We start from the raw sequence: 72089 nt of genomic DNA, 5'->3' as shown, positions 1-72089 counted from the left end.
ATAGGATTTCGATTCCCTTTCCATACCCCTATAAATATGAGGCTAGGGCTCACAATTTATAACAGAGTTTCAAAGTATTCAAAGTGAGTTTTTGAGAGAAAAATTCAGCCACACATCTTGCTCAAAAGTGCCGAAATTTTCTAGTACCTTAAGGGCGATTCTAGTTGGTCAATCTTAAGGCGGATCCGGACGTGCTGTGGACTATCTACGGAGGGACGACACTTGGAGTCCTAAAGACTTGTTCTTGCTCGGTTCGGGCGCAGCTAGGGAGGGCACGCAACAAAGACTATGCATCTAAATTATGCTATATGATTATGTGTAAATAATATGTTGTCCTGGGTTAATGGTTGTTTCCGCATGATCTATGTAATGTCATATGTATCATAACCTAACAGTGGTATCACGAGCCCCTTATTATTTTCATAATCTAAATTGCATGAACATGGTTAAATATTACAAATTTGCAAGAATTAAAAGGGGTGATTAATTTTCGTAATTGTTAATTAATTGCAAATTGCGTTTATTTAATTATACGTACGCAGTTTTTCGGCAGTTTCTTCGTTACTCATCCGAATTGAGTGATTTTTGTGTCAATTCCGCATGTAAAAGGCATTCTAAAATTTTGACAAAAATAGTACTTTTCTGCCGAACCCAGAATTCTCAAATTCGAAGCCTAACTATGACTTTTCGAAGGTTTTAGTTTTTCGAATGCAAAATTTCGTAAATTTAAGATGTTAAATTAAATATTTGCGATTCTTGTTGATAAATCTTGAATTTTTGATTGACCTACAGCATATGTTTAACAAGTTTGAATGCCTAGTCTTGTTAATTATGCAATCTAATTTGTAATTATGATTAATTTGTTGAAAATTAGAATAATTTAGAATTAATTTGATTTTCATAATTAATTGTAATTTAATTAGAAACCTATGATTAAAAACCACCATAAAAATTGTAAATTTATGATAAATTTTAAATTTTTATGACCTAGACTTGAATCCATAACAATCGGAAATCAATTGGATAATAAATTTTCGATTTTTTCGCCCTAAAATTATGAAATTAATATTATTTATTAATTTGTCATTAATTTTAAATATAAATTTTAAATTTTTATGCGATTCGTTCATAAAACTTGCACGCACGAAGCAATGGACGCTTCGTGTTACCCTTAAGGGGTGTTGTATAATGCGGGCATGCGACGACGAGCAAGGGAGCTCGTCGCCCGTGCGGCACGAATGCAATGAGCAAGGGCGTAGTGCACGAGCACAAGGCAGCAGCCCTGCCTTGTGTCGTGTGCCACGAGCAATGGACGAATGGGCATGGGCGAAAGGCGAGCCAAGGCAGTCGCGTGTGGGCAGCAAGCGAGCTGCGCCACAACGCGCGCTGCCTCGCACAAGAGCGCGCAGCCTCGCGCGCAGCGAGCGCAAGCTCGCGTGCCACGAGCGCTGCGCCCAGCATTGCTCGCGCGCACAGCGAGCGATGTCGCCCGCCCAGCGAGCGATGTCGCGCGCCCAGCGAGCGATGTCGCGCGCCCAGCGAGCGATGTCGCGCGCCCAGCGAGCGATGTCGCGCGCCCAGCGAGCGATGTCGCGCGCCCAGCGAGCGATGGCTCGCGCGCCCAGCGAGCGATGTCGCGCGCGCATTGCGAGCGATGGCTCGCGTGCGTCGAGCGTTGGCGCGCGCGCAGCAAGCACCACAGCGTGCGATGGCTTGCGATGGAGATGCAGCAGCTATGCGACGAGCGCATGGGCTGCGCGCACATGGCCAGCGATGGTTGTGTGCGTGCGGCCCATGGGCGTGCAATGCGTAGGGTGTTTGCGTTACGATTAGATCGTTTTGAATGTTTAATTTGAAAATTTCAGGTCACGTAATTTTAATTAATTTTAAAATTAAGAATTTAAATTATTTTCTTGGATTTTAATTTTGAATATTGTAATTATAATAAATGTTATTTATTCTAATTATTTTACTAAAATTAAAATCATGAATTAATTTAAATAACGACTGAAATTAAATTAAACTTTTTGGATTCAATTATAAATTTATATGAGCTTTAAATTTTAATTAAATTTGTATGTTTCCGGTTGGACTAGAAATACATTTTTATGTTTAAAATTAGTAAAGCATATAAATTTATTGGTTTAAGTGGGAGCGCTTTTTAGTCATAAACTCTTGATTAGGTCTACAAATCCTTAAGGTTAAAACAACTTGATTAGAATTAATAAGGACTGAATAATTGGTAGATTATTGGTGCCCTTGATTAATTGCTGCAAATATTTACGTGATGCATAATGTGTTTTACTAACCAGCTATGTGGGCCATTCATGATAATGAATGGGTGAATGGTATATATTGTATATGTACTGTTTTGCAGGTTATGAAGTGACTAGTATGGCCCAAATAGGATAGAAAATATGGTTTGCGTACCATTAATTTGAATGTAATTGGTCTAAAGTACCAAAGTTATTTTTCAATTCAAATATGGTCTGCGTACCATCAAATAGTTGTAATTAGTTATAACTTATCCTATTTGAAGAAAATGGTGCCTCCCGCGGAGATTTTCAAGACGGACTTTGAAGTTAAAGCTTCAAGATGAAGTCGGGCCATACTAGATCACAAATATCTTATGCATGTTTTAAGTTATTTATTGCCTTTAAATATGTCTTAAAATGCATGAGATCAAAAGCTTGATTATGTTGCATGATTAAGGATTTTAGTTCACTTAAAATCTAACCAACATAGTAAGAGCCTTAAGTTCCAAACTTAAAAATTGAGTTAAAAGGTGCCATGCCAAAATATACACTTGCTTGGATATCCTTTACATCAATCTAGTAATAGTTTTCGCTCAGCGAGGTGTTACTTATTGGTCCTAAAGGGGCAAGGTACACAAATAATTGTGAATACATGTTAGTTTTGGTGAAACTCAACGATATAAGTAAGGAGTCCTTTTATGTCGTGGCAAAATCGATAGGTTTACCTAACAAGTTCTTAGACGTACCTATCAACCAAGAGTAGTTTCTAGACTATTAGCAAAAGGCTTTTGCTTACCTAAGATGTTTTAGGATTAAGTCGACAAACTGTGCTTAGTTCTTCAATGATTTTAGGATCTTGGAATCATTTTATTCACACCTGCCGGAACAATAAAATCGAATAAAATGCTAATAACTTGTTTGAATTGCATGGTTGCTTTAATTTCAAGTTATTATTCATGATAAATGTTTAGACTTTGCATGCTTCAATGTATGTTTTAATTATTGTTTATAATTAAATATCTTGCACTGCAATAAATCCTTTTAGAAAGGTAACAGTAAATTTCCTCGATTGGTAGTGAATCCAAGAACGATTCACGGAAAAGAGAGAAAGTGAGCAATTTAAAATGTACGTTTCTTATATCGACTTATATGGTTGTTTTCGAATATCAAAATCGAATGGCAAACCAATTGGTGCTTGTGAATTCAAAATACAATGTAGTTTTGAGATCATAAAGCATTGAGTTTAATACGCTCAGCTTTACCAATGGTTAACAACCTAATATCTTTGTCCATTTAATTCTCGAATGAGTCTAGTCCCTAGACATTCGAATAGATCGATGCTTAGAGAACTTTAGAAGCTTCTGGTAAGATCATCTAGTTGAAACAAAATATTCAACATAAATTAAAATGGTAAAGAACCTTGTTGGTGACATTGGACATGTCTAACAAAGTCAACACTAAAGAATTCAATTCTTAAGACTATAAGAAAGGGTACAAGAAATAGGAAAACAAAGGAACACATGAAAGGAATTTACGATTCCGTTTCTACCTATAAGTTAATGTTTAAAGAGTAGTAACCTAGCAATCAAACTTCCTTGGTATCATATACCGCTTGAGGTTCTTACTTCGATAATAACTCAAACAATGGAAGCTAGGATACACTAATGACCTACAAGTGGGAAATGAAGCATGACAATGCTACATTAGTTGTAGGGTCATCTAGTTTGTTTTAAGTCCTTTCAAAGGCTGGAACTTAATGGCTATTTTGTTCCATAATCAGCATACCTAAATTTCTGCTTCAAACACAGAAAGACTCACATTCAGAAGAACAAAAACAATGCTTGATTGTTTGTTCATTTGAATAAAATGGTCATTTACAGAATGAGTCAATATGCTTGATTAAAACAAACAACTCTTTAAAGAACTTTACTAGGTTCAAATCAACCCCTTGATTTGAGTTCCACTAATCTTTGGCATTGTTGCTTAGACCATATCAACAAGTTAACATTCAAAAGCTCTATTTTAATGGACTTTTGAAAGTTGGTTGATTTCTAGATCAACTTAAGACAAGCTAGTCTTACTTGTTGAAAGTAACAAAAGATATGAACTATTGTTAGAACGCCTAGACGATAGAGTTCAAAGCTAAAGAAAGATTTTATGACTTTATTATTTCACATGGATTTGAGTGAATATAGGTTTATTTACTCAAATGTGATATAAGTTGAATCTGTTTGGCTAGTTCAAAGATTCAGAAGTATAAAATCCACTTGGTAAGAAATCATAAAGATCTAGGTTAGATCATGTTAATGATTACTTGAGACCAAATATGATCATCAATGATTGTGTGTTGTAATTTCACAATCTAGCTCCATAAGATATGGCATATCTACGTTGGAATGATCGAAGTCAATTAGTACTTGATTCGATCAATGATGAATCATAAAGACTTTTCCTATAATTTCTAAAACAAAATGCTCAACTACCACCAAACTAAACCAAATTCGTCAAAGCTATTGAAAAGCAATTTCAGAATATCTTTTCATAATATATCTAAAGAGTTCCTAAACTCAGTGGGAGCTTAGTGTTTGTTATTCAACAAACTAAGGCCCAAGTATAGATATATGTTTCATTGTGATTTATTCAAATGAGACACAAGGGTATTGTTTCTACCACGAATTTTTGAGAACATAATGTTTGTTTGCTCGAAATGATGTCCTTTTGGAGATTCGTTTCCAAAATGACAAGTGGGAGAAAATAGACCTCGAAAGTTTTCGAGGCGAACAACAAACATAAACGGACATTCCGGAGGCTTTTCGAAGTGCTTCAGAAAATCCGAACTTATTCTTTAAGACTTTAGAAGTGGCTTTAAAGAATAGACATCTCTTAGAAGACTTTACAAGTGCTTCAAGGAGAACAGAATATTCAAAGGACTTTAAGTGGCTATTGATATTCTAATGTTTGATGTTCTATACCCAAGTAGGCATAGAATTCAAGTCACTGAAACTATGAGATTCTTCTATTAGATAGTAAAGAAACATAGAGATCAGGTCAATGAAACTATGAGATTCTTCTATTAAATAGTGAAGAAACCTACAACTTGCAGTCAAACTATTATCATGTAGATTAATGAGTTTGTGACTTGTAAGAAAGCTATGACGAAACCCAGATTCCCTAAAATGGTTAGAGGCCATATATAGACTCAAATGTTTTAAATGGTTAGAGGCCATAAAACATACTCAATGTTTTGATGACAAAATTGAAATTTTGTTGATTTGCAAGAATAGTTTCACACCTATTAGTTGCAAGTTTGTTTTAAGGATAAAAACCATCAAACATGAAATTTTGTTCACACACAAAGCTAGATTAGTTGCTAAAGGTTACAAGCAAATTCACGGCGTGGATTGTGTTGAAACCTCATGCAAAATCGTAATGCTTAAGTCTATAATTCAAGCAATGATTGCATATTGGTACATATGGCAATTGGATGACAAAACGTATTCCTCAATCAAATGTTGGAATATAATATGTACATGGTATGTCATAGATTTTGTGGATCCAAATAAATGCTTAAAAAGGAAAGCTAGCTTATGAAATCTAAGTACAGATTTAAGCAAGCAATTGGGAATTAGAAATGTATTTTAATGAAGCTAATAAGTATTTTAGTTTCATAAAAATGTACATGATTCTTATAGATATATAAGAAGTTTAGTGGGAGTACATAAAACTTAATTGGTCCTATGTGTATCACACACATATCTCTCTATTGTAAAATAACATTCAAATGCTAATGACTTAGATTTGAAATTATTCATCAATGATGGACCATGGCGAAACTTAGTACATATTGGGTATTAAGATCTATTTACAAAGATCTTATGATATTGTTTTGGATTAAGTAATGGCATTTACTAAATCAAACACGAAAGTCTCCATTGGAGATATTCGACCCATGTGAATAAATCTAAGTAAAGGATGTTTGAACTATGTATAAGCATTTACTAAGTTAAACATCAAAGAGTCTAAATGAGATTCTTAAACCTATATTATATGTCAAAGAATTTAGCTGGATTCAGTATCTGCTGAAATTGAATGAGCTAAAATTACATGAATAGAATTCAATTGGGAATTATTCTGAAAAAGAATTTATCATGTATGATATAATATGAGGATCGCCAAAAATGTATCGTATGACTTTAGGCATGACGAACATATACCAATCTCTATTGATCTAAGTGAAGATCAACTAGGTTGAGATCAAGAATACTTATGGTACTTGAAAAGGTACATAGAATAGTTCTTGATTCAAGGAAATAAAGATATGCTAAATATTGATGCTACACGCATAAACACTGGCAAAGGATCAAGCAAGACCCTTTGGAGTTATCCATTGATAAGGACGAGCTATAGAGCATCGTGTTTTGAAATGGCAACATGGATTGGAGACCATGAGTTGTTACGTGGGAAATTAAAAATATTAATTTCTATGTTCTAAGATATAGTTGGAGAGTCTTCCACATATCTATGAACTGCTTGGATAGGTAAATCCAAACAAAGCATCACTAGCAACCTATACAGTTGAAGTAAAAGTGATTGTTGCCTAAGAAGCAATAAAACAGGGTTGTTTAAAGTTCTTCACTGAACTTGGGTAGATCACCTATCTGCTGGCTTGATGGTTCTTCATTGAAAAATGCGTAGAACCACTCTTGAAGCAAGAAAAACGTCTGCTAACTTGATGGTTCTTCATTACAAAATGAGTAAAACCACCATCGAAGTAAGAAAGACTAGATCGCATAATAAACAAACTCAAAAGATCTTATTCATCATATCTCGAAGAACATTCGATGAAAAAGGATATTAAGATTGGCAAAGAATGATAACTAAACCTATGCAACAAGTGAGAAGCAACACTCACATTGTCGCACTGGAAATCAAGCATAGCTTTGAATTCCATGAATTGTTTTAGAAGATGGGTTTGAGGCCCATGGTTGTAAAACATTGGGGTTGAAAATTTATCATATATGAAATGTGTTTTCATATTCCATTTAATCTTGGTTTAGTATTAAATGATGAGTCCCTTCAAATTTGACGATATATTCAAGATAGACTGTCAGGACCAGTCCTGTGACTAAGAAATGTCTATCAAGTGAACTTGAAAGTCAAAGGTTGAAAATGGTCCCTATTCGGAGTTTTCTATAAAATTGGACGCATAGAAAACGTTAGACGATTAGAATGCAAGATGACTAGTAGTTCTGTTTCTTGAACTATGTGGACATGGCAATGTCATAATCATTTGCATAGATACTTACTTTGGGAAGACTAGTATCGGACAAGACCTATGAAACTTTACTATAAGAGATGAAAATCTGTCATGAGTAAATTTCATTAAATTATTAGACACTAAATCCTCAATACCTGAGTGATTTGAGATTACTTGTTTGAGAACTGGTTGCTTTGACGTTGACCAACCGTCGCACCGTAAAAGGAGGCTATAAAGGCAACGCTCAGGTAATCACCTATCAAACGAAGTCTAATCTCAAGATCGCAAGATTGGGATTGTCCTCCCATAAATCGGGATGAGATGCTTAAAAGTTGTACAAGGCCACTCGGAGAGCTAGAAACTGTGAAATGCATGGCCGTGCTCGGATGAATCATAGGCTATGATTATCTGTTTATTTGATCAGTTGAACTCTGAAACCGAGGAACACCTCTGGACGTAATAAGGATGACAACTCTTACCTTATGTTCAAGAGCAAGCATCGAGCGACAAAGGAATTAGGAAATGCACACTTGATCCTAAGGACAAGTGGGAGACTGAAGGAAATAATGCCCTTGGTCCAAGTATGCATTCTATGTTAAGTCTAATAAATGCGGTTCAGTATTAATTAACAAGTTAATAATTCAGTGAGATCAAGTGAGCTGAATGCCTAGCTAGAGGCCGCTTCAGTTCAAGTGGAATTAATGATATTAATCCACAGCTTACTCTTGACTGAACCCGTAGGGTCACACAAATAGTACGTAAACGGATCAAGTATTTAATGGCATTAAATACTCCATCTATGAATATTCGGAACCGACGGGTCTTGGTTTCAGTGGGAGCTAAGATCGTCACAGGCAAGAAATGAATACTCCGGAAACGATGATATTGCCGGAAACGGAAATATGGATCGTATCGGAAATATAAATATTATCCAAGTCGTAGATGTTGCCGGAAACGGAAACATGGTACGTATCGGAAAATATTATCGGAAATGGAAATATTGCCAGAATCGGAAATATTGCCGGAAACGGAAATATTGTCAGAATCGGAAATATTACCGGAATCGGAAAATAATTTCGGAAACGGAAATATTAAATATTTGTTCGAAACGGAAATTAATTCCGGAATCGGAAATATTAAATATTGTTCGTATCGGAAATGAATTCCGGAATCGGAAAATTTAATCGGAAGCGCATCGTACGAATAAGCATCGGACGAGGCCTGCCGGACGAGGCCCAGCACGAAGCCAGGCCATCGCCCAGCAAGCCAAGCGCGCCGCACAAACAGCCACGCCAGGCCCAGCGCAAGGCCAGGCCCAGCAGGCTGCGCAGCGCGCACAGCGCGCACAGCACGCGCAGCACGCGCAGCGCGCAGCGCGCGCGGGCGCTGCGTGGGCTGCTGCTCGCGCGCACGCATGGGGCCCATCGTGGCTGCCGTGCGTGTGTGTGCAAGTGTTTGTGTTCGTGCACGTTTCCTAAAACATGCAGAGTTCGGTTAATGATTAAATTCCTAATTCTATTTGATAAATTAATTAAATTAGAGTTCTTGTAGGATTCTAGGTTTAATTAATTTGTATCTGAATAGGATTTCGATTCCCTTTCCATACCCCTATAAATATGAGGGTAGGGCTCACAATTTATAAAAGAGTTTCAAAGTATTCAAAGTGAGTTTTTGAGAGAAAAATTCAGCCACACATCTTGCTCAAAAGTGCCGAAATTTTCTAGTACCTTAAGGGCGATTCTAGTTGGTCAATCTTAAGGCGGATCCGGACGTGCTGTGGACTATCTACGGAGGGACGACACTTGGAGTCCTAAAGACTTGTTCTTGCTCGGTTCGGGCGCAGCTAGGGAGGGCACGCAACAAAGACTATGCATCTAAATTATGCTATATGATTATGTGTAAATAATATGTTGTCCTGGGTTAATGGTTGTTTCCGCATGATCTATGTAATGTCATATGTATCATAACCTAACATGAACTTCCTTAGCCATATAGCTTCCTTTGCTGCTTCATGTGCAGCAATGTACTCCGCTTCAGTTGTAGAATCCGCAATGGTGCTTTGCTTAGCACTTTTCCAGCTTACTGCACCTCCGTTGAGGCAGAAGACAAACCCAGACTGTGATCTGAAATCATCTTTGTCGGTTTGGAAACTTGCGTCCGTATAGCCTTTAACAATTAATTCATCATCTCCACCATAGACCAGGAAGTCATCTTTGTGCCTTTTCAGGTACTTTAGAATATTCTTGGCAGCAGTCCAATACGCCTCTCCTGGGTCTGACTGGTATCTGCTCGTAGCACTGAGTGCGTACGCAACATCCGGGCGTGTACATATCATAGCATACATTATTGAACAAATCAATGATGCATATGGAATCCCATTCATTCGTCTACGTTCATCAAGTGTTTTTGGGCACTGAGTCTTGCTTAGAGTTATTCCATGAGACATGGGTAGGTAGCCTCGCTTGGAGTCTGCCATCTTGAACGTATCAAGCACCTTATTGATATAAGTGCTTTGACTAAGTCCAATCATTTTTTTAGATCTATCTCTGTAAATCTTGATGCCCAATATGTACTGTGCTTCTCCTAGATCCTTCATCGAAAAACATTTCCCAAGCCAAATCTTGACAGAGTTCAACAAGGAATGTCATTTCCGATAAGTAATATGTCGTCGACATATAATACTAGAAAATCAATTTTTCTCCCACTGACCTTCTTGTATACACAAGATTTGTCTGCGTTCTTGATGAAACCAAAGTCACTGACTGCTTCATCAAAACGTATATTCCAGCTCCTTGATGCCTGCTTCAATCCATAGATTGATTTCTTTAGCTTGCATACCTTTTTAGCATTCTTTGGATCCTCAAAACCTTCAGGCTGTGTCATAAACACAGTTTCTGTTAAAACGCTGTTTAAGAAAGCAGTTTTGACATCCATCTGCCATATTTCGTAATCGTAATATGCAGCGATTGCTAACATTATCCGAATACACTTTAGCATTGCAACTGGTGAAAAGGTTTCATCGTAATCCACACCGTGGACTTGCCTGTAACCTTTTGCAACCAATCTAGCTTTGAAAACTTTAAGTTTCCCATCCTTGTCCTTTTTCAGTTTGAAAACCCATTTGCTTCCAATGGCTTGGTAGCCATCTGGCAAATCGACCAAATCCCATACTTGGTTTTCAGACATGGAGTCTAATTCAGATTGCATGGCTTCTTGCCATTGCTTGGAGCTAGGGCTCGTCATAGCTTGTTTGTAAGTCGCAGGTTCATCACTTTCAAGTAATAGAACGTCATAGCTCTCGTTCGTCAAAATACCTAAGTACCTTTCCGGTTGAGATCTATATCTTTGCGATCTACGCGGGGTAACATTTCTAGATTGACCATGATTCTCACCAGATTCTTCTAAAGATCTCTGAGTTTCATCCTGAATGCCATCTTGAGCATTCTCTAGAGTTTGTTGTTCGACTCGAATTTCTTCGAGGTCTACTTTTCTCCCACTTGTCATTTTGGAAATGTGATTCTTCTCCAAAAAGACACCATCTCGAGCAACAAACACCTTGTTCTCAGATGTATTGTAGAAGTAATACCCCTTTGTTTCCTTTGGATAGCCCACAAGGATACATTTGTCAGATTTTAGATGAAGTTTGTCTGAAATTAATCGCTTGACGTATACTTCACATCCCCAAATCTTAAGAAAAGAAACATTTGGAGGCTTTCCAAACCATAACTCATATGGAGTCTTTTCGACAGCTTTAGACGGAGCTCTATTTATAGTGAGTGCAGCTGTATTTAGTGCATGTCCCCAAAATTCTATTGGAAGTTCGGCCTGACCCATCATTGACCTGACCATGTCTAGCAAGGTTCTATTCCTCCGTTCCGACACACCGTTCCATTGTGGTGTTCCAGGAGGAGTCAATTCTGATAGAATTCCACATTCTTTCAGATGGTCATCAAATTCATAGCTCAGATATTCACCGCCTCTATCAGACCGCAGTGCCTTAATCTTCTTGCCTAATTGATTCTCTACTTCACTCTGAAATTCCTTGAATTTGTCAAAGGATTCAGACTTATGCTTCATTAGGTAGACATAACCATATCTACTGAAGTCATCAGTGAAAGTGATAAAGTAGCTGAAACCACCTCTAGCATTTGTACTCATTGGTCCACATACATCTGTATGGATTAAACCCAATAGTTCAGTTGCTCTTTCTCCAACTTTAGAGAAAGGTTGCTTTGTCATTTTGCCAAGTAAACATGATTCGCAATTACCATAATCCTCTAAGTCAAATGGTTCTAGAATTCCTTCCTTTTGAAGTCTTTCTAAGCGTTTCAAGTTTGTATGGCCTAATCGACAATGCCACAGATAGGTGAGATCTGAATCATCTTTTTTGGCCTTTTTGGTATTTATGTTATAAACTTGTTTGTCGTGATCTAATAAATAAAGTCCATTGACTAATCTAGCAGATCCATAAAACATCTCTTTAAAATAAAACGAACAACTATTGTATTTTATTATAAAGGAAAATCCCTTAGCATCTAAGCAAGAAACTGAAATGATGTTTTTAGTAAGACTTGGAACATGGAAACATTCTTCCAGTTCCAAAACTAGCCCGGAGGGCAACGACAAATAATAAGTTCCTACAGCTAATGCAGCAATCCATGCTCCATTTCCCACTCGTAGGTCGACTTCACCCTTGCTTAACTTTCTACTTCTTCTTAGTCCTTGTGGATTGGAACATAAGTGTGAGCCACAACCTGTATCTAATACCCAAGAAGTTGAATTAGCAAGTATACAGTCTATAACGAAAATACCTGAAGATGGAAAGACTGTTCCGTTCTTCTGATCTTCCTTTAGTTTTGAACATTCTCTTTTGTAATGGCCTATTCCATTACAATAAAAGACAGCTTGATGTGGACTTGTCCTGCTTTGATTTAGCATTGCCCTTGGACTTTCCACTTTTCTTGAACGGTCTCCCTCTAGCCTTGAGTAAATCTTTGGCTTCACAGTCCAGTATTATCTCAGCCTTTCTGACAAGGTGAACAAATTCTGCAACTGTTTCTTCTCTTGGTTCACTTAGGTATAGTTGCTTGAAGCGACCAAACCCAATGTGTAGTGAATTGAGCAAGATAGAGACTGCCATCCTTTCGCTTGTTGGTGTTCCTAGTAGACTTAGGCGATCAAAGTATGAACGCATAAGATCCACATGGAACCTCAGTGGGACGCCTACCCTCTGTTTAGTGCGAAGGAGCTGAACATGTGTTTCTTGGACTTCCATCCTATAACACCTGTTGGGAGAACTAACCTTTAGACCAGACATTGATTCAATCAACTCATGGACGTTCAGGTCCCTGTCCTCCGTGCTTCCACGACAGATATCCCTCAGATTCTTGATGAGCGTAAAAGGTTCATAAGCTACAAACCTTCTAGCCCATTCATCAGGGATATTGTTCAGCATGAGACTCATAACCTTTTTGAGATCCGCATCCCTGGCGAAAAATCTTTCAGGGGTCATGTCTCTGGCATAGTAGCTTGGCATGGGATGTAACAGTACATACTCAAGTCCGTTGAGTCTGACTATTTCAACTAGCTTAGCTTCCCATTCAAGAAAATTCGATAGGTTCAGCTTGACCATAAGCTCAGAACCCATGATGATGTTTTGATTGTTGTTTGCCATAGTTAAAACTACAATTGAAAAGAATAAACAAATAAATAACCATTCGCAGTTTCTCTTAATAAACTTAAATTCTAGCATGCATGCATAATTCAATGTTCATTAAGCATTTTATTCAAGTTATGTGTTCCGGCAGGTGTGAATAAAATGATTCCAAAATCCTAAAATCATTAAAGAATTAAGCACATTTTGTCGACTTAATCCTAAAACATCTTAGGTAAGCAAAAACCTTTTGCTAATAGTCTAGAAACTATTCTTGGTTGATAGGTACGTCTAAGAACTTATTAGGTAAACCTATCGATTTTGCCACGACATAAAAGGACTCCTTACTTATATCGTTGAGTTTCACCAAAACTAACATGTACTCACAATTATTTGTGTACCTTGCCCCTTTAGGACCAATAAGTAACACCTCGCTGAGCGAAAACTATTACTAGATTGATGTAAAGGATATCCAAGCAAGTGTATATTTTGGCATGGCACCTTTTAACTCAATTTTAAGTTTGGAACTTAAGGCTCTTACTATGTTGGTTAGATTTTAAGTGAACTAAAATCCTTAATCATGCAACATAATCAAGCCGCAATCTCATACATAATTAAGACATATTTAAAGCAATAAATAACTTAAAGCATGCATAAGATAAATGTGATCTAGTATGGCCCGACTTTATCTTGAAGCTTCAACTTCAAAGTCCGTCTTGAAAATCTCCGTGGGAGGCACCATTTTCTTCAAATAGGATAAGCTATAATTAAACTAATTACAACTATTTGATGGTACGCAGACCATATTTGAATTGAAAAACAATTTTGGTACTTTAGACCAATTACATTCAAATTAATGGTACGCAGACCATATTTTCTATCCTATTTGGGCCATACTAGTCACTTCATAACCTGCAAAACAGTACATATACAATATATACCATTCACCCATTCATTATCATGAATGGCCCACATAGCTGGTCAGTAAAACACATTATGCATCACATAAACATTTGCAGCAATTAATCAAGGGCACCAATAATCTACACATTATTCAGTCCTTATTAATTCTAATCAAGTTGTTTTAACCTTAAGGATTTGTAGACCTAATCAAGAGTTTATGACTAAAAGGGCTCCCACTTAAACCAATAAATTCATATGCTTTACTAATTTTAAACATAAAAATGTATTTCTAGTCTAACCGGAAACATACAAATTTAATTAAAATTTAAAGCTCATATAAATTTATAATTGAATCCACTTATTTAATTTATTTTTCAGTCGTATTTAAATTATTTCATGATTTTAATTTTAGTAAAATAATTAGAATAAATGAAATTTATTATAATTATAATATTCAAAATTAAAATCCAAGAAAACAATTTAAATTATTAATTTTAAAATTAATTAAAATTACGTAAACTGAAAATTTCAAATTAAAATTTTAAAACTCGACAATAGTGACTTAACGAGCACTTGGGCTTGCACCCAAGCCCCGTCGAGTGCACGACCCATCGAGGTCCATGGCACAGCGTCGCAGCAGCCACGCGCAAGGCAGCAAGGCAAGCCACGCTTGCGCGCAGCCTGCCTGCCCTGGCATCGCAGCATCTACGATGCTCCTCGCATCGCTCGCTCGCTCGCTCGCTCGCTCGTTCGCTCGCTCGATCGCTGGCGCGAGGCCACGCGTTGTGGTGCGCTGAGCAGCGATCGCTGGGCGACCAGCTCTCGCTCGCTCGCGCGCCCACAGCGTGCCATTGCTTCGCCCATCGCCCATCGCGCACAGCGCTCGACACAAGGCAGGGCTGCTGCATTGTGCTCGCGCGCCATCGCCTTGCTCGCTGCATTCGTACCGCGTGGGCGACGAGCTCCCTTGCTCGTCGTCGCACGCCCGCACTATACAACACCCCTTAAGGGTAACACGTAGCGTCCATTGCTTTGTGCGTGCAAGTTTTATGAGCGATTGAATAAAAATTAAAAATTTTATTTTCAAAATTAATGAAAAATTAATAAATCATATTAATTTCATAATTTTAGGGCGAAAAATCGAAAATTTATTAATTAATTGATTTCCGATTAACATGGATTCAAGTCTAGGTCATAAAAATTTAAAATTTAACATAAATTTACAATTTTTATGGTGGTTTTTAATCATAGGTATCTAATTAAATTATAACTAATTATGAAAATCAAATTAATTCTAAATTATTCCAATTTTCAACAAATTAATCATAATTACAAATTAGATTGCATAATTAACAAGGCTAGGCATTCAAACTTGTTAAACATATACAGTAGGTCAATCAAAAATTCAAGATTTATCAACAAGAATCACAAATATTTAATTTAACATCTTAAATTTACGAAATTTTGCGTTCTAAAAACTAAAACCTCCGAAAAGTCATAGTTAGACTTCGAATTTGAGAATTCTGGGTTCGGCCGAAAAACACTATTTTTGTCAAAATTTTAGAATGCCTTTTACATGCGGAATTGACACAAAAATCACTCGATTTGGATGAGTAACGAAGAAACTGCCGAAAAACTGCGTACGTATAATTAAATAAACGCAATTTGCAATTAATTAACAATTACGAAAATTAATCAACCCTTTTAATTCTTGCAAATTTGTAATATTTAACCATGTTTATGCAATTTAGATTATGAAAATAATAAGAGGCTCGTGATACCACTGTAAGGTTATGATACATATGACAATTCATAAATCATGCGGAAAAACCATAAAGCCAGGAAAGCATATTATTTACACATAATCATTTAGCATAGAATAGATGCATACATGTTGTAGCGTGCCTTCCCTAGCTGCGCCCGAACCGAACAAGAACAAGTCTTTAGGACTCCAAATGTCGTCCCTCCGTAGATAGTCCACAGTACGTCCGGATCCGCCTCAAGTTAGACCAACTAGAATCGCCCTTAAGGTGCTTAGGAATTTTCGGCTATGTGTTTGCAAGTGTATGGCTGATTTTTATTTCAAAAACTTACCCTTTGAATACTTCAATCGTACCCATAAATTGTGACCCTAGGCACCTATTTATAGGGGTATGGAAAAGGAATTGTAATCCTACTAGGATGTGGATTTGCTAGTTAGAACTTTATTAGGATTCTAAATAACAAAACCAATCTATTAGGATTAGGATTTAATCTTTGCACAAATCCTAATAGGATTAGGATTTCCCGCACAAGCGTTGCACGAGCCGTGCACCCGCACAAGCCTTGCGGCCCACGACAGGCGCACTGCGCTCGCCCACGCTGCTGTGCTCTCGCGCGCGCGCGCCCTTGGCTGGGCCTGGCCTTGCGCTGGGCCTGGTCGAGGTCCGCGTTGGTGCGTGCGGCTCGCTGGGCGATGGCCTGGCTTCGTGCTGGGCCTTCGTCTAGCGGGCCTCGTCCGATGCTAATTCGTACGATACGCTTCCGATTAAATTCCCGATTCCGGAATTCATTTCCGATACGAACAATATTTAATATTTCCGATTCCGGAATTAATTTCCGTTTCGAACAAATATTTAATATTTCCGTTTCCGGAATTATTTTCCGATTCCGATAATATTTCCGATTCTGACAATATTTCCGTTTCCGGCAATATTTCCGATTCTGGCAATATTTCCATTTCCGATAATATTTTCCGATACGTACCATGTTTCCATTTCCGGCAACATCCACGACTTGGATAATATTTATATTTCCGATACGATCCATATTTCCGTTTCCGGCAATATCATCGTTTCCGGAGTATTCATTTCTTGCTTGTGACGATCTCAGCTCCCACTGAAACCAAGATCCGTCGATTCCGAATATCCATAGATAGAGTATTTAATGCCATTAAATACTTGATCCGTTTACGTACTATTTGTGTGACCCTACAGGTTCAGTCAAGAGTAAGCTGTGGATTAATATCATTAATTCCACTTGAACTGAAGCGGCCTCTAGCTAGGCATTCAGCTCACTTGATCTCACTGAATTATTAACTTGTTAATTAATACTGAACCGCATTTATTAGACTTAACATAGAATGCATACTTGGACCAAGGGCATTATTTCCTTCACAAATACCATACAACAATACCAAGTTGTCATGATAACCTAAAGGTACAGAGACACTAACCACTTGACGAGCCGGAGGAGGCATGGGAGCATCACCAGCAGGAGAATCTTCGGCCTCCTTGCCCTTACCCTTACTCTCCCTACACGAAGTAGTAGCTCCAGCAGCATCAGCCTGGTCGGCCGCTACCTCGTCAACGGTCGCCCTGGCTGTGGAATCTCCTTCGGTGCCCACCTGGGGAGAGGCTTCCCTGTGCTCAGGAAGAGGAGTGGACGTCTGAGAAAGGGGAACTTCTCCCCCAGTTAGAGGAGAAGACGGTTTCACCAGCGACGGCTTCGTTGCAACGTCGGTGGTACTCAGCTTCTTGAAAAAGGGCTGTTTAGGCTTGGGAGCCACCGTCGAAGACGCATGACGCTTCTTCGTAGCTGACGAAGTGGGCTCCTGAAAAATGCAACAAGTAAGCAACCAAGCCTAGACCTTGGAAGAATACAGAAGCATATTAAACGTAAACAAGAGCATACCTTGGCAACATCACCAGAGGCACCCTCGTCGGACTTTTTGGAGGAGTCCTTCTTCTTGGCTTCCATGGCCTTGAGAATGTCCTCAGTGTACACCTCGGACAACCAAGTAGGTACATCCACCAAACCCTTGTCTTTGGGGGATAAACGATCCATGGAAGAATCTACACGAAACCGAGAGAGTTAGTAGAAGAAAAAGAGCAAGGCTTTGATAAAAAGTCTATGAGAAACTACCTATACTCAAATAGGGGCAAAGACCGACGGCCGCGAGGAAAACTATGTTGGTGAACTGACCCACATGGGGAAGCCAAGCATTAGGCACCCATGCATGACTCTTTGAAGACAGCCGATACATCTCGGCCTGAAATAAGGGCTTTATGAGCCTCCAATCTCTTGACAAAAGGCGGGGGAAGGCGTCACCCCTAGACAAATAGCGGGGACGCTGGTTCCACCTAGAAAGACGCCTTGAAAGGGAGAGGTCCTCCATTCGGATAACAGAGCACTTCTTCCTCTACCAAACCCAGCTAGAGGTCTTACCAACTACCGTCTTATATCCCCGACGGCTATAGAGGGTGAACCATCCCTGGGGAGAGCAGAGGAAGGGGAAATATCTACAAGTCTGAGGAAAGCAGGAAAAGAAGGAGTGATGCCGCTCAAAGCACACTTGGCAATAAACCCAAAGACGTTTGCCCAAGAGTTAGGGGTCAGCTGAGCGAGGCCAATATCATATCTCTCCAGGACGTCCATCACAAAGGGATGCAAAGGAAACCTAAGACCCAATCTAAAAGCAGCCGTGTAGACAGCGACTTCTCCCAGAGAGAGTTGGTCTACAGAATTATGGGGTCGAGGGCTCCTAAAACTAAAGCCCTGAGGCAGGAGTAAAAAACGCTCAAAGTCATGTCCCAGCTCCCTCAGATACCTCAGCCATTTCATGCTGGGAAAGATGTCAGAAGGAAGCAAATCGACATCTTCTCTCCCCCGAACCATAGGAGGAAGGTTTCTTGCAAACTCCTCGTCAAAGGAACTAGAGGAGTCATCCTCAAAATCCTCACGCGGAAGGCGAGGACGGCAAGCCACGCTTTTTCTTCTCCTTGAAGAACGTGCCGCCCTTACAGCCCCGTCTCCTGAATGACGAGAGGAACTGACTCCACCCCTATTTCCCTGGGACTGGCTCGAAAAGGGAACCCTATTGTCCCTCTCTCGCGGCGTGCCCATGCACCCACATTGGTTGTTTGCCTAATTCGAGTCATGCCGTCCTGCATAGGGAACAGGACGTCTGACTTTAGCAAAAAGAAAGAAAGAGCGTCGCAACTAACAAGATGCCTCCCCAAGATACTATAACAACAAGAAAAGAAAATCCACAAGCATGCAGAAAACAAGAGTTTGATAAAGAACTTACCAAAAAATGATCAAACTGATGGGAAGTCTAGGAAAATAGTCCAAAGCCTCAAGAACACTGAACAAGAATCCAAGAACACCCAATGCAAGTACAGACAGATCTTTGACAAACAAAATTCGCTTTCTCTCTATACAAAAAATCGCTCTGAAATAACAAAAGGAAAATGAGAGATTTTCTAAAGGTTTTAAAGGGGGAAACCAAGCTCTGGAAAGCAACCACACGTGGCACTCCCTCCGATCAAGCAGCCTACCCCACAGGGGCGAGGGGCATCCTCCTTGAGGGGCAAATGATGTGGCCTAAAAGAACGCCACCTGGATGTACCATGAAAGCCCAGAAAGAAGGCCCAAAGGCCCATCAGCAAGCACACCTCAACTTGTCTCATAAACCCGCATGCACACGTAGGGCCAAGACCCATCAGTAGGTCATGAGACCCACTTGCTCAGGAGGAGCCCATTTCGCTATCTCCCAAAAAAGCCCAAACGCTTAAGAGGCCCACCAGGTCTAAATCAAGTCCCCGAAACTTAGCAGGACACTGTCCTGATCTTACAAAACATCCAATCATGCAGGACCAGTTCCCAAGTAACCCTAGCACTATAAATAATGCAGATTCCTAGGTAAAAGGGGCAATCAATTCATTCTCACCTACCTGAAACCATTTCTTGCTCTGCCTTCTCTCTAGAATTACTTTTCTCTCTAGCCTATACTTACTAAGGCATCGGAGGGAATATTTGCAGGTTGCCAGAAGTTCGTGGCAGGTCATACTTGATACCTCCGAGGAACGCTTGACACGTCATCACCGTAAAAGATCCTACAACACCTACAATTTAATATTTAAAATTTAAAAACAAATTAACAAAATAATATGAGGAAGAAGGAGAAAAATTGCATACCTGGTGATTGCCAGCACCGGAGGATTTCACGGCGTGAGAGAACAGGAGGAGAAGGAGAAAGGGCGGATGAGAGGCGGAGGAGAAAGAGAAATCGCTGGGGAGAAGAAGAGAAGAGAAAAGACGGTTAACACTTACTAGGGATCTATGCCAATGTTCTTTTCCCTTATTTTGGGAGATTAAGTTATTTTGTCTGAAATAAGTTAAAATAAGCAGGCACACCTCAACTTGTCTCATAAACCCGCATGCACACGCCAATTTTTTGTCTGAATTAAGTTAAAATAAGCCGAACAGAACATAGCCTAAATTCAACTTTTCTATTTTCTTACGTTTTTCCCTTCAAGTATGTTTGATATCCGTGTATTAACAATTCCTACTTTTAGGTAATTTGAATAAAAATATATTGAATCACCAATTTGCAATAGTAAAAAAACATGTTTGATGTCATTCTAACAAAAAGTTGTAAGACCATTTGTTTCCCGTAACAATAAATCATAATGTGTATATCTATATGTTGTTGTGTGTTGCTAAATTGTTCGATTATCATCTAATGGACAACCAATAAAAGATTTAATTTCGTTATAGCAACAAACAATAAAGCATAAACTTGTTTCCAATGATAACAAAACAAAAATCACTTGCCATAGTTTGTTGCTAAAACGGAGTTAATGGAATTTTCATATAATTTAGCAACGAATTTTAACATAACTTGTTTCTAATTTAAACAAATTAAAAACCTGCCAGCCATGTTTTAGAAACAATTGTATGATGACTTGTTTCTAATAGCAACAAATCAAGTACTCATTGCCATGTTTTATTACTAAATGGAAACAAATCAAAACTATGATGTCATCTAGCAACTAATAGTAAAATTTATTTGTTTCCAGTTGCAACAAATCAAAACATGTTGCCATAGTTTGTTGCTAAAATGGATTCAACGCTCACCCCAAACCGTCAACTTATTTTCATTAGCAACAAATCAAACATTTGTTTCCACAATGTGTTGCAAAAACTATTTTTTTAAATTTACTTTAAAAAAAATATATGATTTCATATTTTAGAAACAAGCATTAAAATGACTTGTTTCTAATGGAAACAAATCAAGTACTCGTTGCCATGTTTTGTTACTAAATGGAAACAAATCAATACTATGATGCCACCTAGAAACAAATAGTAAAAATGATTTGTTTCCAATTGCAACAAATCAAATACATGTGCCGTAGTTGGTTGCTAAATGGCTACAAATAAGAAATGTGATTCCATTTAGCAACAAATCTATAACCCTTCTAAAAGCAACAACTACATAATTGGAACAGTGGATTGACGTCCCCACCCCTCAAATCCTTCTTTAAAAAAATCAATTTTCTCTCAAGAATAGTGTATTTACTGTTTTAACCTTACATACCCCATTTACTGATTTACCCCCATTAACTTCTCTTCAATTTCCAGCTGAAGCTTTCTGGGTCTCTATCTCTTTCTTCTCTCCGCCCCTTTCTTTAGTCTGCGATTGTCTTGTTGATGATTTCTACAAAAAGCTCTAAATCCATATTTTCTTTAAAAATGGTGACGCAAGGAGGAAGTATAGTTCAGGGAGGAATTGACCCAACAGTATTAGACGACATTATTATACGACTTTTGGAGGTTCGCCTAGCTTGTCCGAGCAAACGGGTGCAATTATCGGAGACGGAGATCTGTCAGCTTTGCATTGCTGCTCGTGAATCTTCCTTCAACAACCTAATCTTCTCGAACTTCAAGCACCCATCAAGATTTGCAGTATTCCCTATGATATTTTTGTATGGTATTTCAAGTTCTTTTGCGTAATGTTAGGGTTTTTATGTTCCTTTTTGGGTATTTTAAAATATATTGTGAATTATTGGATACATTTGATGTTTGTTCTGTGTTGTTTATGCTGAAATGATACTGTGTTGTTTATGTTCTTTGTATGTGACATTTGGGTATATTGTTGGATTTCTTGATGGAAGAACTGCATTGGGTTTGTGGCATCCGTATGATAAGAAGACGGGCAAGGTTCACTGAGAAAATGCGGGATGGAGGTTCATGGTGTAGGAACTATGACTAATAAGAACAATAATTAGAACAAGCTTATCTGTAACAATGTCGTGGCGTGACACCAATCACTGCCCTAAAGTCAAATTTGCCCCGCTAAGTACACGCGGACTCGTAGCAACCGACCCCCAGGGATACACGACTCCAATCCTTCGGTGTACGACGAAGAACTAGATTGAGAACACCCTTAAGCAATGCCCGGAACAATGGAGGTTTTGTGTTTTTATTTCGGAGAAGAGGAGAAGAACCAATTTTCTGTGTGTTTTCTGTGGAAAAACATGATGAATTTATAGAGAGTTTTTGGGAAACTGTAACAGCCATAAACGGCTAGTGGAGCAGTTACCGGAGTAATGGGGAACTCCAACAGTCACAAAACGGCTAGTGGGCCCTTGACCAAAAAGAATAACCCGGTCCACAAAACCCACCCCACGCCCAAGTACCAAGTACCAAGGCCCAAGGCCCAAGGCCCACGGCCCACGGCCCTCGCCCGAGCCCGGCCCGGCGCGCGCGCGCGCGTGTGTGTGTTGTGACCACCCATGCCACTCTCAAGCACTCTTAAACAAATGATTAAAGGGTAGTGCAATATATAAAGAAGGTAGTATGTGGGTTTTTTATCAATGTGGGACAATTGGTTTTTCATTCTTTTGAAGCATTCCTTTTTTGGAGGAACAAACTCCAACATTCCCCCACATGATTCAAAAGAAGGACGGCTTTGGTAATGAAAGATGTTCTGGGCAAGGGATACTTAGTTTTGCAAGTATCAATGTCTTGTGGACTTGAATTGATACCTAGTGCATACTAGTATGTCATACAGCCATATAAGGTGGATTTATCCTTGAACCCTGCATGGGGATTGTAGTAACACAACAGCGCACCAAACTTTTCTCAAAACAAGTAGTGTTCTCGCGAACTTTAATAGTCAGTGCCCCACAAGTTCCTGGTATTTCATGAACGCTCTAGAGGTCCTAAGCCAAGGGACCTCATAGGGGGTTGGGCGTAGCCCCCACATTCACATAGGTAAGTTCATCAGGTTTATACTGTCATAAACCACCTCAATAGGCTATGAACTTATTAAGATCTTTGGCTCATCCTTACTCATTTGACAGTAAGACAAAATACTACATCACTTTATTAATAGGAATGGCAGTAGTATACAAAACGCGAGTTCTTTTGTGACTTAGTTTGACCCATTGAACTTAGATTTCTCCAAGATGGGTATCCATCACAATTCACTCCTCAATAGGCTTTAAACCCATTCCTTGTGCTGACTCATGCACCATTTTCTTACAAAGGCCTTTGGTGAGAGGATCTGCAATATTCCTCTCCGACTTTACATACTCAAGTGATATCACATTATTTCTGATCATATCTCTAACAATTGCATGCCTCACGCGAATGTGCCTCCTTTTTCCATTATAGGATTGATTGTTCGCTACCCCAATTGCAGCTTGTGAGTCACAATGCATGGACACTGATGGAGTTGGCTTCCCCCACAATGGTATGTCAGCTAGCAGGCTCCTTAGCCACTCGGCTTCTTGACCTGCCAATTCTAAAGCAATAAACTCAGATTCCATTGTAGATTTAGCAATACAAGTTTGTTTAGATGATTTCCATGAAATAGCACCACTAGCAAGAGTGAAAACATAGCCACTAGTAGAATGAATCTCATCATTATCTGACACCCAATTAGCATCGCAATATCCTTCTAAAACACATGGTGTCCTATGATAGTGCAAACCCCAATTGATAGTGCCTTTCAAGTACCTCAATAGTCTTATTAAAGCATTCCAATGATCACGATTAGGACTATGAGTATACCTACTCAATCTACTAACAGCATATGCAATATCTGGTCTAGTATAATTCATTAAAAACATCACACTTCCAATGATCTTGGCATATTGTTCTTGAGACACACTATCACCTTTATTTTTCTTCAAAGTAATATTAGAATCATATGGGGTTTTCGCAGGTGTACAATCAAATTGATTAAATTTCTTTAAAATTTTCTCAACATAATGAGATTGGTTTAAAGACAGCCCATATGAAGTTCTAATAATTTTTATGCCAAGAATAACATCCGCCTCTCCCAAATCCTTCATTTCAAAACAAGAATTTAAGAAGGCCTTAGTTGCATTAACAACATCTATATTGGTTCCAAAAATTAACATATCATCCACATATAGACATATGATCACACAACCAAACTTGTCAAGTTTAGAATACACACAAGCATCAGAATCATTAACACAAAAACCATCAGAAATAATAGTTTGATGAAACTTGTCATACCATTGCTTAGGTGCTTGTTTTAGACCGTATAACGATCTAATGAGTTTACATACCTTGTTTTCCTGTCCAGGAGCAATACATCCCTCTGGTTGCTTCATGTAAATCTCCTCTTTCAAATCACCATTCAAAAAAGCAGTTTTCACATCCATTTGATGCACAATAAGATCATGAATAGATGCAAGTGCAATTAAAGCTTTAATGGTAGCAACCTTTGTCACAAGAGAATAGGTATCAAAGAAATATAGACCTTTCTTTTGATGATGACCACCAACTACTAATCTAGCTTTAAACTTGATCAAATTTCCATTAGTATCCTCTTTCTTTGTAAAAATCCACTTACTTCCTAAAGCTTTACAACCCCTAGGAAGTTCAGTCAAAACCCAAGTATTGTTACTCATGATAGACTCTATCTCACTATTTATGGCCTCTAACCAGAAACTAGAGTCAACAGACCTCATAGCCTCCCCATAGGTCCTAGGATTTTCTTCTAAAATAAATGCATCTATCTCATGCTCATTCAGAAACTCATTTTCAATAAGAAATGCAGTTATGAAATCAGGACCAAAACTAGACTCAGATCTAGCTCTCTTACTCCTTCTGGGTTCTACATTAGATGATGCAATGTCATGATGCACAACAGAAGAAGATGGAGATGGAACAGGTAAACTTGCTTGCACATTCAATTTCATAGGAAAAATATGCTCAAAAAAATCAACATCCCTTGACTCACGAATTGGACCAAAACCAGATGCATCCTTAAGAATGAGTCTATATGCAGCACTGTTAGAAGCATGACCAATAAAAATCCCATCAACAGTCTTAGGCCCAATCTTACTCCTTTGGAAATCAGGAAGTCCTATTTTTCCTAGACACCCCCACACTTTAAGGTAACTCAGGTTTGGTTTAAAACCTCTCCATAGCTCAAAAGGGGTTTTATCTAGTTTTTTATGAGGAACACGATTAAGCACATAGCAAGCAGAAAGAATGGCCTCACCCCACATATTAGTAGGCATACCCGAACTAATAAGCATAGCATTCATCATATCCTTAAGGGTTCTATTTTTCCGCTCAGCTATTCCATTTTGTTCGGGGGTATAAGGAGCTGTAGTCTCATGAATAATACCATTAGTTTCACAAAATTTCTTAAGGGGATTGCTATCATACTCTCCACCTCTATCTGATCTCAGCCTTTTAATCTTAAGGTTTAATTGGTTTTCAACTTCAGCCTTATAGATAAGAAACTTTTCTTCAGCCTCATCTTTAGTACGTTGCTCACCAAGTTTACTTCCGACACCACAGCAGCAATGATTTCATCCTCAACAAGATTGGCTTGAGCTTTATTCTCCTTTGCTTTGTTGTTCGGTCCATGCCCTTGTCTGCAATCTTTTGCAATATGCCCGAACTTACCACAAGTGAAGCAGTTTCCCTTGAATTGCCTATTTCCCTTGAAGTTGTTGTTGGCTTGTCTGGTCCCATGAAGTTGATTAGAACCTTTGCCTTTCGAACCTTTATTATAACCTGCATTTTTAGATTCAACAAGGTTAGCAGTAGAAGAGGAATGATCCTGAGATTTCCCTTTGGTTTGGATGCGATTCTGCTCTTCTATCTTGATCCCAGAAACCAACTCTTGGAGGGTGAAATCCTTTTGTTTATGCTTCATGGAGTGAACATAATTCTGCCAGGAAGGAGGTAGTTTTTCAAGAAGACAATTGGCTTGAAACTGATCACAAAACTTCATTCCTTCAGCAATAATATCAGCACATAGATTCTCATACTCATGTACTTGATCTAAAACAGGCTTATCATCAGTCATACGAAAATTTAACCAACGAGAACAAGCATACTTCTTAGTCCCAAAATCATCAGTACCATACTTAGATTTCAAAGCATCCCAAATATCCTTTGCATTCTTTGACTTACTATGAATCATGTAAAGGGAAGTAGTCATATAATGCAACAACATACCACGACAGGTCTTATTATCCTTATCGAAATCCCTAATAGAATCAACAGGGGCTACATCAATAAGGAGAGTATAATCTACCCCAATTTGACCCAAGAAAAATTCCATTTTATCAGACCACATCCTATAGTTTTTCCCATCAAAATGTTGCATTTTCGACATATCAGGAATGAAAGCATGGGAAAGCATGGATGAGGAAAGGGGTACAGCAGTAGGAATATTACCAGCCATAATTCACGAAAAGAAAAAAGAATTCGACTTTAAATTGTAGGAACTATGACTAATAAGAACAATAATTAGAACAAGCTTATCTGTAACAATGTCGTGGCGTGACACCAATCACTGCCCTAAAGTCGAATTTGCCCCGCTAAGTACACGCGGACTCGTAACAACCGACCCCCAGGGATACACGACTCCAATCCTTCGGTGTACGACGAAGAACTAGATTGAGAACACCCTTAAGCAATGCCCGGAACAATGGAGGTTTTGTGTTTTTATTTCGGAGAAGAGGAGAAGAACCAATTTTCTGTGTGTTTTCTGTGGAAAAACATGATGAATTTATAGAGAGTTTTTGGGGAACTCCAACAGTCACAAAACGGCTAGTGGAGCAGTTACCGGAGTAATGGGGAACTCCAACAGTCACAAAACGGCTACCAAGTACCAAGGGGCCCAAGGCCCTCGCCCGAGCCCGGCGCGCGCGCGCGTGTGTTGTGACCACCCATGCCACTCTCAAGCACTCTTAAACAAATGATTAAAGGGTAGTGCAATATATAAAGAAGGTAGTATGTGGGTTTTTTATCAATGTGGGACAATTGGTTTTTCATTCTTTTGAAGCATTCCTTTTTTGGAGGAACAAACTCCAACACATGGTGGAAGGGTATGTTTGTGTGTTAAGATGATTAGAATTAGGAAACGAAGTTGTTAGTTGGAAAAATAGGATATTTGCATTATTTTTATGATTTTGGACGAGTTCGTGTTCAAAGACAGCTCAAGTTCTTAGTCAAGGTGACGGTTCATGCTCATTGTAAGACAACAAAAACCCCAAATGTTAGATGGAAAAGTCATATTTTTAGCTCTATTGCCTTATGAATCTTTCGCAATCTATTTTCTCTTTCTTTAGAACATGAATATTGTAAAACAGAATTTGCGAGGCAAGTTGTAACTTTGTTTTCCGTGTTAGTTGCTTGGATTTTTTCTCTGTTCTTGAAACAATTCTGTTTGGAACTTAAAATTATCTGGGTTCTCGGGTTCATATTTCATTGGGGATGTTCTAAACTGCAATTGTTTAGGATTGCATCATGTTAGACTTTGCACATTTGTTAAGGAATGTAATTGATGGGCAGAATTCAACTGTGTAGTGGCATTGTGGTAAGACGGAAGGGTGATTGATTAAATTATGAAATTATTAACAAATAGAGCAATGAAGTTGGACATACCAAAATCGAAGGGAGGATGTTCATTTTTAGATAGTGGGAATGTGATGAGACTTGAAAGGTATTTTGTGCAGTTCATGTAACAGAGTAGCATGTGACAGTGTTTGGCATTGTATGCTCTATATAATGTATGATTTCTTTAAACCAATTAAGAAGGCCGCATAGACAAACAAACCACGGGTGTGTGCCTGAATGACCAATGTTTGTAAGTTCGAGTCCAACTCTAAGTATCTAAGTGTACTATAATTTGGGGATTAAAAGAAATTTTACATTTTCAATTATTTTCCATTTTGCTTTGCCCATCTCAACATTTATTGATGCCATTTACCAATATATTTCCTGCTTGACAACTCGCAACCTTATTGCTTCAAAATCCATGTCTCTAGACTAAAGGAAATTATGAATCACAAGCCCAACTAAGCGTTGACTTATTAGATTCCCTTCTACCATTCATGAACGATAAGCACAAACTGGGCAGGTATCAACATTATCTAAGACATAATACATGCATAGAAATATACTACTAACCATAATCCGCAACTGTAACAGGGGTCTTATCCAGTTTTGATTAAACATCAGATTGCAACAATGATTTTTGTACTTTCTGCAGAATGTGCCAAAACATAGGAACAAAAGATTTAGCAAAAGTGTGATGCAAGTCATGCTACTATTACAGAAAGCCATATACTTGTACGAAAACCGAATCAATGTACCTAAAGATGAACATCAATAAACTAAAATTATGACGTGTTCTATAATATAGGGGGTTTACAATCTTGAAACAGAAAACCGAATTGAATACATGGTTGATGGTAGAGTGTCACGCAACATTGAATTTACATCAAGCTAAATTGGAGCTAGACTATATTTTTCAATAAATAAAGAAGGTAAATATGCATCTCAATTGAATTCATATACATCTATATATACGCATCCTAATCTCATCAAGTCAAAAACTCATCCCTAATATTTCATCTAATTACCCAATTCTTCCACCCTTAAATTCCACTATTTTACAATTGTTTAATAAAAGTGTGATACATATGATTACCCCCAACCAAACCATCCCCATTGAACTTTTAATCAAATGTTAACTCCCCCTAAGTCAACCTAATAAACCAAAAGTAGGGTGCTACATTTTGTACCCAGTGATTACCCCAGATAAATTCTGACAAAAAATTGATCTGGGTAATCAAGAAACAATTCTAAAGTACATAAATCATCATTAAAAAAACTCCCAAGAACAAAAATCATTAAAATGCATCAGTATCAAAGAGAAATGGAGGAAGAGAGAGAGAGAGAGAGAGAGAGAACCTAGCAAAGTCGGGCAGCGAGACTGGATTTGGGATTCTAGGTCTTTTCTTGGCCGACGATCCATCTGACAGACAAGAAGCACTCTTCCATACAAATTACCATATCAAAGGCAACATATCCTAATTTGTAACAGAAACATATGGCAGTTTAGTCTGAAAATCTAAAATGCAGTGAAGTTAACTCAAAAGAACAAGAGCCTAATTCCACATTAATCAGAGATCATATAACGTTGCACTATTTTGATTCTAGTTTTTTTTTATTCTGCAATCTTACCTAATATCCTACTTTCAGCCCCCCCCCCCCCACCCAAAAAAAGGAAAAACATCACAAGAGAGCCTACTTCAAGCTCTATCAATTTTAAAAAATAAATAAATTACTAACAACTGATTGAAAAGGAAAGCATCTAAAGCACACAAGCTCAAATACACCAGCTCAAATACTGTGTGGTCTACCATCAGTAAGAAAAATAAAAAAAAATTGAAAATCCTCTCTAGACCATCCTCCCACCTCTACCTTACTGTGTCAAAACCAAAGACAATGCAAAAATTAAAGTAGAAACTTTTTTGCCAAGCATTTCTTGAATAAGTCCCTACTCCTAAATAACTTTAATGAGTGGGAGCATTAAAATCTTATTGCCAGGTTTCATCTCAAACAAAGGAATGTAATACAGCTTTTAGCTTCTCGTCCAGCTGAAAAAGAGATCATGAATGACACTACCAAAAGGGAGTCCGGATGCTAGCGCTTCTCCTTAAAGAATATATTGGCTAAAGAATATATTATTAGATATGCTCTTTACAAAACCTCAAAAACAAAAAACAATAAGGTCAAATCATAAGCTTGAATCATAAGATTGAATCTTATCTATCAGATATACCATCAACCAATCACCTCAAAAACACAAAACAATAAGGCCAAATCATAAGCTTGAATCTTATCTATCCTAACCAAGTCTAGTTCAAAGAACACTAACACAGGGAACCAATTCTAGTATTGTCCAACATTAATGATCAAGGAAACCCAATTTTAGACTGATAAGGGTACATCTACAATTTTTTGTAAACCTCATACAGCTCCAACTCATTTTACATAGGATCCCTTTCTCACTTAAAACATGTTAAAGTTATTCTTCCACATAAGTCTGTGGCTGAGAAAGGTATCATATCATAAAATATTACTGGGGTATTATCCTAATGGGTGGTGCAAACATGAAAATGTGCGATAGACTAACCTAGGGAAAATAAGCAGTTTTGGTAATGCAAATTACTGAATTAGTCTATTAGAGTTAGCTTGGGGAAAGGGCAGGGAGTTTGCTTGAGACTCGGAGGTCAAGGATATAAGAAGGCTAACAAAGCTATAGATGACCCTCTTAGAGAGGAATTAGCAGGAGTTGGTTGAGTTTTTGAAGTTCGGGGTGGTAATCTTAAAAAGGAGTGCTTTATGTTACTATGTAACTAATTGTCGCCTGCATGTCCAGTACAGGCTCCAAAGTGAACCAAAAATAAGATGAGTGAGAACTTCTTTTTAGCAATTGAGAGTATAACTTTATCGCTAATATACTCCTTGTTTGTGTATTATTTACCAGGTTCACAAGCTATTGTTAGTTTTGTGCTTGAACATGAACTTTCAGGAGACCCATTTTCCATGGTGGCTGAGGAGGTAAGCTAATACTTCCTCCGTCTTTTAATACTCGCAACGTTTGGACTTTTGTCACTATTCATATAATCTACTTTGACTATTCGTAGTGTTTTTTATATAAGATAAAACATAGTCATGTGGGATCTTGTTAGATTCGTCTCAATGTGTATTTTCAAAATATCAATTTTTTATAATTTTTGCATAAAGAGAATTTAAGATATAAATGATCAAAGTTGTGCATCGGCATGCGTGAAACTAACAAACGTTGCGAGTATTAAAAGACGGAGGAAGTATAACTTAAGGGTTACAGTTCACTGTTTAAATTGCTGAACTCGTGTTATAGCTGTAGATTATTTCAGGACTCTGGAGATCTGAGGAACGACAATGCACAAGATACTTAAGAGCATATCAGAGTGCTTATAAATGATACTAATGCCAGTGAGAATGCGCACAGTGTTTCACCTTTGTCGGCTGAAGATGTGCTTGATGTTGTCGATAATGGGAGGTCTGAAGGTGGTCTTGTAGGTCGGCACAGGGTTCTAGATCCAATTCATGGTACTAAAAGGGTATGCTTGTAATACCCCATATTTTTAGGCATTTTATTAATCATTTTATGCATTTTTTTTTAATATATATTTGATATTAAATTATTTCGGAGGGAAAAAAATCTAATATACATATATAAAGGAGGCACATTTGCTGAACTATTAGAACGCCACCTACGATTACTAATGGTTTCGGCCAATGAAAAATTAGATTTCTAATTTATTTTTGAATTAAAAAAATCGAGTACCACGTAGATAATTAATTAGGTGCCACGTAGATATTTAAATTAATTAATTAATTACTAATATATACAATTCCATCCAAAATCAAACGCTTTAATAATTAAAAAATAAATCTAAAATAAAATTCTTCCAAAATCAAACACTAATCTAAAATAAAATTCAATCCAAAATCAAACATTAATCCAATATTAGAGCGCCACGTAGGAAATCTAATGGTTTCAGCCAATGAAAAATAAGACTTCAAAATTATTTTTGAATTACAAAGTCGAATACCACGTAAATAAATAATTAGGTGCTACGTAAATATTTTTATTAAATAATTATTAATATTTCTTATATACAATTTCATCCAAAAATAAATCTAAAATGAAATTCAATCCAAAATAAAAAAAATAATTTAATCTAATATATGAAATATAGCAGTTGATATATGTAGAAGTTTATTTTAACGTAACAATTTAATAGAAACCGTGCATCGCACGGGCTAAAGTCTAGTATTCAAATATTTTGGAGGAAAAATATTCAAATTTCTAAGAGGGAATATTATTTTCCAAACTAAATTTAAATATTTTTTTTCGGATTTTATTGATTCCTCATTCTAGTAGGAATCAATTTTGGAGAAAAAGAGTTTAATCAACTTAAAATTATTTTAAAAATCCGAAAATTATTTTTATTATTTTATAAAATCAGTTTTATATAATAATATATTTATGATAATATATTTCGGATTTATTTTGGAAAAATAAGATAATTCTATTTAAAATTGGATTTTAAGAGTTTTACCAATTTAAAATTCCCTAAAATTCCAAATTCTTTGAGATAAATTCTGAAAATTTCAGGATAAATGTTAATTAATTATTCAAGTCTCTGTTTAAATTTCGTGATTTTATCTTTTGTATTTCTATTTTAAACAATTTTACTCTAAACCGAATATCACGAAAATCATGACTAGATTCAGAATCCTATCATAGCTTGAACACCAACCACGGCCATACCCCTTAGGGTTCCATTCTAACCCAAACCCTAATACTATACCTATAAATACCCCCTACTTCATTCATCATTCCTCACACCAAAAGTTGAGAGCTTTCCCAAGCCCGCTCTTAAACTTCTTCTCCCTCTTTGGCTCTAAGCCTTCTTACCTAAAACCCTTATACAACCACCACAACACCCCAGTCGTGCACTCCTTTCCCCCGACGTCTACCCCTTGGTGTCGTGACTTCCACACCCCAATTTTTTTCAAAGCCCTCTCTTTTTACGGTCAGTTTTTACTATTTAAACTCTTCTAAATTAATGCCGTAATTTTTAAAAGTTTATTTTTAAACCATAGTTCGAAATTTTGATTTATAATACTGTTATTGTTCATTCATAACTCATGAATTAAATTTAAGTCCATTAGATTTATTTTTATTAATTTAATTGTTTAATCAGGAATTAATTAAGGTTTTATTTATTAATTGTTAGGAACTCGTGAGTGATCCGTAGCGGAACCAAACTAATATTTGTGTGAGGTGTTATTTAATCAAGGTATGTGTATGTGGCTAGATTATTATATGAATAAAATCTATGTATGGTTTGATTATTAACTTCAAATTATTAGTTGTTTTCAAATTGAAAATTGTGAATTAGTGATTTTGAATTGTTTCTTGATTTGTGAAAATTGTTTGAGAATTTTTATAGGTTAAATATTTTTATTGATTTTAATATGATAATGGATTTGTTCAAGTGGTGTTTGAAATAGTTTGTTTGGTCTTGATGAGTTATAAATCTTTATTTCAAAATACGTTGTTTTCTTTAAAAAATAAATTTGATTAAATAAAAGGAGGATTGTTGGTTTATCATATGGTTGGAATTGGATGGTCTTTCATGACATTATTGTACTTTTACAAAGTCTCAAGGTGGAATAGATTTCATGGAACTTTTATGTTCATACGCATCACTTCTTGTGTAAGTCGAGGGTCACTTGTTGACTATTATTTGGTTAGTACCCCAATGTATAGATTTGTGATGGAATACTAGCTTGGGGGTGTGCACATTTAGGAAGGAAGGGGAGATAAGAAGAGGTTTTTGATTTTCATATTCTAATTGGAATCTATTTTTGGAAAGTTTATATATTGGGAATATTTCTTTTCGTGGAATGTTTCTACTTTTGGAAAGTTTCTATTTTGGAAATCTTAATTCTTGAAATGTTTATACTTTTGAAAAGTTATTATTTGTGGAAAGTTACTATTTTTGGAAAGTTTCTAATTTTGGAAACTGAATCTTCTATGATTTCAATTAAGCAAGTTTGAATTAAATGGTTTGTGAAAGTATGTTCAACTATATATAAATGTTTTACATGTCTTGCATATATTCGTACTTAGCTTTTGCTAACCCATATTTCCTATTTGTTTTGGCTTGGCCCTGTTCACCTTTTGGTGAGCAGCTTTCAGGAACTTGATGTGATGATGTGACATGCTTGCATACGGGATTAATGGAGAATTCACTAGTTAGGATTTATTTTTCTAAGTTGGTTTCATTTTTGAGTTCAGATTTTAGTATTTAAATTTCAAGGGTTTATCGAATATATACTATTATTATTCCGACTATTATTATTCAATAAAGAAAAGTATTTGAGTTATTCCGCTGCATTAGTTGAGTGAATTAGCCTTTAACGTAATCACGTGGCGGTAATACCCCTAAGTTTCTCTCAAGGTTGGTTTTATTCAATTAAATGTTGGTTTTAAAAAGAGAGAAATTTGGGGTGTTACAATGCTGGATTAAGAAACTTGTTTAAGGTTGTGAGGTTTTGTTTTATCCCCTTGAATTCTTGATAATACAACACAAGAGTTAATCATTATCTGTCATCATATTTTTTTTAGATTAGTTGACTGCTGCTCTTTCTTTTGATAAATTGATTCCTTTTTTTTTCTTTGACATTATTGGTGTTTTCAAAAAAATAAAAATAAAAATTCTTTGACATTTACTGATATCTTTGATGAATGTATGTTTTCGAGTGTTGAGTGCTAATTTCATGTTTTGTTTTTCATATTACATCTGATATGAGATTGCACCATATCAGGTTTGTAAGGGGAATCAATATGCAATAGCATTAGCATTGCTAGATCAAGGAAGAGTAGTCCTTGGAGTCTTGCCTTACCCAAATCTTCCTCTCGCACCTCTTGGTGTGCCAAACTCTGGCAGTCAAATTCAGCCTTCATAGATAAAGGAGCTTGTATAGAGTCACTTGATGGTTCTTTCCCAGTCAAAGTCTGTTATAATGGATGCTAAATTTCTAATGCACTTTAATTTCTTCTTTTCCTCTAAAATCAGTACAACTTCTTATGTTTTTTGTATCATATGATTTTTCATCTTAGGTCAGTGTAAACCCAACAGGAAATCCTGAAGAAGCATCATTCTTTGAATCATATGAAGCAGCTCACTCTTCCCATGACTACTTGAGTAGCTCCATAGCAAATGTAAGATTTTGGTTTACCCAACTTTTCAGTCAAATTCCTTTCGTCTCTAAAAAAATCTTTTATATTAAACACTTCTCATCATTAAAATTTCTTAACAGAAGCTTGGTGTCAGAGCGCTTCTTGTTATGATAGGTAGCCAAGAAAAGTATGATGCTTTGAGTAGAGGTGACGGAGCTATATATTTTCGATTCCCACATGCAGGTTATCGCGAAAAAGTATGGGACCTTGCCGCCGGATATATTTTCGTTATAGGTAAGAAAGACATACCTTGCCCCTGGTTGATTTGTATTCTCTTTTTTTCTCCACACGTCCTGGACTTTAGGCTAATTTTATGGTGTATGCGATTGGCTGTCGTAGAAGCTGGAGGTATCGTTTCAGATGAGAAGGCAACCAGAGCTAATGCCATCCCTTCTGAAGATTCCATATATGTGAAGGCAATTCAAGATTCGATAGATGAGAAGGCTGCATCCTTGTAGTGGTGTTTCCCTGATGTAATTGTAGTGATTATACTTCACAAACTTCAGTCTTATGCACTCATTCTTCCGCTACTAAACGATTAATGTAAGGCGACATACATCAAAATGTGGTACTAGCGTTTTTAGGAGCAACAACATTTGATTGATGATTGTAGATGAGAACTGAAACTTTGATGAGAAATAATTATGACGAGGAATCACTAATTGTTAGTATGCTAAATATATGCAAGTTCAGAACCATTGTTATAGGATACACAGGTTTATATACATTTGTAAGTACTTATTTACATATGTGATCAGATGTGCAGAAAATCAAGTGATCGGCTGTACAAGAACATTTGTTGGATAATTTTTCCGGTGTTTTATAATGGTCTCGGTTAATGAACTTTGTTGTCCATGGAGATTTGGAGGGAGAACGTCATATTCTAAGTGACGTGAGTGCTGATTTTGCTAGCCAACGTCATGTAATGGAACAGAATAACCCAGCATATCTGATGAAGGGATGTTTGAAGAATAATTGGCAAAGAGTCCCTAAAATTTTTAGTTGTGTGTTTTTGTACAATAAATTATGAAGTACTTGGTATTAGATTAACAAAGTAGGAAAATTAGTTCACACTTCCAGTAGAATGATAGGAATTGATAGTTGAGGATATTGAGTATTTTTTTATGTTCATGTGTTTTGAACTACTCACGAGATGTTTATCTCAAATCTAAAGCATGATGACTTTAATTTTATACAGATCGACTAGAAACAAAAAAATTCATCGCTTTTTTCGGTGGACATCCGCGCGCGATAGCACGCGGTCTGATCCTAGTAGTAAGAAAAATGGTTTCCATGTGCAACAAATAAAAAATTTGTTGCTAATTTTTTAACTTGGCAACTAGGAAAATAACTTGTGTTGCTATTTAGCAACGTTACATAAATCGGTTGCCAAACTTTGTTTCTAAAAGGCTCTAATTTTTGTAGTGAAATAAATAATACTCTTAACTTTTCTCTTTACTACTACTATTGAAATAACTTTATGTCCTTGAATTCTAATATTGAAATGCTTTATTAAGTAGGTTAAGCAATGAACGAGTTTCTTTTTGCCTTGCGTCCATAGGGGACTATCTTGGGAGCTACCAGCTACTATGATATATCGATATATGTCACATATTCATTGCGGAATTCCACCGCATTAGTAATTTGAATAAATGATACAACGTTCAGAACCACAACGGAAGCCCTAGGTTGCTACTATACCATGTACTTTCCCCGGCCCATACGTTCAATGATCTAGGTATATATGTTCCAAGAGTTTTATTGATTATTATGTTGCTTACTTAAGTTAATGACTCAATTCATAGCAAGCATACAACAAAACTTTTACTTTTTAATCCTTCTTTTGCTTTGTGATTAAAGACCTAGTTTTATCACTTAAACCTATTTAGTACAACTTGATTATGAGCAAGCCGACTATTCTTTTATTCCTATTGGCACCACTTCTATTTTAACTCAAGATCACATGATGGAGGAGCCATCTATTCTTTTTATATGGAATATTAAAATAACAACACATGTAAATAACCTTTCCTTATCTTGAATTAACAACACAAGTAATTCACACTACATGCTTGCATAATTAAATAATGACAAACATGCTCTACTAGATATGATCACATATTAAAACATGATTCACAATGCTTCTCTTTAAAAACAAGTAATCACCGCATCAAGTCTATGACATTATACTACAACATCAAATAAACTTCTTATGCATGATACTATATACTACCTTGGTTTCATAAAAATGTTTACAGTTACTATTTGCACAAAGATTAAGAGAAAAGTAAAAAAGTTGGTTGAATATACTCCCTCCGTCCCGGAATACTTGACCTGTTTTCCTTATCGGGCCGTCCCTTAATACTTGACCTGTTTCTAAAAATGGAAATATTCTAACAATATTATATTATTTCTCACTCCACCCCTATTAACCCACCTACCCCCTACTCCATACAAAAAATAATTAAAAATTCAACCCCTACTCTTCCCCAACCCCACCTCTTAACCCACCTCCCACTAACTACATTAAAATAATACCCCACTATCAACTACTACCTATTAAATTAAATAAGTCAATTCAAATCCCTTAAACTCTGTGCCGGTCAAACCGAGTCGAGTATTCCGGGACGGAGGGAGTAATAGAATATGGATAAAGTAAGAGAAATGTTTAAAAAGGTGGGTAGGTGCAAGAAAAAAAATGAATAAAGTAAGAGAAAGTGAGTGGAAAATTGTAAATATTGTGGGGTAAGAAGTGTAAGGTAGTAAATTTTCCAAATAGAATAAAGCAAAGTGTAAAGAACATTATGAAACGGACTTAAACGAAAAGTGTAAAGATAATTTTGAAACGGAGTTAGTACTAAAAACTTGCTACAATGTACGTGCCTTGGATACATTCTAGTAGCTGCCACTTTGCTCAATAGGTCACCTAACCAAAGCTTCATCCTATTAATTATAAATAATAAACAAATTATTACTAGTACTATAATAAACTTCCAGCAACTTCTATAAACTTTAAGGTGTCATTAAGACCTTAAATAACCTCCTTTAACCCTAACTAAAATCCATGCGAAAAACCTTAGATTAAATATGGATTAACTTATAAAATCCATGCTTTAAGGCTTAATTAAAACCATAACTTCCAGTAACAATATTAAATCTAAAAATTACATTTATACTCTACAATTATAATATAAAATTCTCATAATTATAAATATGAAATTATAATTTAAATACCAAAACCTATTTAAACCCCATTTTTTAAAGAATTGTGCAAGAACAAAAAAAGAGGATAGGGGAGAGAATACACCTCACACACGACCGACGACAAGGAAACAATGGTACGGTGGGGCAACGGCGTCCGGTGAATGGGCGCGGAATGATGGAACCCGAGGAGTGACGAGTGGGAGAGAGGAGAAAGATAGTTTAGGGCTTTCCGATTTTTGTTCTTGACAAATTATGATTTAGGGTTTTAAAATTCTATGATCGTAAGGTTTATATAATTTTCCTAAAAAGAGAGCTTTAGAAAAATAAGAAACCTTTCTTTAAATTTTGAAAAGCCACAATTTCCCTTAATGAAAATTGCCATCATTTCTATTTTAAATTCCCATTCACTTTAATAAATCTCTTTCCATAAAAGGAAATATTAAACTCTTTTCTTTTCTAAAATACGTTAATACATATTAAATTCAATTAAATATTCCATTATAAATTATACTTCCTCCATTTTGTTTTATCATTGCACCATTTGATGTTTCATAATTGCTAACTGCTATACCCGGGTACAGCCAACTCTGGCTGTACCCCCCAAAAATGACGCGCTCATATTGTTTGTTCATTCTTGTCGACTGTTTGTTCTTTTTTATTGTACTGTTTGTTCATTCTTATTGTACTGTTTGTTCTTTCTTGTTGTACTGTTTGTTCATTTTTGTTGTACTGTTTGTTTCTTTCATGTTGTTTTTTAAATTTTCATAATTGTTGTATTTTTTGTTCTTTCTTCTAGAACTTTATGTTTTTTTTAATATTGTTTGTTCTTTCTTGTCTATTTGTTTGTTTATAATAATCATATGGTTAATGTTCATAATTAAACTCTTCATTAATCTTTTATTATTTCTTTTTGTATTGTTTGTTCTTTCTTGTTGTATTGTTTGTTCTTTCTTGTTGTTTTTTAAATTCATTCATCAAACTTATTGTTGTATTGTTTGTTCTTTCATGTTGGCTTTAAAATTCATCATAAAATTGTTCATAATTGTTGTATTGTTTGTGCTTTTTGTGGAATTTTATGTTCTTCTTTATATTGTTTGTTATTTTTTGTTATTTTTTGTTTATTTTTTTGTTCATAATAATTATCTGCTTTATTGTTTGTTCTTTCTTGTTGTATTGTGTGTTCTTTCATGTTGGCTTTAAAATTCATAATGAAATTGTTCACTTCATTGGTCTTTTATGTTTTTACAAACGCCTATATTGTTTATTTCACAATAAATAAATAAATGTTCATTTCCAAAATAGTAAATGTTCATTCCAAATAAATAAATAAATGTTCATTTCCGAAATAGTAAATGTTCATTTTTGTAGTTTATTCCCAAATAAATAAATAAATGTTCATTTCCAAAATAGTAAATGTTCATTCCAAATAAATAAATAAATGTTCATTTTCGAAATAGTAAATGTTCATTTTTGTACCAGTATTTGTTCTTTCTTGTTGTATTGTTTGTTTTTTCATGTTGGCTTTAAAATTCATCATAAAATTGTTCATAATTGTTGTATTGGTTGTTCTTTTTTCTGGAATTTTATGTTCTTTTTTATACTGTTTGTTCTTTTTTGTTGAATTATTTGTTCTTTCTTGTTTATTTGTTTGTTCACAATAAATATATGGTTAATGTTCATAATGAAATTGTTCACTTCATTGGTCTTTTATGTTTTTACAAGCGCCTATATTGTTTATTTCCAAATAAATAAATAAATGTTCATTTCCAAAATAGTAAATGTTCATTCCAAATAACTAAATAAATGTTCTTTTTCGAAATAGTAAATGTTCATTTTTGTAGTTTATTTCCAAATAAATAAATAAATGTTCATTTCCAAAATAGTAAATGTTCATTCCAAATAAATAAATAAATAAATGTTCATTTCCGAAATAGTAAATGTTCATTTTTGTACCAGTATTTGTTCTTTCTTGTTGTATTGTTTGTTTTTTCATGTTGGCTTTAAAATTCATCATAAAATTGTTCATAATTGTTGTATTGGTTGTTCTTTTTTCTGGAATTTTATGTTCTTTTTTATATTGTTTGTTCTTTTTTGTTGAATTATTTGTTCTTTCTTGTTTATTTGTTTGTTCACAATAAATATATGGTTAATGTTCATAATGAAATTATTCACTTCATTGGTCTTTTATGTTTTTACAAGCGCCTATATTGTTTATTTCCAAATAAATAAATAAATGTTCATTTCCAAAATAGTAAATGTTCATTCCAAATAACTAAATAAATGTTCTTTTTCGAAATAGTAAATGTTCATTTTTGTAGTTTATTTCCAAATAAATAAATAAATGTTCATTTCCAAAATAGTCAATGTTCATTCCAAATAAATAAATAAATGTTCATTTCCGAAATAGTAAATGTTCATTTTTGTACCAGTATATTAATGTTCATTTTAAACAACACAAAACGACATCGTTTTGGATGGGGGTACAGCCAGCTTTGGCTGTACCCGGGTATAGCCAAAAATTTGCGGATGTTTCATGCTTGCCAATGCAAAACTTTAACCATTAATATTTCTTATTATGCATTAACTAAAATTAAAAAAAAAAATTGATATTTTGAAAATATATATCGAGGCCAATTAACAAGATCTCACATGACTATATAATTAAATTACTTAAGTATAAATCACAAAAAAAAAATTGATAAAAGAGAGAGGGTGAATAGTGTAAAAATTGCAAATGGTGCAACAATAAAAAAACGGAGGAAGTATGATATAATTATCATATAAACACTTTTTAAAAGTCTTTATTAAAATTTAAATATATTAAAATAATAAAATACGGGGCATTACAACCCCTCTCCTCTGTCACGACCTATTATGTTGGGCCACTCCTCTGTCGCCATAGGTCCACCTCCACCACCCCTCCCTTCTTTATCACTCTCTCCTTCTTTCTCTTTATCTCTCTCTATCTCTCCTCCTTTATCTTTTTCTATCTTAGATCATGTACTTAATTAGTTGGTTGATTATTTTGATAACTGAGGTTGTTTTTTAGGTAGGTGGTATAATTTTCAAGTGCGCGCTTAGAATGGATTTTGGAGTGGTGTCGTGGGTTGGTATTAGGCGAAGTTATGGTTTGTTTTAGGTGGTTTGGAGGATGATTTCGGTGGTGGGATGAAGGTTTTGGAGGGGTTGGTGGGTTTATGATGGGGGGAGGGTGGTTTTGAGGAGGTTGGTAGACTTCTGTGGTGGTTGGATGGTTTCCGTGTGAATGAAATATGCCCTTGGTCCAAGTGTGCATTTAATGCAAAATCTAATAAATGCGTTTCAGTATTATTTAAGAAAGTTAATTATTCAGTGAGATCAAGTGATTTGAATGTCTAGCTAAAGGCCGCTTCAGTTCAAGTGGAATTAATATTATTAATGTCACGTCTTACTCTTGACTGAACCCGTAGGGTCACACAAATAGTACGTGAACGAAAACATGGTTCGATTGAAATATTATCGGAAATAGATATATATTACCACAATTGGAAATATTACCGGAAACGGAAATATTGTTCGAAATGAAAATATTGTCGGAAAGGGAAATATTGTCGGGATCGAAAATATTGCCGGAAATGGAAATATTGTTCGAATCGGAAATATTGTCGAAAATGAAAATATCGCCAGAATCGAAATATTGCCGGAAACGGAAATATTAATCGAGTCGGAAATATTACCGGGATCGGAAATCAGATCGGAAACACGAAGCTTGATCCATGAGCTGGAAGCACAGGCCGAAGGGCTGCGTGCAACACGGCCCATGGAAAGTGCAAAGGTCGGCAAAGCGCCAGCGCATGGGCCAGCCCAACGCCAGCTCCAGACTAGCCCACACGCGAAGCAAATCCAGCCCGCAAGGCAGGCCAGCGCTGCGGCAGTTGCTTGGGCCTGCGCTGTGCGTGGCAGCCCACTGTTTCTTAGGGCTAAGTCAACTTGCCAAGCAAGTTACTTGGGCCACAAGCAACCAGTTTTGGTTGAGATTAGGATTCTAATATTAGTTTCCTAATCTAACTAAAGTTGCTAGTTTCCTAGATCTACCCTGATTCTAAGTATCCTAATCGTAGTGGCTAGGGATTGTGGAAATTCTAGAATGTTCCGTATATTATAAATATGAGCATGGGGCGAATTATTTATGAACACTTTTTACATCACACAAGCCACACGTGTGAATCATAATTTAAGGGAGAATTGTGACTTTGTCTATCACTTAAAAGTGAGGTCCTGAAATCCTAAAAATCTTATACTGATATTCTAGTTGGTCGAATTTAAGGCAAATCTAAACGTGTTGTGGACTATCTATGGAGGGATGACATTTGAAGTCTTAACTTGTTCTTGTTCGGTTTGAGAGCATCTAGGGAAGGCACGTGTCACAGATTGTATGTATTCCTAAATTATGCTAATTGATTATGTGAATTTACTTGGATTCTGGCAATTATGGTTTTCCGCATGTCAAAAAGATTGTTCATAACCTAACACAATGGTGGTTGACTGGTTGAGTGACATTTCAGTGATGAATTCGTTGTTAAGGAAATTTTGGTTGGGCATCGCTAGTGGTTGGGCATGCTTGGGGAAATTCTGGACGGTGGGTTGAGCGGTGATGTGGTGGTGGTGTGGGGGTGGTGTGGTGTAGATGGTCAATATTGGTCAAAGTTGTGGTTAAGTTGGTTCGGTAAAGAGGAGCTTGGAGGTTAGGTTGATTCCTTGGGGGAGGGGGAAGGGAGGAGGGGAGGGGAGGGGGGAATCATTGAATAGAATATAGTTAGGGAATCCTTGTGGTAAAGGTAATAATTGAATTGACCTAACATAATCACAAGAAAGGAAATCATGGTAGTTGATTGGTTTTTCATTTCTCCAAACCCCAAAATAAATGCCCCCTAATAAAGTATAAATGTAACCATGTAAGATGTAACCATGTAAGATGTAACCTTTTAAAGTATTTATCTATTAATTTTTTTCATAATATAAAAGTTAACCAAAACATACATGTTAAAAGTTACCCGATGAGCAATAAATATTGTACACCGAGTGCGTGCAAGACCTTTTACACATTTAAACACATTATTAGTCACTATACTTGCAGGAAACATACATTCACAAACACATTAAAAAATAAAGATATAATTTTTAACGATCTAAAAAGGTCTTGACACATGTACAAAAATATCTAGCTCATGGAAAGATCGTATTATAAAACCAACACAATGGACGAAATTTTTTCTATCTTTTTAAAAAAAACCAAGCATTTCCGAATCAAATTAGAAGAGGTTAAACTATTTAAGCTCTGTTTTATTCAAAAAGAAATTTAATTTTGCAATAATGTCTCTTGAATTTTGCCATTTGTCTAATTAGCAAGATTTCTCATTTCAAATCAGGACGGATACACGCTATTATAGTATAGCGTGCACTTGGGTATCAACGCGAGGATGGTGCAGGGGTGTGCACGTAGATCTACGTGCACCTGCACCAAAACATTAAAACAAAACGCAAAAAAAACAAAAATAACGCAAAAACGAAAAAGAATGTAATAAACTAAACAGAAAGAACATAATAGACTAAACGAAAAGAACATTAACCAAAACCTAAAAAGAACACTAATGTTAAAAAACCAAATAAAATGTACAAAAATGAAAAGAATATATTCACTCTCCTGATAAACTATAAAAAGAACAACTACTTTTCAAAAAGAACATCATGTGAAAAATGCAACAGAAAAATAACAAAAAAAAGCAAGTATCAATAATATTATAAAAAAAAATTAAAAAACGGTAAAAATGTTAAAAAGAACCAAAAAAAATTAAAAAAAGAACAACAACTTTTTATAAAACACAAAGAAAAAAATCAAAAGAAAAAAAAAAAAAAACAAACAAAAACTCAATTTTTTTTAAAAAACAACGAAAAAAGGAAAAAAGAACAAAACACATGAAAAAGAACAACATCTACTTTTTCCTTATCAAACAAAAGAACAAAATGAAAGGGATGAAAAGAACAACCGATCTATGTTCTTTTATTAGTTGTATTTGTTCTTTTCAAACCATTTAGTGTTCTAATTAAAAAGATGAAAACGACGATATTTGGATGCACTTAAAACTAGAACTAGAGGTATTTTTGTTTTTATCCCACGCATCATATCTATGTTCTTTTATTAAGTGTTATTTGTTCTATTCAAACGATTTTATGTTCTAATTAAAAAGACGAAATGACGATTTTTTGATGCACTAAAAACTAAATCTATATTTTTTAAAGTATTTTTGTTCTTTCGCCACGAATCAGACTATGTTCTTTTATAAGTGTTATTTGTTCTTTTCAAACCTTTATATGTTGTAATTAAAATGAAACGACAAAATTTTGAAGAACTTTAAACCGGATCTATGGCATTTTTAATTTATTACTATTCTTTTCCTATGCTTTATGTGTTCTTATTAAGAAAAGAAGACGAGACCGAAGTTGTTGAACTTAAAACCAGATCTACAATGTTGATATGTTCATTTACAAGTGCGGTTTGTTCTTTTAATAAATTGTGTTTTAATGGTTTTGGACTTAAAAACATAAATCTGTTCCTTTTAAAATCTTTTTTGTTCTTTTAATAAAAAAGTACAATAATTGTGTTACAAGTTAAAATAATATCTATGTTCTTTTTAAAGTTGTTTTTATACTATTAGTATATTTTTTTATTTTTTTAAATTCAAAATTTGTTTTAATTTTATAAAAATAATCATTAGCTGTATAAAAAAAACTCTCTAAAAATTTAAAAGAACAATATATTTGATAGAAAAGAAAAAACTATGTTGATTTAAAAGAACAAACTATGTTTATGACACAGTAAAAGTAAAGTTATGAATGAACATTACAATTTGAAAAGAACATTCGAGGAAAGAACAAGGAAGCGTACCTTAAACACTTGATCAACATTTAACAAGAGCATCAATATCTTTTAATAAATCTTCAAAAACTGATCTAAATCCTCTGAAAATATCATGCTCTCATGTGATTCTCTTGCTCCTAAAACTAGCCAAATTGAACTAGTATTTTTCTTAATTCACTCATTTTCAACTAAGGAGAAGCATTCAGAAGGAATTTTAGAGAGAGAATAAGGGAAAAAAATGCATTTTTTACTCTTTCACTCACTATCTCACTCTTTCTCTCTCAAAAATCTCTCTTATGTTGAGAGAATATAAATCCTCTCCTCTTTCTCTCTCTAAAATGTATTTCTAAAATTCTAAAATGACTAATGTATCTCTCTCTAATATATATTGTATTGTGGATGCCCATTATACCCCTGACATCTGTATCCTATATAATGTATGTATGTGTCATATTATATGAATGTGGAATAAGATCAATAACCGCTTGTTTCTTCCTTCCTCTCTCTCCCTTTCTCCCTAATTTCATAACACGTTATCAGCACCATTGTTCTATGCAATAGATTAGAGTTAGATCTCAAAAACAATCAAAAGTTATTTTTCTTCATAACCAGCGAAAGAAAACAATGGGGACGAAAAAAAAAAAAGAGTTCTCGAAGGACCATCATCAATGTAAGTTTAATTATTTGATTATTTAAATTTTGGTATTCCAAGATTATAAGTGTCTGCCATAATTTATGCTTGTTGTTCAACCAATTTTTAGAGTCAATTTTATTTATGATAGCCATATACGAACAATTTTGGGTATTATTAATTAGCAAACTAACTACAACGTATTTGAGATCTTGATTCGTCAATGTTTGGTAATAATACCTGAATACATAACAACGTTAATCTAAGGAATTTTATGTACAACTGTTTTTTTGTATTATTATCTTTCATGATTTGCATCTTTTATTAAAAAAAAATGGACTTTCTGATCTTTTGATGCGCATAGGTTCGATCATATCACACCAATTTAGAAATTGGTTTCCTGATTGATCATAATTATTACTATTGATCACAAGTATGTTTTAATTAATTAATTTGTTTGTTTTATTATTATTTGTCGATCTTCAATGACAATAACTGTCACCAAAGCATAATCCCCCCTTTATGCTTATCTTCATAAGAACACTAGTTTAATTGTGAAAATGATTTTGGCGTCATGCCTGGTTGATGAAATTAATATGCATATGTTCGTGTACATAACTTAGTATGAATACATGGGATGAATGTGTAATATGTTTGCGTAAATACTTCGTAGATTCGTAGGATACTTGTGAATAATTACGTTTCGTTAGGAATATATTCACTAGCTAAGCCCTAATTGTGCAATATTCTCTTTTAAATATGAATATCGGACAATTTTGAATTTACGGCCTTGATATTGCTGGAAAAAAAAATTATTTGTCATGGGTGTTAGATGGTGAAATGCACCTAGATGCCAAGGATAAGTGGTGATACAATCAATGAAGTAAATAAATCAACAAGTCAAAACAAGGCAAAGTCTTGACATTTCTTCGTCATCCTTTCCATTAAGGTCTTAAGATGAGTAGTTGGCCATAAAATATCCACAAGTCCTTTAAAATAATCTAAAGGAAATGCATGTATGACCACCAGAAAACTGTGATATTACACCCAAAACTTGTTATGGTTGGTTACATTTAAGACTATCAGACTTTAAGTTTGTAAGTGAATATAACTCAGGTATGTTTAAAATTATTTCTCAACTGAAATTATATGGAGAGAAAATTATTGATGAAGATATGATAGAAAAAAAAACATACTCCACTAGTCCACTTTTCATGCAAACAATGTTGTCCTGCAGACACGGTATCGAGAAATACGTTTTAAGAAATATTCGAAATTGATATCATGTCTTCTTGTGGCTGAGAAAAATAATGAGTTGTTGATTAAAAATCATGAACGTCCTACTGGCTCCACTCCATTCCCTGAAGCGAATGTGACATCCCACATTGGGAAAGTATCAAAGAATAAAAGACCATGCCAACAACAATGGTCGTGGTTGTAGCCAATGACGAGGTCGTGGGCGTGGACGTGATTTTGGTGGATATGGTAGAGACCGTGGAGGTTATTACAAGAGCTCACATTCCCACCAGAAGTGGGACCTCAAAGATGGTAAAGGTGAGACAGGAAAAGTGACAATGTGACTAGTGTTTATTATCCTTGTGGAGGAAAAGGTCATTGATCACGCGTATACCGCACACCAATTGTTGATCGATCTTTATCAACATTCATTGAAGAATAAAGGAAATTATGGTGATACAACTCAATTAGGAGTTGCATATTTCTTTACTTCCCCCGAAGGGAATAATTAAGCTTTTAATATGTTGTGTTGGATTAGATATAATGACATTATGTGTTTATGTTGTGAATTTTTTTGATTGTACTAAGACTTTGTGTTTTGTATGCTTAATAAGACAGTGTATTATTTTGGTGGTTTCTATTATGACAATTTTATTTATGAATTTGGAGAAATTGATTTAGGATAACTATTTGAACATGGTTGATTGCTTGATCACCTCCCATGGGGGAAATAACTAGTCATTATGTTATAAAAAAATTGTCTCTCATATATAATGACAATAGATTATGAAGAGATATGATTAGTGGGTAGGTAAAATTGCTCCCACAATAGTTAAGAATATAATATATGCAAGGATCAGGGGAAGATAGCTTTTAAGTTTACAAAATAGTGGCATATGGACGGATTAAAATGATACATGGATGTTAAATGTGGTACATGTTTTTGTTTATAAATAATGGACTCTTTTTATGAACACGAGTATGAGTTTTTGATATTGATATCATCCTGAAGATGAAGAAAAATGATCATGTTTATTGAAATTGATATGTACCACAATTACAATGAATACTCCAGAAGAGTATAAGCTATTTTTCCATAAGTTTTGTTAGATTGTCTTGCTATTACAAATGAGACACCAGTTTGTGTCGTTATATCACATCACAATATGTTCAAATTATAGTATTTTATAATTACCGTGATCACTTAGGGAAGATAACCAGCAGCTATCGAATGAAATATTTTATATGATATTATATACGTACGATGTGATAATTCAGGCCATCCGGGTTTAAGAACACCCGTCATGAGAATTTGAAAAATCTTGTCAAATAAAAATTTATGTGCTGACATTCCCTCATATGTTGTATATATATTCAAAGGCAAGACATAATGATGAGGTTGATTTGTATTTCAATTGAATAGTTATAATGAATCGATTGAGAAAATAAATACAAGAGATATTAATAGCTTTGAAAATTTTCATAATGATAGGTGATATGAAGTTCACCATGATAGTAAGTGACCCGAAGTTCACCATAATGATAGTAGGTGACTTGAAGATCACCAAGAAGTTTACAAATATTTTATGATTGATTTAAATATCATAAATATCTTGATTGGGGCAATCATACGTCAGCACGAAATGAGAAAATATGAAGAAAAAAAAAATACAATTGCACAATGTATCTACTCCCCATGATCAATGTTAATCTCCAGAAGAGAAAGAAAGTATGAAACATTTATTAAAATACACGCTGAAAAGTGTATTATTAGTTGGTGAAAGATTTTATGCCCCATAACATATTGAAAATATTATCCCAACTTAGGGGGAGACGAGCAAGAATAAGTTGGCAAAATTGAAAGATAATAAATTGATCCCCATATGAGTAAGTGTACATGCCAGCTTTATGTCCTCAAATTATGTTTGGACATAAATATCTATGACTTGATTGTGTTAAATTGTTACATGTTCAAAGGCATAAAGGTGTATGATAGTCATAATGCTCGATGTTAAATATAGTAAGTGTTGAAAAATATATATCTTGCCAATATTTATTTAAATCTCTGCACCTGGAGTGTAGATTATATATACGGTTCAACACAATGATGAAATATACATTTATTTATATCAAAAGGGCAAGATAATGCAGTTGATGATATTATTGAAAAGAAAGAAAACACTAATATATAGTGTATGAAATACCCTTGAAGTGGTATAGATAGATATCTGAACTATAATAGATGGTTTGTGAGAAAAGATGAATGGTACCTATTAAATAAGTATTCAGATATCATTGATGAATAGCATGCAAAGTATATGCTGAAGAATATTAATGATACCGGTAGATGATGGAACAGAAATATAATGCATATGCGATAAATAATGGATTTTGAATAAGGGATCGTCAATCCATGTCTATTTCGATGTAGACATCATTATAATGATCAAATGAGCTCATGGACCCGAAGTCTAACAAGTTATGGATTTGAAATATCCACGCTATACAGTGTTTTGCATTTGAGTCTTGCATTCATATACATGTGTAGTTAATAGGTAAATGCATCATTTATCATACATTTATTTTGTTTTATGTTTTGTCATGGTATGATTTTTATATCCAGTTATAATTTTATATTACATGTTTCAAAACTATTATTATGTCGTATATGAATATGCATCAAAAGAATGGTAAGATGGATTTTCAACTTTATGAATATTATAATAAGAGGAGTTTCTTACTCCAATGGGCGAAGAGTTGCGAAAGAAGTATATATATAATGTTGATTTAATAACATGTTATGAATCATGCAAATAGGAAAAGTTCCTGAAGAACTTATACATGATGTTATTAAACATCTATCCCTTTAAGTTTTACATATGAAAGTCATAACATTGATCAAATATTATCTAAACTCTTGAAGAGTGTTTTTGAACTGCCGTCTCAACCAGTAGTTTGAGTACTTGAGTTATGAAATATACATGAAAGAATTCTTGTACTAATATGAGTTAATTCATAACATAAGATAAGAGTATGTAATTTCCTTACAACGAGTTTTATTTCATGGTCCAGGAGACCCATAAATAACAGTATCAGCTATATTATACCTACTAGTTGGATGATGATATTGTTAACTATCATGTATTGGCATGAAAGTATGACTAAAGAAATTTTGGTCAAGATTATTGATTACTACTACTTATGACCTCCAGAAGAAGGTTTATATTTGTCCAATATGAAAGGATGCATTTGTAACATTATGTACAAGAATATATTTATTTCAGGTATTATTTTCAAAAGTCTGGTGATATAAATACTCACCTAGTGCATACAAGTGAACGTTTAAAATTCAACTCAAGTTGTGGAGAATCAACTTTCAAAGAGCTTTATGTTGCTACATTTGGAAAGTTATCAACAGTATTAGATTAATTGAACTAGAAGATCTCAAGTGATGTATTCATCAGGGGGAGAAAATACGCGTTGCACTCTTTTTCCCTTAACCGTGGTTTTGTCCCATTGGGTTTTTCTGGTAAGGTTTTTAACGAGGCAACATCCCAAGCGTATTATGATGAGTGTTGTACTATTTTCCTTCACTAGGTTTTTATCCCACGGGGTTTTCCTAGCAAGGTTTTTAATGAGACATCATCTCATGTACATTATAGAGCTATTGTATTGTTTTAGATAATGGACATCCAAGGGGGAGTGTTATAAATATATTGTATTGTGGATGCCCATTATACCCCTGACATCTGTATCCTATATAATGTATGTATGTGTCATATTATATGAATGTGGAATAAGATCAATAACCGCTTGTTTCTCCCTTCCTCTCTCTCCTTTTCTCCCTAATTTCATAACAATATATATATATAGTTGCTAAAAATTAGAAAATGAAAAAATAGGAATTAGAATAAAAGAAGAACAAAGAAGGAGAAATGAAAAATTCTTAAAGAGTGCATAATGAGAACTGTGCACGTGTTTTTATTTTGTTCTTTTAACAGAATTATAAAATAGAACAAATGAAAAGACTAAAAGAACAAATAGAGAGATTAAAATAACAAGTCAAGTACCTTGTCCCACAATAACATATGATTCTAAATCATCATTAGCATCATTCTGTTATGAATTATCGAGCACATTATTCATAATATCTGAAAAAATAATAAGTTAACATGTATAATAACAAGAAAAAAAACACAATCAAAAGAACAAAGGAATAATAAAAAGTAACACGAAAAATAGCACAATAAAATAAAAAGAACAAATTATAAAACGCAAATGAAATTGAAAATAATAAAAAAGAAGAACACAATAAAATAAAAGAAAAAATTATGAAACGCAAATGGTCTATTTTTCTACTATAATGAAATTGTTCTTTTAATACGAGCATATGTTCTTTAAATACGTCAAACTGTTCTTTTCTGGAAAATAAATCGTAATTACATAATCAAAATCTTCAAAGTCAACGATTTCAACGAAATCAGCGTGTTATTACATAATTTGATTCATTAAAATCATCAAAATCATCCAAACACGATAATTAAAAAATCAAAATCACCAAAATTGTTAAAATCATCAAAAACTCGTACAAAATCAGAATCATCAAAACATACAATTTATTATTACAAAATTGAAAAATTACCTCCCAAAATCTGATTATCAGGTGCATAATTCATATTTGAAGAAGAAGAATCAATATAATTTGATGTTGAAGCAGAAAATCAACGAAATTTTGGGAATATTCATTACTTTCTCTCTCTAAAAAGCATTTTAGAAAATCTATTTCACACTTTCTCTCTCATTTTCACAGTTTGAATTTAAAACATAAAATTCAGAAGAATACATATCGCAAGAATCACATAGAATCAAATAAAAACGCGAAAAATATAACTGGAAAGAATAGAGCATTTAATGTTCTTTTGTTCAAGGGAATTGTTCTTTTTTTCTCAGGATTTAATGAAAATGCGCGTTTTGTGTTTAATGTTGATCGTTTTGATCCCGGTGCAACTAAAGCTACGTGCACACGCCTGCACCATCAAAATTGCGCTTGGGTATATGTTAGAACGAGTGTAGTGTAGAGCTGTCAAAACGGTTACTCGAGTCGGGTTCGGGTCTGATCATCTCGAGTCTCGGGTCATGATTAGGTCGGGTCGTGTCGGGTCAGTTATCACCCAGGTGCAAGTCGGGTTAGGGACGGGTTTGGTCAGGTTGATTATTTGTCGGGTCATGTCGGGTTATTTTTCATTTTGGTATAGGTCGGGTTCGGTCGGGTTTGGTCGGGTCATTTTCTAGTCGGGTACAATTTTGGGTTCGGGCCTTAACGACTCGGGTTTGAGTCAGACTTGTAGCAGCCAAGTTCGGATCGGATAATTATTGGGTCGGTTAAAATTCAGGCCGAGTTCCCTATCGGACATGAGTTAAGACCGAATCTGATAAGTGATAACTATCAGGTCTAGACAAGTTTTAACCTTTAGTTAACTTTTATAAATTTGGTTAAATTTGGTTTAACGTTTTTCACTTGATCTAGAATAAAGAATTGTAAAAAATAATATTAACTTGATTTAAGTTATTATTTAGTTAGGTCGTCAATGACAAATCGGGTTGTCAACAGGTCGCGTAAAGTCAGGTAACTCGTTGTCACGAGTTGGGTCAATAACATGTTTCATTGGGTTATAATCGATTGCAGGTTGTCATCGGGGCGGGTGTTGAATCGGGTTCGGATCATTTTTCGGTCGGGTCAGTTGACTCAGTTCTGTTACCGGTTATGTTTCGGTCGGGTGTCATGTTCGGGTCCGGATCATGCATTAACGAGTCGAAATCAGTCTTCGGTTTTAACGGGTTGGATACGGTCGGGTTACGGGTTTTCTATTTTAAATACATTTCGGGTCTCGGGTCGAGTCCGAATCTTTAAAATTACAACTCGGTTCAGGTCGGTTTCTCGGGTCGGGTCAGCTTTTGACAGCCCTAGTGTAATGCACCTGGGTGTATGTTAGAGGGTTAGATGGACCGACCGTATGACCGTGTAATAGAAATTTAACATAAGCAATGCCAAGGAGCTTTGATTTCTCTCCAGTCTTTCCCATCTGAACAGGGACTCCTTTCTCCTTCCTCATTCCCCCAAATCGAGAATTTCAAGATCAAATCAAGATTATTGAGAACTGAAGAATTTCGGGGCATATTCAAGCTTTTCCTGAAAATCGAATTCCAAAATCATTAGGTAAATCAATGCTTGTCTTATTTTCTTTCACTGCTCAACTCTTTCGAATTCAGATTCATTTCTAAAAATTTGAAGATTTAGGGGTTCATTTGAATCTCTTTGAATTTTGAGATTGCATATACACATTGCATTCTTTTAATTTCATTCACATTGCAATGGATTTTTAGGGTTTTGAAGGTCAATTTAATTGTTGCAGACATTTGGGCTTAATCGTAAAGGATTTGATAGTCTTAGTCGATCAAATTATTCAAATGTATTTAGGGTTCTTCAAGATCAGTTACCGGTCTCAACATTAATCTGGGTGGGTGGTATTAGTTGGTTGATCATAGATTCAACGGTGTTATACTCTCAACATTTCTTGATGTCGTTCGAAGTTAGGCGCAGTTGCTCGCTAGATTAGACTAAGGATTTGTTAGTTTTTTCCTTGATATTGGTATCTTATATAAGTATTAGTATGATGAAATTTTGAAGGGTCATGGTATAGGATAAGAGCAGTTTGTTAATTGGTTAGGTATTACCGTATTAAGGGAGGGAGGAATTTTGGTTTTGGTTTGGTTTTACTTTTTTGTAATCCTGTAAGGAGTTAGCTGTAATGTATAGAACTTGTTGCTTGCGATTCTGGAAGTGTTACTTTTTGATGATTTTGGGGTAAATGTTTTATTTTTTTTTCCAGATAACCAACATGTATAATAACGTCGGAGCTCAACCTGGGGGACAACAGCCGCCTTTTCCTCCCCAAGCTAATCCATTTGGGAACACATTCTCAGGGGCTGGTTCTGGGTTGCTTCGCAGTGGATTGAGTGCATATGGAGAGAAAATATTTGGTTCGAGCTCAGAGTATGTGCAAAGTAACGTAAGTGCTAATGTTCTGGCACTTTAAAGATATGATCGATATATATTTACCAATCTGTATTAGATTCCTGCTGCTAGTGTATATGATGTATTGAGTTTCTTGAACTTGGCTAAACTCCATGGCTACAGAATCGTCACTTCGCTTCATGATGTGGTTTAGTAAATATTACTTGTTCCTGACGTTGTTGTTGACTTGTTGAAAAAACTTGACACGTATGCAAATTTTAGTAATAATTTTGCTGGTTATTGAGGTATGCAAGTGAAAAGCATTCATCATTTAGAGAAGTGTACTTATTGTGAGATTGCTTGTCAATCATTCAATTTAAGTACGAGCTCCTTTGACATCCCAAACTCTATACTTGAACCCCTCCAAGCCAACCTCAGCTACACTAAAGGGTATGCATTTCGACGTAGAATGCACTACAACTGTTACAATTTAGAATTTTAGAGCAGTGAAAGTGAAACCAATAACAATGGTCAATAAAAGAACGTAATAAATGTTATACATTGGATTAGTTCTGGGTAAGAAGACATAAACATACTCTAGGGCGGGCTTAGATCAAGTTCTTTTATACTTACTGGGTGTTTCCTTGAAATGTTATTAAGGTGGCTGTTGAAGTATTGACTTATTTTGAGTAATAACTTTTTGTTGGTGAATGGCGAGGCACCCTGCTGTCCTTACCTTTTACAGATTTATCAGCTATCATATTACTTTATTTTCCTCCCACATGTGCTGCCTAATCACTAATATTTTACAATGCCATTAGTTGGAGAAATATTTTTCATTTTGGTTATTCACTTGTTTATGGCAAGAATTTTCATTTTGAATTTCTGTGGTAATAAAATCTGACAGATAAGTAGGTATTTTGCTGACCCGCAATATTATTTCCAAGTGAATGATGACTACGTGAGGAACAAGTTGAAGGTTGTACTGCTTCCTTTTATGCACCGGGTAATCTTTTCATACCATGTCTTGTTGTATCCAAAAGCTATCTGTATATTACAGTAACGACGCACATATTCTGTTTCTCATGATGTCTTTTTGATATAGGGGCACTGGACGAGGATAACAGAACCTATGGCTGGAAAAATCTCATACAAACCTCCAATTTATGACATCAATGCACCAGATCTTTACATTCCAATGATGGCATTTCTTTCCTACGTTATGCTTGCTGGACTTTCCCTGGGCCTGAATGGAAAGTAAGTATTTTGCTTACTTGAGCTTGTCTTGGATCAAAAGTTCATTTGTCTATTTTAGGTTTTTGACTCTCTCTGGATATAATATAAAGTATAATTGTCTGTAGTCCATTATCATTATCATGTAAGAAGGGGATATTAGTGGATTCTGTGAAGCGTGAGCTGTATGTGGTGTGGTCTGGTTCTATGTCCTGTGTATGGAGCCGGACATCATTCCTGCCAATAAAGAATCATTGGTTTTGCTTAGTGTATTAGCTTTCATTTGATACTTCTTTAAGCACCTTGAGATGGTCAATGTATATCTATATAGCAGTTGGAAAGCTTGGAAGCATGTATTGAGTATTTCTTTTATGACCTCTTGTTCAGACTTCAGAAAACTTCTGGAAGTTTGCACTTTAGTCAGTAGATTAATATGGTTTGACCTCAAGGTTGTATATGTATATAGCACTTGGAAGTTGGAACACTTGGAAGCATGTATTGAGCATTTCTTTTATGACTTCTTATTCAGAAAACTTCTGGAAGTTTGTACTTTAGTCAGTAGTTTGGTATTGTTTGACCTCAAGGTTGTATATCTACATAGCACTTGGAAGTTGGAACACTTGAAAGCATGGGTTGAGTATTTCTTTTATGAATCTTGTTCAGATTTCTGGAAGCTTGCACTTTAGTCAGTAGATTGATATTGTTTGGCCTCAAGGTTTTATGACTTAACCTGGCAAGTGCAACTATACCAATTAGGTTATTTGTGACTGGTTGTATTACCAGGTTGGTGAAGGAGCCGGTGAAATTATACTGAACATTTGACTAAACAAGATGTAACTTAACTTTGGAGTCAGGAGGTATCTTCCAAATGTGAGACTAGTTTCCTTATGTACTTTGTGAAGATGGCTTCCCTGTATCATGACTGCAACGTAGGCCTCTTGTTTAGTTTATGTCATCTTAATAATGCTTTTCAACGGATAAACTTGTTTTGTTTGGTGTTTCTTATATGTAGAAAGCTTTTATCCAGACTTGTGTTTTATTTGCAGAAGAATTGATTAACTCGATCTGATTTTGGCCTTTAATAAGATTGAGTGCCTTTGTATCACTGCCAGCTTACGATAGTTAAAATGGTTGGTACTGACTAAATGTCGCTGAGGAATGCATTTCTAGTCCAAAACCCCAATACCCAGCCCTTGTAGAGTAAATAAAGATGAAACTATCTTTATCCTTGACAACTTAGTGGCAATGATACATGAGGTTTTGAAGTCATGGTCTCTAGTTAGGGCATAAGATGGATTTGTTTGTTTTTTCCTTGATCTGCTCCTCTAGTTCAGTTTTTGAAAGGCAGTAATTCTTCTGTGCTTTCTGATGCTTAAATATCTGATTTTAAAGTTTATGGCACCCCTGGGATCTTATGCTTCAGTATTTTATAAGTTCTTCCTGTGATCAAGTTTGTGTATATTATGCTTCAGTAGTTTATGGCACCCCTTGAGCTTCCAGTTTGTTTTCTATTTTCTTCTTTAAAATTGGTTCTGTTTTATTGTTTCTGATTCTCATCTTACTCTGAACTTCATTTTTTTTTTCAAATCTTCCAGGTTTAACCCAGAGACCGTAAACTGGCTGCTCATGAAAGGATTGGTGGGCTGGTTTTTTCAGGTTTTACTGCTCAAGGTGCCATTAATGTTACTCAGCAGTGGGGAAACACCATTCTTGGATCTTATCGCTTACGCTGGGTATGCATTTACGGGCATCTCTTTGGCTCTCCTGGGAAAACTATTGTTGAGACACTCTTATTATCCCGTGTTACTCTTGACCTGCCTTAGCATGGGAATTTTTCTGGTGAAGACGATGAAGAGAGTTTTGTATGCAGAGGTGAGGAGCTATGACTCAGGCAAACATCATGTGCTCTTGCTTTTGATCGCATTGGCTCAATTTCCACTCTTCTTGTGGCTTGGGAATATTACTGTAAACTGGCTGTTTTAGCCCCAAATATTTATTTGCTTGTTGTATAGCTCTAGGTAATACTGACTCCCTTTGTTAAGGATTTTTGTTGTTTATGTGGTGCATACTTGAAGACTACGTTGTTGGGATCATAATATTTCGCTCAACCGGATAAAATAGGAGTGCTCATTGTCTATAGGATTAAACTGTAGCCTTTATTGTTGTTATAATTGATAGGTTTTGGTAATTCAGGACTAGTTTTAGTTTTCATATGCAGTTGGCTTTCGGGTGATTCGTGCCGAAAGACCCTTTGATTGCAATTGATGCCTTTTTAGATGATATCACTACAGGCTCTATTGATTTATTGTACCAGATACATGAGGAATGTGTTCATTGTTGTTTGCCACTTCCAAGTTCAGAGGTAGACTCTGCTTTAATGAGTACTTTGTTGATTTTATTAAAAAGTATCATGCGAAGTTAATACTAATACGAAGTATATTTTTAGTAGTTTGATCTATATATATATATATAGGACCAGGTTCTGGTGAGAACCTCATTTAAAATGAGAACCTATAGAAACCGTTAGATCTAGATCAAACATACGGACGAGATTCGATATCGCATCTCACCCTCCCTGTTGCTCCAACGAAATCAAATCGCAGACATCTCTCTCTACTTCCAAAATAATAGCGCGTTTCTCTCTCTACTTCCAAAATACTCTACACTCTTCGATTTTCGAAAAACTGGATATATCTTCAACGTAAAGCTGCAATTACACTCGAATTTCGGAGTTCGTTAATTAATTTCAGCAATTCGATGTATGCTTAAGCAAAATGCAGAGGTATTACTCACGATTTCTCAAGTTTTGTGGTATTTTTTTTTTTGCTAAATTAGGTCTAAATTCAACAACAGACGTTGCAAGTGATTTTTTATGTTTTTTTTTGCGTAATTATTACTTTTTTTTTTTTTTTGGTGAAATTTGGATTTCCTATTTGTGCGAAACTCCAGAGATCTTGTGAACGAATTTTGAATGAATTCTTAGGAATATTATCGCATTTGAATTTTGTGTGATATTTTAGCATTAATTGTTAGTGTTTTTGCTACTAATTGTGTGCGAATCTTCAGATAGTTTGTGACGAATTTGTTCAAATTTCTGCGGATCTTAGATATTCTAATTTCTGGACTAAATTATTTGAATTTGGAGAAAAATAGCAAATTGATTTTTAGCTCAAAGCCTAGCAAATTACTTAATTCATTGATTCTATGATGCTCAGCTTATGTTTTAGAGATTGAAGGAAATATTGAATTAAATGATCCAAAAGTAAAACAAAAACTGAAAAATGGAAATAGAAATGATTCAAAAGTAAAAAAATTATCGACAGGTTCTGGTTGGTGAGAACTGTAGTCTGTAGGTGACTTGAAGCAAGTTGATCAGGTCGAATTTGTGCTATTAGTTTCGATTTCAGTCAAGCTGCTTGTTGGTTGTTGACCTGGTTGTGCATAGTCTGTTGTTGGTCTGCAATGGTTGCAGAGCTGTTGTAGCTTGCTATTTTGTTTTGCAGGGGTCTGCGTCATGTTTGGATAGAATTTTGTTGTTGGTATGGGTGGTCTGCTTTCAGTGTTGAGTTGTGTTCCTGCTGGGCAGCTGATATGGTCTTTATAACCGTTGTCCACAATGATATGTGCGTGTGTGTGTGTGTATGTGATTGTGTGTTTTATTGCTATGACAGTCGTCTGTGTTTTAGTTGGGGTTGGTGTTTAATTTTTCTGCAGTTGTGTGTGTTATTGCTAGAATCCTCAATGCACATCTGCTTCCAAGTTTGTTGGTATACCTAAACTTAGTCGCCAGAGATTCGAATTTCAGGGCGTTGAGATTTTGTTTATGAGATTTACTTTTAAATTAGCTTCATTTACTTTTCTTAGGTATTTATCTACTTTTGGAAATGTGATGCAACTTGAGATTTTGGTTTATTAGAATTACTTTAAATCAGTAAATCAATTAGACTATTAAGTATTGAAGAGAAAATCTGGCCAAAAGTATGATGTTTGGATTCTTGGTGTCAAAAGTAAACTACCTCTTTATAAAAGTAAATTACACCTCTCTAAAAGTAAATCTAAATCTTAAGAAAATTTGATGAGTTCAATTTCGTTGTAAGGTTCCATTAGTATATGCAAACGTAGGTGAATTCTTGATTAGTATCACAGACTTCCCTACACAACAAGAGTAGGCCAGTAATCCTATGCAAACATCTCAATAGTGCATTCTGGCTATTCGAACTCACCTCTGACTGACTGCTAGAAGTCCGAGACCGAACTTTCAGCTTATTGTTTCGAGTTAACCCTGACAACCTTTTGATAATCAGTAAGCTCTTCGTCATGGCTATGTTGTTGTTCCAACTGTTGGAACTTTCCACTTGTTGATCTTGTTGAGAAGTTATCACTCTCCTGATCTATTATGCCACTGCTGATGTTCTTATCAGCAATAAAGACAACGATCTCTCCATCCTCTGCCTTCTTCACAACAGTCTACGAAACATATTAGGATTTCCCCACAAGAGTCTTGTCTTTCCAGTAGTTTATGTCATCAATGAATTAATTGACTTTTATATTAGTTCCATTTACTTTTCGGAGTTACTTATTTACTTTTGAAAATGTGATGCAACTTGAGATTCTGTTGTTTATGAGGTTTACTTTTAAATTAGTTTCATTTACTTTTCTTAGTTATTTATCTACTTTTGAAAATGCGATGCAACTTGAGGTGTTTTGTAAAAACCTATTAGCTCAACTGGTAGAGCACTATGCAGTTGCATAGGGGATGTAGGTTCAATTCCTACACAGGTTAACTCAAAAGTAAATACAAGAAACTAAAAACTAAATCAAAATACCTCAAAAGTAAATCATAATAACTAAAAAGTAAATCAAACTAACTAAAAAGTAAATCAAAATGGTTAGATGCGGCAATTGCTATTGATTGAGCAAAGAAACTCCAAGTCATTAACTTTCATCATCAATCTACAAACTGATCCAAATTATAAGAAACAAGTATATGCTCGGAGGTCAAAGTAAAGGTTTTTGGATTAAAAGTAAGTAAAACAATACAAAAACTAAATAATGAAAGTAGAAAACTAATTAGCCAAAACATAATAATTAAAATGTAGAAAGTAGACCAAACTTCTTATATAGAAAGATCCCTGGGGAAATATTTAATCTCTGACAAACCTTCAAGGTATTGTACTTGATGATAACAAGTTCAGTGGTGAAATCCCTGATATACTGGGTTCATTTCCTGCTCTGAATGCTCTGAGTTTGATCAACAACTCTTTTGATGGGTCGTTACCAAAGAGTTTGGGTAAATTGAGTGGTCTCAGAGTTCCAACACTTGCAAATAATGAGTTTCCTGGAGAAGTACCTGATCTTAGGGGACTGAAGAACCTTGAAAAGCTTAACCTGGAGAGTAACTTGCTTGGACCTGATTTCTCTCATCTTGAGAACAAATTGGTGATACTGATCTTAAGAAATAATAAGTTTAGATCTGGTATTCCTGCTCAAATTGAGTCATATTATCAGCTAAAAAACCTGGACATTTCTTCAAATAAATTTATGTGGTCGTTTCCTATGTCGTTGTTATCCTGCTGTAGACACCTACTTTTGTCCCCATTCCCGAAAGAGAAGGTTCGATGATGAGAACGTAAATCTCCACTTGGCAACACATCTCCTATAAAATAACGAATCTCAATCACCCCTTTCATTTCAGTCAAAACTGCTATTTATAGAAACCTGCTAAGAATAGTAACTACCGTAAAAGGTAGTTGTTAAAAGTGGCAAAGTCATAAAAGATAGAAACCTGTCAGAATTAGGTGTTGCACTCCAACATAAGTCCTAAAAGAGATAGAATTTGCATTCCTGGTAAAATTCGAAAATAAGAGTTACGTATTAATTAAATTCCTAACGAACCTAGAGTTCGTAACGGGCCTAGACGCATTCCGTCATAAAGTTAACACGCACTAAAAACCTCGGATAAATCTCAAAAGCTCCGTGTTCTAAGAGTCTAAATCTGACAAAAAACTCGGCCAAGATCCCATTTTCAACGCCTGGATCTGGGCGCCGAAATCTTCGGCGCCCAGCCCTGGGCGCTGAAAATGCCTGGGGCCGTTTTATCTCCGGATTCTTTTTGGATTCGTATCTTAAAATCTATCTTTCCACACACCCTTTTCCTATAAATACAGCCTCAAAACCGACGAGAAAAACACACACAATTGCATAACCTGAGTATTGACTTTAGCCTTAAGCCTAAGCCTCACGCTGCGAAATTGATCCAGCGTTCTGTCGCAATCGACCCAAAAGTCGAACAGAACGCATCCTGCCCCTTGTAGCTTGATGAATTAAGCCTAAATACTGGAACATTGCTTAGAAACCCGAGATTCGTTAAATAAAAGGAGAAATAGCAAAGCCAAGTGGTTAATTTTCTGAGAACCACAACGCACCTCTCAAGGGTGCGTTGTAATGTGTCCCTCATATGATTTAATCGCTTTTATCACCCTTTTATAAAATTGTCAAACTATTAACTTGATTGATCTACCACGCCTAATAAGATAATACCTTGGACAATTGAATTATCATGCTAGGTACCTCAAATCAATCTAAATAAGATAATCACGATCGATTTAGTATTATGTGTTGCATATTGCTAAAATCAATTCAGAATAGTTTAATAAGTTTAACGCATGTCCCTTCAATTATTTATGCTGAGCTAGTAAGGATAACTTGCCTCTGGAGTATTATCGATGAGCACTCCTCTTGGTAGCTACAATCCCCCGAACTCTCAATCTCTGCCCTGCGGGTGTACGTTGAGCGATCCCCACACTAGGGATCACAAGGGAACCTATGGCCGTCGTGGTCGAACATAATTGCACTCCCTTTATGTCACGATAATCGGGTTTTGTCAGTTTTTCTCATTGTCGTTAAAAACTGAATGACGACTCCTATATTACTAGTCGATTGGGTGTTTCACAGGAAATCCAATTACACTTGATCTGACGACGTCACGCCCACGAGGGACGAGGTCATGCATTAGCCTCGTGCTTTTTCGACCCCCTCACACCTGCCCTTGATTAACTATCTGAACATAGCAGGAAATAAGTTAACGGGAACTCTGTATAGAAAAATGTCATGCAATTATGCACTTAAATTTGTGGACTTGTCATCCAGGTGACTTGCGTGACTGCCTTGAATCAAAGTCCAAGAATCAAATTGTTATAGGATTAAGAGGAACTTAAAAAAATCAAAAGTATATAATATTAACTCAAACGTAAATTAAAAAATCTCAAAAGTATCTGTACAACTTAGAAACTCCGAGTATTGGAGTAATGGAAGCCAAATTAAAGGTTTTCAAACTAAAAATAAACAAACGATACAAAAAGTAAAGATTAACCTACGTGGGATTCGAACCCACATCTTTTTCACTTTTGCAAAATGCTCTTCCACTTGAGCTAGTAGGATATTATCTAAAGATAGACTCGGGGGAATTAGAAAGCATTCACAACTCAACTCAACAATGACAGCAGAACCGCACGAAAAAATAAGAGAGCAACACAACTCAACTCAACAATGACAGCAGAACTGCACGCCAGGAGCAGGCAGCAGAACATCCAAGCCAACAGAAAGCAGATATTAGCAGACCACAACACCAAAAAAAAAAAGCAGTCGGGAAGCATCAACAACTGAAAACCACTGAAACCAAAATAGAAACAGCTACTGCACCCCTTTAGAACCACAAACTCCTCACAACACCTAACTACAGAAGCCCAACAAAATAGACAACAACTTGAATCAATGTACGAACTGCAAACTGAAGGAAATAATGCCCTTGGTCCAAGTATGCATTCTATGTTAAGTCTAATAAATGCGGTTCAGTATTAATTAACAAGTTAATAATTCAGTGAGATCAAGTGAGCTGAATGCCTAGCTAGAGGCCGCTTCAGTTCAAGTGGAATTAATGATATTAATCCACAGCTTACTCTTGACTGAACCCGTAGGGTCACACAAATAGTACGTAAACGGATCAAGTATTTAATGGCATTAAATACTCCATCTATGAATATTCGGAACCGACGGATCTTGGTTTCAGTGGGAGCTAAGATCGTCACAGGCAAGAAATGAATACTCCGGAAACGATGATATTGCCGGAAACGGAAATATGGATCGTATCGGAAAAATAAATATTATCCAAGTCGTAGATGTTGCCGGAAACGGAAACATGGTACGTGTCGGAAAATATTATCGGAAATGGAAATATTGCCAGAATCGGAAATATTGCCGGAAACGGAAATATTGTCAGAATCGGAAATATTACCGGAATCGGAAAATAATTCCGGAAACGGAAATATTAAATATTTGTTCGAAACGGAAATTAATTCCGGAATCGGAAATATTAAATATTGTTCGTATCGGAAATGAATTCCGGAATCGGAAAATTTAATCGGAAGCGCATCGTACGAATAAGCATCGGACGAGGCCTGCCGGACGAGGCCCAGCACGAAGCCAGGCCATCGCCCAGCAAGCCAAGCGCGCCGCACAAACAGCCATGCCAGGCCCAGCGCAAGGCCAGGCCCAGCAGGCTGCACGCAGCGCGCAGCGCGCACAGCACGCGCAGCGCGCAGCGCGCACAGCGCGCACAGCACGCGCAGCGCGCAGCGCGCGCGGGCGCTGAGTGGGCTGCTGCTCGCGCGCACGCATGGGGCCCATCGTGGCTGCCGTGCGTGTGTGTGCAAGTGTTTGTGTTCGTGCACGTTTCCTAAAACATGCAGAGTTCGGTTAATGATTAAATTCCTAATTCTATCTGATAAATTAATTAAATTAGAGTTCTTGTAGGATTCTAGGTTTGATTAATTTGTATCTGAATAGGATTTCGATTCCCTTTCCATACCGCTATAAATATGAGGCTAGGGCTCACAATTTATAACACAAGTTTCAAAGTATTCAAAGTGAGTTTTTGAGAGAAAAATTCAGTCACACATTTGCCTATAAAGTGCCGAAAATAATAGTACCTTAAGGGCGATTCTAGTTGGTCAATCTTAAGGCGGATCCGGACGTGCTGTGGACTATCTACGGAGGGACGACACTTGGAGTCCTAAAGACTTGTTCTTGTTCGGTTCGGGCGCAGCTAGGGAAGGCACGCAACAAAGAGTATGCATCTAATCTATGCTAAATGATTATGTGTAAATAATATGTTTTCCTGGGTTTATGGTTTTTCCGCATGATTTATGAATTGTCATATGTATCATAACCTAACAGTGGTATCACGAGCCCCTTATTATTTTCATAATCTAAATTGCATGAACATGGTTAAATATTACAAATTTGCAAGAATTAAAAGGGGTGATTAATTTTCGTAATTGTTAATTAATTGCAAATTGCGTTTATTTAAATTATACGTACGCAGTTTTTCGGCAGTTTCTTCGTTACTCATCCGAATTGAGTGATTTTTGTGTCAATTCCGCATGTAAAAGGCATTCTAAAATTTTGACAAAATTCTCAAATTCGAAGCCTAACTATGACTTTTCGAAGGTTTTAGTTTTTCGAATGCAAAATTTCGTAAATTTAAGATGTTAAATTAAATATTTGCGATTCTTGTTGATAAATCTCGAATTTTTGATTGACCTACTGCATATGTTTAACAAGTTTGAATGCCTAGTCTTGTTAATTATGCAATCTAATTTGTAATTATGATTAATTTGTTGAAAATTAGAATAATTTAGAATTAATTTGATTTTCATAATTAATTGTAATTTAATTAGAAACCTATGATTAAAAACCACCATAAAAATTGTAAATTTACGATAAATTTTAAATTTTTATGACCTAGACTTGAATCCATAACAATCGGAAATCAATTGGATAATAAATTTTCGATTTTTTCGCCCTAAAATTATGAAATTAATATTATTTATTAATTTGTCATTAATTTTAAATATAAATTTTAAATTTTTATGCGATTCGTTCATATAACTTGCACGCACGAAGCAATGGACGCTGCGTGTTACCCTTAAGGGGTGTTGCATAATGCGGGCATGCGACGACGAGCAAGGGAGCTCGTCGCCCATGCGGCACGAATGCAATGAGCAAGGGCGTAGTGCACGAGCACGAGGCAGCAGCCCTGCCTTGTGTCGTGTGCCACGACCAATGGACGAATGGGCATGGGCGTAGGGCGAGCCAAGGCAGTCGCGTGTGGGCAGCAAGCGAGCTGCGCCACAACGCGCGCTGCCTCGCACAAGAGCGCGCAGCCTCGCGCGCAGCGAGCGCAAGCTCGCGTGCCACGAGCGCTGCGCCTAGCATTGCTCGCACGCACAGCGAGCGATGTCGCCCGCCCAGCGAGCGATGTCGCGCGCCCAGCGAGCGATGGCTCGCGCGCCCAGCGAGCGATGGCTCGCGCGCACAGCGAGCGATGTCGCCCGCCCAGCGAGCGATGTCGCGCGCCCAGCGAGCGATGGCTCGAGCTCCCAGCGAGCGATGTCGCGCGCCCAGCGAGCGATGTCGCGCGCGCACTGCGAGCGATAGCTCGCGTGCGATGAGCGCTGGCGCGCGCAGCGAGCACCAATGCGTGCGGAGGCTTGCGATAGGGATGCAGCAGCTATGCGACGAGCACATGGGCTGCGCGCACATGGCCAGCAATGGCTGTGTGCGTACGGCCCATGGGCGTGCAATGCGTAGGGTGTTTGCGTTACGATTAGATCGTTTTGAATGTTTAATTTGAAAATTTCAGTTCACGTAATTTTAATTAATTTTAAAATTAATAATTTAAATTATTTTCTTGGATTTTAATTTTGAATATTATAATTATAATAAATGTAATTTATTCTAATTATTTTACTAAAATTAAAATCATGAATTAATTTAAATGCGACTGAAATTAAATTAAACTTTTTGGATTCAATTATAAATTTATATGAGCTTTAAATTTTAATTAAATTTGTATGTTTCCGGTTAGACTAGAAATACATTTTTATGTTTAAAATTGGTAAAGCATATGAATTTATTGGTTTAAGTGGGAGCGCTTTTTAGTCATAAACTCTTGATTAGGTCTACAAATCCTTAAGGTTAAAACAACTTGATTAGAATTAATAAGGACTGAATAATTGGTAGATTATTGGTGCCCTTGATTAATTGCTGCAAATGTTTACGTGATGCATAATGTGTTTTACTAACCAGCTATATGGGCCATTCATGATAATGAATGGGTGAATGGTATATATTGTATATGTACTGTTTTGCAGGTTATGAAGTGACTAGTATGGCCCAAATAGGATAGAAAATATGGTCTGCGTACCATTAATTTGAATGTAATTGGTCTAAAGTACCAAAGTTATTTTTCAATTCAAATATGGTCTGCGAACCATCAAATAGTTGTAATTAGTTATAGCTTATCCTATTTGAAGAAAATGGTGCCTCCCACGGAGATTTTCAAGACGGACTTTGAAGTCAAAGCTTCAAGATGAAGTCGGGCCATACTAGATCACAAATATCTTATGCATGTTTTAAGTTATTTATTGTTTTAAATATGTCTTAAAATGCATGAGATCAAAAGCTTGATTATGTTGCATGATTAAGGATTTTAGTTCACTTAAAATCTAACCAACATAGTAAGAGCCTTAAGTTCCAAACTTAAAAATTGAGTTAAAAGGTGCCATGCCAAAATATACACTTGCTTGGATATCCTTTACATCAATCTAGTAATAGTTTTCGCTCAGCGAGGTGTTACTTATTGGTCCTAAAGGGGCAAGGTACACAAATAATTGTGAGTACATGTTAGTTTTGGTGAAACTCAACGATATAAGTAAGGAGTCCTTTTATGTCGTGGCAAATTCGATAGGTTTACCTAATAAGTTCTTAGACGTACCTATCAACCAAGAATAGTTTCTAGACTATTAGCAAAAGGCTTTTGCTTACCTAAGATGTTCTAGGATTAAGTCGACAAACTGTGCTTAGTTCTTCAATGATTTTAGGATCTTGGAATCATTTTATTCACACCTGCCGGAACACATAAATTGAATAAAATGCTTAATAAACATTGAATTATGCATGTATGCTAGAATTTAAGTTTATTAAGAGAAACTGTGAATGGTTATTTATTTGTTTATTCTTTTCAATTGTAGTTTTTAATATGGCAAACAACAATTCATTCAACATTCGATCAATTCTCGAAAAGGAGAAGTTGAACGGGAAAAACTTCCTTGACTGGCAAAGGAACTTGCAAATAGTTCTTATGCAGGAAGAAAAGGAGTATGTCCTAGATGAGGCGATGCCCGAAGCTGCAGGCGACGGGGTCACTCAGGCAGCCCTCAATCGTTGGATTGATGCCAACAAGGATGTGAAATGTCTAATGCTCGCCACCATGAGTGCGGATCTGCAGAAAACGTTCATCAACTCAGATGCTTTCACAATCATCAGTGAGTTGAAGAACATGTTCCAAGATCTGGCTCGAGTCGAAAGATTCGAGACTCATAGGAAAATTCTTGAGACCAAGCTTAAGAAAGGCGAGCCCGTAAGTCCACATGTTCTCAAAATGATTGGACTCATTGAGAATATGAGTCGGCTGGATCAGCAATTTTCTCAGGAAATGGCTATAGACACCATCCTCCATTCTCTTCATAGCGGGTATGATCAGTTCAAACTGAACTACAGTATGAATAGTCTGGACAAAACGCTCACTGAGCTTCACGGTATGCTGAAGACCGCTGAAAAGACGCTCAAAAGTGATAAGCAGGATGTGCTTATGGTGCGTGGGGGCAAGTTCAAGAAATCTGGAAAGAAGAGGAATGCTAAGAAAGGTGGCAACAAGGCCAGCCCAACTAAGCAAACTGGCGCCAAATTTGCAAAGAGGAAGGTCAGTCAACCCACTTCTGAATCCGAATGCTTCTACTGCAAGAAGAAGGGGCATTGGAAGAGAGATTGCTTGAAGCTAAAGGAAGATCAGAAGAACGGAACAGTCGTTCCATCTTTAGGTATTTTCGTTATAGACTGTATACTTGCTAATTCAACTTCTTGGGTATTAGATACAGGTTGTGGCTCACACTTATGTTCCAATCCACAGGGACTAAGAAGAAGTAGAAAGTTAAGCAAGGGTGAAGTCGACCTACGAGTGGGAAATGGAGCACGGATTGCTGCATTAGCTGTAGGAACTTACTATTTGTCGTTGCCCTCCGGGCTAGTTTTGGAACTGGAAGAATGTTTCCATGTTCCAAGTCTTACTAAAAACATCATTTCAGTTTCTTGCTTAGATGCTAAGGGATTTTCCTTTATAATAAAAGACAATAGTTGTTCGTTTTATTTTAAAGAGATGTTTTATGGATCTGCTAGATTAGTCAATGGACTTTATTTATTAGATCACGACAAACAAGTATATAACATAAATACCAAAAGGGCCAAAAAGGATGATTCAGATCTCACCTATCTGTGGCATTGTCGATTAGGCCATATAAACTTGAAACGCTTAGAAAGACTTCAAAAGGAAGGAATTCTAGAACCATTTGACTTAGAGGATTATGGTAAATGCGAATCATGTTTACTTGGCAAAATGACGAAGCAACCTTTCTCTAAAGTTGGAGAAAGAGCAAATGAACTATTGGGTTTAATCCATACAGATGTATGTGGACCAATGAGTACAAATGCTAGAGGTGGTTTCAGCTACTTTATCACTTTCACTGATGACTTCAGTAGGTATGGTTATGTCTACCTAATGAAGCATAAGTCTGAATCCTTTGACAAATTCAAGGAATTTCAGAGTGAAGTAGAGAATCAATTAGGCAAGAAGATTAAGGCACTGCGGTCTGATAGAGGCGGTGAATATCTGAGCTATGAATTTGATGACCATCTGAAAGAATGTGGAATTCTATCAGAATTGACTCCTCCTGGAACACCACAATGGAACGGTGTGTCAGAACGGAGGAACAGAACCTTGCTAGACATGGTCAGGTCCATGATGGGTCAGGCCGAACTTCCATTAGAATTTTGGGGACATGCACTAAATACAGCTGCACTCACTATAAATAGAGCTCCGTCTAAAGCTGTCGAAAAGACTCCATACGAATTATGGGTTGGAAAGCCTCCAAATGTGTCTTTTCTTAAGATTTGGGGATGTGAAGTATACGTCAAACGATTAATTTCAGACAAACTTCATCCAAAATCTGACAAATGTATCCTTGTGGGCTATCCAAAGGAAACAAAGGGGTATTACTTCTACAATACATCTGAGAACAAAGTGTTTGTTGCTCGAGATGGTGTCTTTTTGGAGAAGGATCACATTTCCAAAATGACAAGTGGGAGAAAAGTAGACCTCGAAGAAATTCGAGTCGAACAACAAACTCTAGAGAATGCTCAAGATGACATTCAGGATGAAACTCAGAGATCTTTAGAAGAATCTGGTGAGAATCATGGTCAATCTAGAAATGTTACCCCGCGTAGATCGCAAAGATATAGATCTCAACCGGAAAGGTACTTAGGTATTTTGACGAACGAGAGCTATGACGTTCTATTACTTGAAAGTGATGAACCTGCGACTTACAAGCAAGCTATGACGAGCCCTAGCTCCAAGCAATGGCAAGAAGCCATGCAATCTGAATTAGACTCCATGTCTGAAAACCAAGTATGGGATTTGGTCGATTTTCCAGATGGCTACCAAGCCATTGGAAGCAAATGGGTTTTCAAACTGAAAAAGGACAAGGATGGGAAACTTGAAGTTTTCAAAGCTAGATTGGTTGCAAAAGGTTACAGGCAAGTCCACGGTGTGGATTACGATGAAACCTTTTCACCAGTTGCAATGCTAAAGTCTATTCGAATAATGTTAGCAATCGCTGCATATTACGATTACGAAATATGGCAGATGGATGTCAAAACTGCTTTCTTAAACGGCGTTTTAACAGAAACTGTGTTTATGACACAGCCTGAAGGTTTTGAGGATTCAAAGAATGCTAAAAAGGTATGCAAGCTAAAGAAGTCAATCTACGGATTGAAGCAGGCATCCAGGAGCTGGAATATACGTTTTGATGAAGCAGTCAGTGACTTTGGTTTCATCAAGAACGCGGACGAATCTTGTGTATACAAGAAGGTCAGTGGGAGCAAAATTGCTTTCCTAGTATTATATGTCGACGACATATTGCTTATCGGAAATGACATTCCTATGTTGAACTCTGTCAAGATTTGGCTTGGGAAATGTTTTTCGATGAAGGATCTAGGAGAAGCACAGTACATATTGGGCATCAAGATTTACAGAGATAGATCTAAAAAGATGATTGGACTTAGTCAAAGCACTTATATCAATAAGGTACTTGATAGGTTCAAGATGGCGGACTCCAAGCGAGGCTACCTACCCATGTCTCATGGAATGACTCTAAGGAAGACTCAGTGCCCAAAAACACTTGATGAGCGTAGACGAATGAATGGGATTCCATATGCATCATTGATTGGTTCAATAATGTATGCTATGATATGTACACGCCCGGATGTTGCGTACGCACTCAGTGCTACGAGCAGATACCAGTCAGACCCAGGAGAGGCGCATTGGACTGCTGCCAAGAATATTCTGAAGTACCTGAAAAGGCACAAAGATGACTTCCTGGTCTATGGTGGAGATGATGAATTAATTGTTAAAGGCTATACGGACGCAAGTTTCCAAACCGACAAAGATGATTTTAGATCACAGTCTGGGTTTGTCTTCTGCCTCAACGGAGGAGCAGTAAGCTGGAAAAGTGCTAAGCAAAGCACCATTGCGGATTCTACAACTGAAGCGGAGTACATTGCTGCACATGAAGCAGCAAAGGAAGCTATATGGCTAAGGAAGTTCATAGGTGAACTCGGTGTAGTCCCCTCCATTAAAGGACCAATAGCCCTGTATTGTGATAATAACGGAGCTATTGCACAGGCAAAAGAGCCTAGACACCACCAGAGAGTCAAGCATGTACTTCGTAGATTTCACCTTCTACGAGAGTTCGTTGAAAGAAAAGAAGTCGAGATAAGCAAAATTGGAACTGATGACAACATATCAGATCCATTAACTAAACCTCTGCCGCAGGCGAAGCACAACTCGCACACTGCAGCTATGGGAATCAAGCATATTGGAGAATGGCTTTGATGTCTCTGTTTAATGTTTTAAAGTTTTAGAGTTTAAATCTTTGTAAAACATTATTGGTTAATCATTCACAATAAATGAAAAGAATTCATTTATCCATTTAATTTGTGGTTTATTAAATGATGAGTCCCTTCAATTTGACGATATATTCAAGATAGACTGTCAGGACCAGTCCTGTGACTAAGAAATGTCTATCAAGTGAACTTGAATGTCAAAGGTTGAAAATGGTCCCTAATCGGAGTTTTCTATAAAATTGGACGCATAGAAAACGTTAGACGATTAGAATGCAAGATGACTAGTAGTTCTGTTTCTTGAACTATGTGGACATGGCAATGTCATAATCATTTGCATAGATACTTAATTTGGGAAGACTAGTATCGGACAAGACCTATGAAACTTTACTGTAAGAGATGAAAGTCTGTCATAAGTAAATTTCATTAAATTATTAGACACTAAATCCTCAATACCTGAGTGATTTGAGATTACTTGTTTGAGAACTGGTTGCTTTGACGTTGACCAACCGTCGCACCGTAAAAGGAGGCTATAAAGGCAACGCTCAGGTAATCACCTATCAAACGAAGTCTAATCTCAAGATCGCAAGATTGGGATTGTCCTCCCATAAATCGGGATGAGATGCTTAAAAGTTGTACAAGGCCACTCGGAGAGCTAGAAACTGTGAAATGCATGGCCGTGCTCGGATGAATCATAGGCTATGATTATCTGTTTATTTGATCAGTTGAACTCTGAAACCGAGGAACACCTCTGGACATAATAAGGATGACAACTCTTACCTTATGTTCAAGAGCAAGCATCGAGCG

At 36.1% G+C, this 72089-nt stretch overlaps 1 protein-coding gene and 1 pseudogene across 1 annotated transcript; both read left to right on the top strand.

The window, feature by feature from the left end:
- Positions 1–27765: 27765 nt before the first annotated feature.
- LOC110792310 (SAL1 phosphatase-like) lies at positions 27766–35921 on the top strand (annotated as a pseudogene).
- Positions 35922–52990: 17069 nt separating this feature from the next.
- Positions 52991–57396, top strand: LOC110792313 (uncharacterized). Its single transcript, XM_021997128.2, has 5 exons — positions 52991–53177; positions 53851–54030; positions 54883–54981; positions 55081–55232; positions 56804–57396. Exons 2-5 carry the CDS (start codon positions 53860–53862, stop codon positions 57189–57191), a joined length of 810 nt encoding a protein of 269 aa, XP_021852820.1. The 5' UTR covers positions 52991–53177; positions 53851–53859; the 3' UTR covers positions 57192–57396.
- Positions 57397–72089: the final 14693 nt, after the last annotated feature.

The sequence above is a fragment of the Spinacia oleracea genome, chromosome 6 (assembly GCF_020520425.1).
Source record: "Spinacia oleracea cultivar Varoflay chromosome 6, BTI_SOV_V1, whole genome shotgun sequence".
In the NCBI taxonomy this organism is placed as follows: Eukaryota; Viridiplantae; Streptophyta; class Magnoliopsida; order Caryophyllales; family Amaranthaceae; genus Spinacia; species Spinacia oleracea.
This window is presented reverse-complemented; position numbering and strand designations above follow the sequence as displayed.

What these genes read in the sequence shown, in the direction of transcription:
- LOC110792313 (XM_021997128.2), top strand. Translation starts at nt 53,860, where the DNA reads ATGTATAATAACGTCGGAGCTCAACCTGGGGGACAACAGCCGCCTTTT. An exon ending in CAGAGTATGTGCAAAGTAAC is followed by an intron (nt 54,031 to 54,882) that starts GTAAGTGCTAAT and finishes AAAATCTGACAG; the next exon opens with ATAAGTAGGTATTTTGCTGA. An exon ending in TCCCTGGGCCTGAATGGAAA is followed by an intron (nt 55,233 to 56,803) that starts GTAAGTATTTTG and finishes CAAATCTTCCAG; the next exon opens with GTTTAACCCAGAGACCGTAA.